The sequence below is a fragment of the Hemicordylus capensis genome, chromosome 9, assembly GCF_027244095.1.
Source record: "Hemicordylus capensis ecotype Gifberg chromosome 9, rHemCap1.1.pri, whole genome shotgun sequence".
Classification (NCBI taxonomy): Eukaryota; Metazoa; Chordata; class Lepidosauria; order Squamata; family Cordylidae; genus Hemicordylus; species Hemicordylus capensis.
The window spans coordinates 6,335,272-6,389,826 of record NC_069665.1 but is presented as its reverse complement, the minus strand read 5'-3'; the positions used below and the strand labels follow the sequence as shown (position 1 = coordinate 6,389,826).

The following is a 54,555-nucleotide window of genomic DNA, read 5'->3' as shown; positions in this document are numbered from 1 at the left end:
CATGGGAACTGCTGGGGTCTTGGGAAAACATTTCTACCAGCCTTGCTCTGAGAGTAGTTTTTAGTGATCTATTCTAATTCTCAGAATTAGGAGAAAGTGAACAAGAAGTGGATAGGTCAAGATTCTCTGTCATCTATTTATGCTACTTTAAGAGTAGTCTTGACTGTGTAGTGATTTCCAAGTGAACCCTTAGGGGAGCAGTGTTAAATTAATCCAGTATTAAATTTTAATAGATAATATACAAGAACACAGTTGAGCTGTTATGTAGTCAGCAATACAGGAGTTTATAATATACAGTTTGAGCAATCTAAGCTTACAATTTACAATACTGAAAATACAAGATTTCAGCATCACTTAAAACCGGAATGCACACACACAAGAAAAACTTTAGATAGACCAACCAGGATCACTTTATCCCTGAGTTGAAGATTGATATTGTAAACTCATGAGTTCTGGAAGGAGGCATAGACTGAGGGGCAGCAAAAAAGAAAAAAGTTGTTATGGATGGCTCAAACAAATGAATACGAGCACTGCAGCCAGCTCCTTCGAGCAGAGTCCAAAGGCACCTTGAATATATTGCTCTTAAGGGATTTATTTAAGCACCTCATAATCATCCATTTCACTCAGATTTGCTTTGTTGCATGCACCTTTTCTCTTTTTTGACCAAGTACTTGCCGTAATTAAAACTAGAAATGTGGTGATAACATTTGAGAGCCATTCCAAAAGGATTTTAAGAGCATCTTGATTAACAGCATACTTAAAAGTAGTCAGAATTATTTTAAAGCAGGCCCCAGCATGAAGTATGCCATCCAATTCACAGAAAGTCTTTTGAGTTTGAAATGTGATGGGGAAAATGTTACCTGACAATATTCTTTACCAGATGTACCAAATACAGGAAATAGAGAACACCATGGTAAAGATCATGATATTCACAGTAGATCTGAGAGAAGAGTGCTTGGGTCATGCATATACTACAACTGGTGATGCAGGAAAGTGTTTGTTATAAAATACATGTGCTCCAGATTAAACAAGAAAAAAATCTTGCTTTGCTGTTTAGCTTGTTAACAGGCTCCATTCATGCCTTCTATAGAAAGCTATTACACAAAAATCTTTTTAAGTTCATTGTTTTGGGGGAGCACAGCTTCTCTTCATTTTTGGCATAAATCTTCCCTGTAGAATTCTTATAATACATATCTAGCAATTCACTGGTTGCATAAAATACTACACTCAGTGTAATTAAGAGCATTAGATACATTCCAACAGGAATCAAGTCATACTAGGAGAAGCAATCAACTTCTCGCTCCCTCTGCCCACCAGCAACCCTATTTACATTAAGTACAGAATTACACATTGTCGTAGGCACTCTATTGTCTACCATACAATTTCACTGAAGCTCTGGAAAGCCAAATGCCCAGTCTAAAGAGACTGCTGCATCTGCCTTTAGCTGGTGAATGAAGATGAAGTTTCCTTTTCCCAGATGATAACTTGGTCCTTTCAGCATTTGAGCTTACATCCAGTCCAGCAACAGCAATAACTGACTATATCGTGTGGGCCACAAGCACCCAGTCAGTTGGCCACAGCAGGAGGCCCTTCTGGCAGGAGGGATGCAAAGAAGGTCTTGAAGAACAGCCAGGCTGTGCTCACAAATGAAGGTGCTGCTGGTGGACTCTCTGGTAGAGCTTCAGAGGCTTCCTCTTCACGCTGATCACCAAGGTTTTCCTCCTGACACCAAGAGAAAATTTAATTATTCCAAGAGGTTTCTCTCACCGCATCTGTAATACACCAGGTGTATTACAATCCCTTTGTGGTGAGAACTGATCAATAAAAGTGTTTTAGGAGACATCCCCATTGTTTTTTGTGAGTTGCTATGTGTGATAGTACAGATGTCACATTTTCCAGAAGCCAATGAGTTAAAAGTAAACTGCACAGATGGCCATCAGGTTTCAGCAGAGGGCAAGGCCAGCAGCAAGGCTCCTCCATCAGCTGAGGAGGACCAAGTACCTTCTGGACCCCCCCCTCCAAGATCACACGCGCACACACCCACACAATTTTTAACCTCTGTCTGGTTTTTAAAAAGACTGAGCCCTTTTGGGACAAGATTATTAATTCTAAAGAATGCTGTAAGTTGTTGCTCTGAGCCTTTTGGGAAGAGTGGGATATAAATTTAACAAACAAAGGAACTTACCGGCAAGTTATTGTTTTGGTCCTGGTTAACAGCTGCTTGGAGAGGAATATTGTTCTGAGCAGGCTGTACTGGCCTCCTCCTAAAAGGGAACCACCCAACCTGATGCCTGAAAAGACAAGTCAATATTCGTTAGCTACACTTTTAAAAAGAAACTGATAGTGACACAGCTAAGAAGGCACAGAGAATGACAGGCAGGCATCAGGGTTTAGTCTGTGACATAAGAACCTCTGTCCAGTATTCAAAAGCCAACACTTTGCTTCCTTAGATTCACAGAAAGTATTTTAGGGGAACTAAATTTGTATAACTTGGCAAGAGTTCAGGCATCTTTCCATCAATTAAATTTTGCTTGGCTAACTCAATAAGCCCATCTAATGTCAGTTTTCAAAATTATGTGAACCAACATGATTAGCTGCTAGAAGAAAAAAAGGCAGGAGATCACTCATGAGACAACCCCAGACACTCTGCCCCCAATAAGGATTAAGACCAATGTCCACACTTACAGGTACATGAGAAGGGTGCCCACCATCACCATGAAAAGCCTGCTCATGCTCGAATAGAAATACACAATGTTGACCAACACGTAAAACAGGGTGGCCGAATAGAGCCAATCCAGCCAGTCACGATTGACTTCTTCATCTTCTTCCATTAGAGGACCTCCCTGTGCATTCATTCGTAGGTTCTGATTGACTCCTGGGTTCACCTGGGGGGGTGCATTCTGATTTCCAGGCTGGTTTTCGGCAGGAAAAGGACCAGAAAGAGGAGCTGGAGAAGCAACTGGTGCTACTGGGATTTCCTGTGTCCTCTGTGTAGGGGATAGGTCGCGTGATGCAACGCTGGCAGCCATGCTGGATGCAAATTAAAAAGGAATAAGCTTGTTACACAGCAACACAGGAAACTGACTTATACGGAGTCAGACCCATGGTCCATTTAGCTCAGGATTGTCTACCCAAACTAGCAGTAGGCCCCCACCCCTGGCAGTCTTTCCCAGCCCTGCCTGGAGATGCTACCAGGGATTGAACCTAGGACCTTCTGCATGCAAAGCAGATGATCTGCCACTGAATTATGGCCCCCTATCTTACAGTGCTCACATGCAGTCTCCCATCCAAATGCAAACCAAGGTGAACTCTGCTTAGTGGGAGACAATTCATGCTCACTACTGCAAGACCAGTTCTCCACCCCGCATAAAAGTGAGATGTGCCAGCCTGGAAACACATTTTCAGGTGTGAAAATTTAAACGGCTACACTCCAGTGGCAGAGCACTTGCCTTGCATGCAGAAGGACCCAGGTTCGATCCCTGGCAGGTGCAAATGAACTAGAAGAAAAACCCCGGGAGAGTCACTGTCTCTCAGAATAGACCATGCTGAGCTCCACAGACCAACAATCCAATTCAGCAGAAGTTTAAAATGCTCATAAGGTATTTCAGTAGGTGTTATTAGTCCAAAACAAGTAGGCTGTACAATCACAAAGACTGAATTCAACTCTGTTGCCAATGCCAAGCACTAATCTAGCTCTTTAACTCTGTCCAGCCTCAATGTGGCCAATATTTGAGATAGACGGCTTAACGCCACGGCTCTTCAGCCACATCGTACCAACGTGAAAAGGTGGCAATTGCCAAGGAAGGCTTGGAATGCAACTCCTACAGAGAATGAACCAGGCCCAAGGCAAATACTTACTATTGTGCATAGTACTGCCGCGCATACATCTGATGGAACCAGAACTGCAGGGCGTGGTAGGTAGTATATGGGGAGTAGCCAGGGTTCACGTCTTGAGAGGGAGGCTGTACCGATGGAGACCTTATTCAGAAAGACATACAAGATGCTTAAAGCAGGCTTAGATGCACTCTTCCTCCCTCGCCCCCATTCAGTTTAAAGCAAGGGCTCTCAAACTTGGGCACCCATACGTTGCCAAAGCCTAGGGTGATGGGAGTTGTAGTCCTGGGGACCCAAGTTAAAGAAGTCCTGGCTTAAGGTATACGTGATTAAGCTCTGGCCATGCTGCAGACCAGGGACCTACCATATACCCCGTTAAAACAGTAATGCAATATACTATGCAGAACCAGAAGAATTAAACTGTGTGGAAGAAGAACTCCTGACCTTGGTAATAAGTACCAGGAGTCCAAACAAACATTGGCTTGGCTTACTAGCCAGCCTCATTTGTGCTTGCCACTAACTATCTCTCCCAAGAACTCTGGCATGCCCTGGGAGGAAAGGAATTGCTCCTCTTTGCACAGGGGTATGAAAAAAGTCAGTGTCCTACACCTCAGCAGCAGAGATTTGAATGAAGAGCTCTCCCCAACTCTCCCTCCAGCTGCCCAAGAAGAGATAAGAAGGCCTCTCATTTGGGCTGCACTTTGAAGTAAGTTAGAAACAGGGCTCTCTACTATTTTTTTACTTCTTTGGGGGAAGGGAAAGGGGAGAGAGTGACCTTGGGGAAGTGATTACGTGAGGCACTCACACAGACTGGCTTGTCACGCGCAGCATACATACCTGTTCCCAGCTTCCTCTGTTGGAAGAGGCTGGTTGCCAGCATTCTCTCCTTGCCTCGCAGCAGGAACTGAAGGAAGGACAGAAGGAGCTTGGCTCAGTGCTGCCGGCTGCTGCTTGACTTCGGCAGTCTGAAAAAACATTGAAACAAAGACTTACGAGAGCATGTCCGGCAGGCCGCTTCCCCAGTTTCAAACGAGCAGCACAAGGAAGCCAGTTCATGCAAGCAATAGCAAGGCAAAGGGGTGTTCAGCACCCCAAGACTGTTCTGTCACCTAATGTGGGTTATACCACTAGCATTCAGCCAGCCTGTTGTCCTACAACAATTGCTTGGAGGCACAGAAAGGCATTCCAATACGGGAGCTTTGTTAAGGATTGGTTACCGGTGGTTTGCCTGTATCTAGACCAGCGCGACTTAGAACAGACGCAAATGACCTCTGTGGCAACTTTATCTCCCTGTTCTCTAGCTATGGATTCATTTTAATGTTATACAAATATAACCATCAGCACAAAGACTCAAAAGGTTAGTGGGCTAATTCACCCAACATGCCAAGAGTTAGATATAGTGCTGGGTCTTTGCCGGCCGGTGGCTGCGGCAGGGGCAGAGGAGCGCTCCTGCCAGAGGGCCTCGGTTTCCTACACTGACTGGGGGTTGGACACAGTGGCCTACAAGGGGACCCCCTCCAACACTATTCTACAAAACAGACTGCCCTTTTGTATTCTTCAAAACACAATAATGTATTAGCTAGCTTATAAAATGGAAGACAATTTCAGAGAAAATACACTTATCAGTGGCTAGGAACCATGCTAGCCAAAAATACAGCCCCTATGTTTACAGATTTACTGGGGAGCAAAGAACACAACTTCACTTATGCTCCAATAATGAGTTTCCCAGGGCACTATTGCAGTCGGCTGTCAACTAGATGACCCTTTGATCTTTACAGCAAGATAGTCTCATGGTCTTTTGCAAAGCTGTACCAACACCTCCCAGAAGGAACTAGACTATGCTCCTGACATTCCAATTCCTTAGAAATCTAGAATACCCACTTAAGGTCAAGAACAGAATAAGGCCCTTTATAACGCACCTTTACATCAGTTCCTTGCTTTGGAGGCAGATTCAAGTTGCACACCAAGTGCACAGCATGCACCATTTCCTGCTGAAATAAAAGCCAAATAAAAGACTCAGTTGACTACATTTCCTTGATATTACAATACAGCTATCAAAACAGTGTTAGCATGTGACCTTGCATACCTTGGCAAGCACATCTTGCAAGCAAAGATGGTCATGCAACAGCTTCCCAGAATAGATCAGCCTCTGAGAGTCTTCAGGCTGGGGGGGAAAGGAGGAGAAAAGTAATTAAGTCTCAGGTAATGCAGAAAACCTATTTCTAAGTTCTTGTAAACTTAATAGTGCCTTGACAAATTAAAATTAAACTGCCTGTCCTGGGGCATTCACTGAGAACTGGTTGCCAGCCAACTTATTGCCATGTAACTGTTCGAATGGACAACCCGTGTGAGCAAGGTTAGTGACTACTGCCCGGTCAATCATTTCAGCTGTTTTAGAGCTCCTTAACAGTAGCTACAATTGGCAATCGCCCATCTATAAACCTCTCCAAGAGGAAGGCCATTTCAATGGAGAGATTGCCATTTCCTCTGAAAAGGACTAAACTGTTCCACATCAAAGGAAAGTGCGGCTTCAGGTATCACCACACAAACAGATGTGAAACCTACTTCAGGTATTTCAAGACTGTTCATGCCAAATAAGCTGGACAGAATAAACCATGGTTAATTGGTCTGGACGTCACAGCTGACCTTGGCTTGTTTTTAATTGCAAAATTAAAAAGAGAAGAAGAATTCTCCCAACCTCCAGTCAACATGGAAGGGGCGAGTGTGCACTCATGTGGCTCAGGGCATTGCACAGAGCCAAACTTAAGTTCTGCATGACATCTGAACCAGCCTAGCGAAAAGAAACCCTCAAAGCAGTTTCAGAATACTCTGAGCAGACTTATTAAAATGTTTATATATCACTTTTCAACAGAAGCGTTAGCATGCTTAATGAAATGCTTAAGCGTTAATATTTACATAGCAAAAGTATGAGAAAATCATACATGAGGCAACAGACATTGGAGAGATGCTATGCTGAGTGGGATACAGACAGCTGCTCACCTCCAGCTAAATAGAAGTAAGCCACCACCTTGCCGTTAACAAGTTTATGAATGTGCAAATAATCTAGACACAGCTGTTGCAATCAGTTTTGATTTAAAATGTGATATTTACTACCACTCAAACGAGACAGAAACTGTGTTGCAAACTTGTATGGTAACAGTCTGATTTCAGATCAAACTAACGATACCGCAAACAGGCCTATCCAAACAGTTTTATATTGTTTACATTGCAAAGTAAATATGCTAGAATGAAGCTAAAGGAAGAAATCTAAAAGTAGAAAAAATAATTGAATTTTGTACTGCTTTAATAGTAAAAAACAGCCCTGATCCAACAGTGGCCCACAGATGCCTCTGGGAAGCCCACAGGCAAGAGCCGAGGGCATGCCCTCTGACCAGCTGTTGCTCTCCTGCAACTGGTATTGAGAGGCATCTTGCCTGTGTGGCTGGAGGGGAAATATAGCCATATATAGTAGCAACTGGTAGAATTTTTCCCCATGAAGTTATCCAAACCCCTCTTAAAGCCATCCAGGCTGTTGGCTGACACCACATCTTGTGGCAGAGAATTCCACAAGTCGACTATGCGTTGTGTGGAAAGGTACTTCTTTTGTTGGCCTTAATTTCTTGGCAATCAGATTCATGGGATGACCCCTGGTTCTCATGTTATGCAAAAGGGAGAAAGTTTTCTCTCTCCACACCATGCATACTTTTACAGGCCTCTGTTGAGCCACCTAATGACACAGTGGGGAAATGGCTTGACAACCAAGCCAGAGGTTGCTGGTTCGAATCCCTGCTGGCATGTTTCCTATATCGGGCAGCCGTGATATAGGAAGATGCTGAAAAGCATCATACTATGTCAACAGGGTCAGCTTTATCCACACACAAAACTCTCAAATAACTCCAAAAGGTTGGTGAGGCATGATTTACCTTTGCAGAAGCCATTCTGGCACTCCTTGAGCAGGGTTTGTTCTTCTATATGCTTAACAATTTTATCTTTGAGAATACTTTCCATCAATTTGTCCAGCACAGACATCAAGACAACCAGCCTGTAATTTCCCTTATTCCCCCATTAATTTAATAGTTAATTTCATAACTAATTCATCACATGGGGTGAAGTTACTTCCTCTCTAGATCATTTGAGCAAAACAGAATATTTAATCACAAGCAGCAATAAACCAAGGCCAATAAATGCGTAGGGCAAATTGAGATTACTTCACTTATTTGGCACAGCAGCAGAACACCCTGTCTAAACAAGCTTAACCTCTCAGAACAGAGTGACCAGCTGCTAGGAGTGCCCAGATTCTGTTTGATTACATAAGACTGCCTGCCGACGTGGAGAGCATGTTTTGCCCTGTGCCTTAAGCAAAGACAGGGTGCTGGAGTCTCACAGTTGACCTAAGCGATACATCTTGCTAGTACTAAGCCAAGACAAGGTGAACAAAGGCTGCAACCACTTCAATCCTATATGCATGGCACCGATGTTCCAAAGGCATGTTTCCTAGCCCTTAGGATAGAAATGTTGGATTCCAGCTGCTATTATATAAAACAAGGCCTACTCCAGAAAGAGAAAGACCAGAAAGCCCGAAAGAAACTAGAGGAAAGTTAGAGGAACTGGGGAGCCTCTCCAAGAGAAACAGACTATGAAGGCAGAAAGGAAGAGAAAGTGCAGCAAGGAAGATTGACAAGAGGAATAATTGAGGGAAGATTAGAAGAAAAGCTAATAAGACGGATAGACTGAACTTGGATGAAATTCCTTGTCTAAGGAGCCAAAGCCCCAACTCAGTCATGAAGCTCACTGAGTAGTCTTTGGTCAGTTGCCGTTCTCAAGCCATATCCACAAGCAAGAGCCCCATGGACACCTGAGATCCGTGGAGAAAGTTCAAGATACAGAAAGGTTAAAAAAAAGAGAGACAGGAGCCAGAATCAGGAACAGAAGAGGGCAAAGGAAGCACTGTTATGAAATGGCCTGGAGAGAGGGAGGAGAGAGACACAGCTGAAAACTCCCAGGTGGGGTGATATTAAAAGTATGTGATCAGGAATGGAGTACCACCATGAGCTCTTAAAGTGGCATGGAGAAAGAAGACTGTTCATGTTACAAGTTGCTCATCAGCAGAAAAGGCAATCTGGCCATGGCCAGCAGCTCTTCATTACAAGCACCACCCTGTACCTTTTTCTGTCGAAAGAGCGGAAGAAAGGAGACAGACTTTTATTCTCAGATAAAATGCAAAAGCCTACAAGTAGTCCTGCTAGGGCAAGGCTACCCAAGGCAGCACCTCCATTCTATAGCCAGCAAACCAGACACTTCTCCTAAAAAGCCCACAAGGAAAGCACCAAGTGGGTGCACCTCCCTCCCCTGCCCCAGGACCGCCACTCAGCACCTGCCATGCAGAGCTACACTGCCGCCAAACATGGGGGCAGGTGGGAGGGAACCACTGAGCCACCAAGAGGAGGGTTGCCAGCTTTGACATGAAGTTTCAGAGTTTTTGTTTCCTTCTTTTTAACTTGGACTCTTATTAAACAGCTCCTCTTTTTCCCAAAGAGCTAAAGGATTACAGTAAAGCAGAACATGTGTGAAATAAATGTTAAATAAATATGTACATGTATGATTGCATACACCAACAAAAACTCAGGCAAGCCACACAAAAATGACTGCAACACAACAGAAAAAAGCTCGGGGGGGGGAGGCAGCAGCATTACACCACTTCCTATTCAAGATTAAATAAAGGTTTTTGTTCCAAGTGCAACCTTTTCTCATGCCTTTTGCCCCATAACCCGCTTCTGATTATTTACAGCTTCTTGATTATTTACTAAATGATTTCTGATTATTTTAACATGGCACCTTTTAACGTGGCGATTCTCTTTATTTAGCAGGGGGAGAGTAACTGGCCCCATCCACCCCCAGCACAGCATCCCTCCAGTGAGTGTTGCTGGTGTCTGTCTTGTGTTTCTTTTTAGATTGTGAGCCCTCTGGGGACAGGGAGTCATCTTATTTATTTGTTATTGCTTGGTGTAAACCGCCCTGAGCCATTTTTGGAATGGAATGTCAAGGGCAGTATAGAAATCGAATAAATAAGCAAATAAATAAATATTTAGCATACTTAGACTAAGGCATGGCTACCAGTAATCATCAGCGGCAACCACCAGGCAGGGCCAGGCTCTGCAGCGCCCCCCACCCCACCGGCCTGCTGCCACCCAGCCCACGATCGCACCAAGCTCCACCTCCGCAGTCTGAGAGTGGGGCGAAAGGCTGAGGGAAGAACCTCCCCATCATCTCCAACCCCTGACCCCACCCATTCCAACCACAGGACACCTCCGCCACCACGTCCCCCGCTCCACCACGCCTGTGGGGCGTTCCGCGGTAGACTGCCCCTGCCCCTGGGGGCTCAACAGTAGCAGTCTACCCCTAGGCACGGGGGAGGGGGCTGTGAGTGCGTAGTCATGTCAATGGAAGGAGAAGAGGAGACAGGGACGGGAGGGGGGAGGAAGGGAAGAGGCTGCCGAGTCTCCGGGCTGCTCACCGGGGCGTCCGGGTGGAGGCGGCGGAGTTCTGACTTGAGCCGCCGAACGCTCCACGCGCGCCGAGCGGGCAGGACCAGGTCCGGGTGGCGCTGGGCCGGGCTCTTGACCAGGAGGGTGACCAGGCCACCTTCTGGGGCCGCTTCCTCGGTGCGGGCCGCAGACGGCTCCATCGCGCTGCCCTCCGCTCCCCTCCGAGTCCCGGAAGCGGGCGGCGGCGGCCCCTTTTATAGCCTCGCCCTCGCCCCCCCCGGGCCCCGCCCACTCCGCCCTCGCGACGTCGCTGTGTCCCCCGCGGATTGGCCGCCAGAGGGAGAAGGCCTCGAGACGTGGGCCTATCAGGAGGCGCCTGGTGGGGGGGCGCGTGGGGAAGGGAGGGGGACGATCTTGGGCACGGCAGGGCGAGGAGGCCCAGGGGCGGGGCCGAAGGGAGCTGTCAATCCAGAGCCCGGGCCACCGCGAGGTTTGCTCTTTACGGGGGGTGGGGGGGCTGCCGCGTTGCAAAGGTCGTTCTGGTGCAACAGCTTCTGGGAAGAGGGCTAGAACAGAATCCCCCAGCCTTGGGTCTCCACGACTTCCAGGATGTTGTTGGACTACAACTCCCATCATCCCCTTATGCAGCTTGCGATGATGGGAGTTGTAGTCCAACAACATCTGGGGAGCCAAGGTTGCAGGCAGCCCTCCAGGACAGGCCTGTAAGTTACCAGTGTTCCCTCGAACTCCCAGATGTTGTTGACAACTCCCAGAATCCCCAGCTTTTGCTTGGGGGTTATGAGATTTGTGGTCTACAACATCCAGGAATCCCTGTTTGACGGAACCCTGCCTGTAACCCCCCAGGAATCCACACCGGTCTGCTGGTAATTACTGAAAGCAGCCCTGGAGTCTTAATATTAGCGGGATATTTGGAAGAAACCTCCTGGAATAGCTTCAGTCCAAGTTGGCTGACTTCCATAGCTTTCCCTCCCACCCTTGCTTTTATTATCCCCATTGTGGTCAAATGTAGAAAAGATCTCTTTAAGGCTGCACAGATTCACTACGGAGGAGTAGGCCCTGTTGCATTTAGAGGGCTGGTTGTGCTTGTTGCAGCAAAAACAGAGTCTTCTGGAACCTTAGAAGCTAACCAGTTGCTGCAGAACTCAGGTGGGCAACTGTCCACTTCATCGGATGCACAAAGTATTGTTTTCAGTTGTCATAGATATATAACATTTACATAGGTATAGGGCTAGGCAACCTTGCTTCTCCAGATTTTGAACTACAACTCCCATCATCCCCAGCCACAACATATGGGAGGATGGCAGCTGAGGTTGAACAAAAACTGGAGAGTCAAGTTTGCCTATACTCCCATCCAGGGGAAAAGATGAGCAAAGGAGGCGCAGGAACCTTCAAAGGGATCCGCAATTTGGGCGGGGGAGAGTTTTATTAAATGCAATTTAACAAAGCAGAAGGCAGGAAAGTAATTCAGGCTGTGTTTGGTTCTATCTGGGACTCTTTTCTCTTATCTGCCTGAATGAGCAAACAGGATGTGGCCTACCAGTTTCACTGAAATTTGCTTCTGATCACTCTAAAACTGGAACTGTTTGTTCCAGTCTAAAAGAAGACAACATCAAACTGTTTGTCAGTACTTGGGGGAAGAACATAAGAAGAGCCCTGATGGATCAGGCCCATGTAGTGCAGCGTCCTGTTTCATGCAGTGGCCCACCAGACGCCTCAGAGAAGCTTCTGAGATGCCCATAGGCAAGAGCTGAGGGGATGCCCTCTCTCTTGCTGTTGCTCCCCTGCAACTGGGATTGAGAGGCATCTTGCCTCTGAGGCTGAAGGTGGCCTATAGCCACCAGATTAGTAGCCATTGATAGACCTGCCCTCTGTGAATTTGTCTATGCTCTTCTTAATGCCATCCAAGCTAGTGGCCATCACCACATCCTGTGGCAGAGAATTCCATAAATTAATTATGTGCTGTGCAAAAAAGTACTTCCTTTTTTTGGTCCTAAATTTCCAGGCCATCAGTTTCATGAGATGACCCCTGGTTCTAGTGTTGTGAGAGAAGGAGAAAAAATTTCTCTCTCTCCACTCTCTCTACTCCATGCATAATTTTATACACCTCTATTATGTCTCCCCTCAGTCATCTTTTTATAAACTGAGAAGGCCCAGGTGTTGTAGCCTTGCCTCATAAGGAAGGTGCTCTAGGCCCCTGATCATCTTGGTTGCCCTTTTCTGCACCTTTTCCAGTTCTACAATGTCCTTCTTAAGATACAGTGACCAGAACTGCAGGTCGTTGTCATCTATGAGATCTCTGGGAGACTGGAGGGAAACTGAGGGTCTACTGAACCCCTGCTAACTTGGCAAAGAGGCACCTTTTACCATGGTGATTCTCTTTATTTAGAAGGGGGAGAGTAACTGGTCCTATCGACCCCCAGTACAGTACTTCCAGTGACTCTTGTTGGTGTCTGTCTTATGTTTCTTTTAGATTGTGAGCCCTTTGGGGACAGGGATCCATCTTATTTATTTATTTATTATTTCTCTATGTAAACCGCCCTGAGCCATTTTTGGAAGGGCGGTATAGAAATTGAATTATTATTATTATTATTTCCAAAGGCACCTATAGTTTAACAATTTTGTCCTTAACTGTGCTTTCCATCAAATTACCTAGCAGAGAAGTTAAGCTAACTGGCCTGCAGTTTCCCAGATCCACTCTGGATCCCTTTTCGAAAATCAGAGTTACATTGGCCACATTCGGATGTAACACGAAACCGGAGTTGAAAGGGCTTCTGGTTAAAATTTGTGTACATCTGAGTGCATGTAACTGCAATTCCAACCGAAAATGGACCCATATTTTCCCTCGCCTGACTCCGGAATCTGTACCTTCAGTTTGTAGTGCATTTTGCCACCTGTGCCTCCATTATAGCAATGTCAGCATTATGTCCAAACACGGCACCACAGACTCACTATTTGGCAATCAGAGTTGAGGGAGGAAGCTCTTCCCTCGCTCCGGCTGCCATTGGCTGCTGGGGCCGTCCTTCAGTCAAGAAGGAAGCCCAGGCAACCAGTTCCTCCTCCTCTCTGCAGTCTTGCTGACTGCAGAGAGAAGCTCTCTGTTATGGGAGAGCAGGGGTAAGGGCATGTAACGGCGGGTCCAGTGGAACTGCGGTTCTGCATTATGTGCAAATGCAGCCGTTAGCTACTTTCCAATCCTCTGGTACAGAGCCTGATTGTAGGGACAAGGCACATATTTTTTGCTAGGAGGTCAACAATTTCACATTAAGTTCCTTCAGAACATCTGGCCCTAGCGATTTGTTAACTGTAAGCTTTTCAAGACAGTTTAGAACGTCCTCTCTCGTCACCTGAAATTGGCCCAGTTCTTCAGCCTCCAAGCCTGAGAAGCTCAGTTCTGGAGAAGGTATATGGTCAGTATCCTCTGCTGTGAAGACAGGTGCATAGAACTCATTCAGCTTCAAGTTCTTTGCAGTCTCCTTATTCTCTTAATAATCTCTTTCACACCTTCTTCATCTAAGGGTCTGACTGCTGCCCTGGCAGATTTTCTGCTTCTGATATATCCAAAGAAGTTTTTGTTATCCCCCTTGACACTTCTAGGTATATGCTCCTCAAACTCTCTTTTTGCATCCCTTATTGTTTCCTTGCATTTCTTTTGGGCTATGCATCCCACAGCATGCGTAGTTCTATTCTATTAATAGATTTGACTCTTACTTTTTGGGCAAACAGATCTTGTTTGACTAAAGGGAAAAGCAAGCAACAATTACGAATATCAAAACAATGGGACTATTTGATGAAAGGTTTAAAAAGCCGTGTTAGTATGGTCGATGTCAACAGCGGGCAGGGAATCCTGTGATCTCAGATGGTTTGAGGCTAATTGTAGTTACGAGAGAGCTAAGGTGAAGCACACACACAGTACATTCTTAAAGACACTGCCTCATTTCTCACGTATTAGCTTGTAGCAAAATGGGATTAAAAGGGCCCAGTGTTCGTCTCCTGCCTATGAGGCCATCAGTTAGTCCTTTGTTAACTGAGCAGAGGCACCTTTAAGTGGTGATTCTCTTTGTTTAGCAAGGGGAAAGCAACTGGCCCTATCCATCCCCAGCACAGCATCTTTCCAGTGGCTGTTGCTGGTGTCTATTTTATATTTATTTTTTTAGACTGTGAGCCCTTTGGGGACCGGAAGCCATTTAATTTAATCTAATTTAATAAAATAATTTATGTCTATGTAAACCGCTTTGGGAACTTTTGTTGAAAAGCAGTATATAGATATTTGTCATATTCATATATTCTAGAACTGAATCTTCATGCTAGCATTCAGCTTGTCTTAAATAATGCTGCTGTCAGTCAATGCATGACAGCTCACCAGCACATCGGAAGTCAGCATATTGAATTGTTTTTGGAGTGGAACGGATCTGGTGTCCTGTCCAAGTACAATTTGCAAAATTGCTAAAGAATGGGAGAAAATTCCATAGACCTTCTTAAAATGTGTCACATAATCTCAAAAAACAGGGGTTCTCAAAGTTGGGTTTTCAGATGCTGGACTACAGCTGCCATCATGATGGGAGTTGTAACCGAACAACATCTGAGGACAGGGGCAAGTGGGCCCTGGGGACAAGGTCAGCATTTCAGTTTCTGGAATATGTCTGTGGCTGGTTGTGCTACGTCTGATTGATTGATTGAGAGGTGACTGCCCACCAGAAGCCAGGCTTCTCACTGATGCCAGATGATCTCTCATAAACTGACAACATATGACAAAAATACAGCACATCAGGTATTTCATAATTATGAATAAGCCAAAATGGGGGGGAAGGGCAAGTGCCCCCCTAACAAACAGTTTACCCCCCCCACCAGCCCCTCCCATTTCTGTTTCAGACAGAAATATGTGGGACACAGCTTGTCCACCCTAAATGCACTTTATCCCTTCTGTGCCCCCTCTTGTTTCTGTGTTTTTCCTGATGCCACCACTGGGGAGGACACGTTTTGCAAAAGCTTTCTTGAGCTGCAGAAATCACCTCCCTTTGAGTGATGTTCAGGGAAGGCTGTGAAATGAGACGAAAGGGTCCACCCATTCAGAGTGACAGCACATCCCCCCACGTGGTCTAGAAGGACCCCATGAGGAACTTTGAACAGGCTAGTGCAGACGCGTCCATAGCCGGGATTTCTGGTTATTCCCTGCAGATCCTGAACGGATTTCCCTAGAAGCCTCCCCCTGAAATCTGTATGACTCACAGCTGTTCCATGCCAGAACAGGTGTTTGTTTCACATTGCTCAAGATAGGAAATGCCTTTTCAGCTTGAATGGCTGATGCAATCCTGAAACTCTTTCTGGGCATCTAGAATAGTAAACACAGCAGCACCTGAGAGACACTCTCCCTCCGCTCGCTCTCTCTCTCTCTCTCTCACACACACACACACACACACACACCACTGTCTGGATAAAACACAGGTATTCAGTGGGAAAATGTTTGACTAACAAGCAGAAGGTTGCCGGTTCGAATCCCCATTGGTAAGTTTCCCAGACTACGAGAAACACTTATATCGGGCAGCAGCGATACAGGAAGATGCTGAAAGACATCATCTCATACTGTGCGGGAGGAGGCAATGGTCAACCCCTCCTGTATTATACCAAAATAGACCCACAGGGCTCTGTGGTCACCAGGAGTCGAAATCGACTTGACGGCACACTTTACCTTTACTTTTATTCAGTCCATCCCAACATGTTTATATCTACAGACTTAGGAATGTAGCTTCTCCCTTTTTCTTGAAATGGTGTCTGGAAATAAAACCAACACAATCTTGGTTTTATTTTGTGTTGTGGGACCAACACAACAATGGATCCTGGCAAAAAGCAGCAGGACAGCTTTGCCAGCTTCTATTCCAAAATGAGTAGAGCTATTGCCATATTCACATGTTATGTTATACAACCTGTGAACAGCGTACACAAGTGCAGATCTGTATGCAAGTACAATTATTCATGTGGTATTTATTTATTTTTATTTCTCAGATTAGTAGACCACCCCAAACTTCCATCTCTGGGCAGTTTGCAACAACACACAACAAATTAACAAACAACCATATGACTGAGAGGAGAGCTGGTCTTGTGGTAGCAAGCATGACTTGTACCCTTAGCTAAGCAGGGTCCACCCTGGTTGCAAATGAAAGGGAGACTAGAAGTGTGAGCAATGTAAGATATTCCCCTCAGGGGATGGAGCAGCTCTGGGAAGAGCATCTAGGTTCCAAGTTCCCTCCCTGGCTTCTCCAGGACAGGGCTAAGAGAGATTCCTGCCTGCAACCTTGGAGAAACCGCTGCCAGTCTGTGAAGACAATACTGAGCTAGATGGACCAACGGTCTGACTCAGTATAAGGCAGCTTCCCATGTTCCTATTCATGTGTGCATGCTGTCATGTTTCCTGAATAACTGGTGGGATTTTGCATACACACATGTACACACAGTCACCCATGCACACAAAGAGGCTGAACAAAGCAAACTACCCCCGTCAGTGGTGTGGGATGATGCAACAGGACATCGGCACTGACTCGTATTCCCCTGTGATCTGCCAGTGGAAATAATTAGTCTGAGAAGCAAGAGCTTGATTAGATCCTGGCCACAGTGTGGTTAAAAACAGCTGTTTGGCTTCCTTGTCCAACGGCTGTTGCTTTCCCCACTATCAAGAGGTGCTGGGTTTTCTCTGGCAGGCTCTACATGTCGCCCTGCGGCTGTACATCAGTTCACCGCCAAGATATATCCTACTTATCTCCTTCTGGGATCATAGCCTTTGGTGCTCTGCCAAGGATCTCAGCAGGCAGGAAAGTCCTACGTTTTGATATTGGCAGGAGTCTTTTTTCAAGCTAGGAAATGACCACTTCATCACAATAACTGGAATGTCCAGGTTGCTTGTCCAATCTTTCGTGCATGATCACCCTAAGCCTAGATCAGAAATCTGTCTTCTATTTAAGGGATACAAGCAGAGTTTTAGCTATAGGGATGGGGTTTGTAGAAGCCTGACTCCATAAGAACAGCCCTGCTGGATCATACCCCAGGCCCATCCAGTCCAGCATCCTGTTTCACACAGTGGCCCACCAGATGCCCCTGAGAAGCCCACAGGCAAGAGACAAAGGCAATACTCTGTCTCCCCCCGTTGCTTCCCTGCAACTTCAGGTTGCAGCAGGTTGCTTCCCGGCCTCTGAACCTAGAGGAATCCATAAGAACAGCCCTGCTGGATCAGGCCCAAGGAAGCCCATCTAGTCCAGCACCCTGTTCCACATAGTGGCCCACCAGATGCCTCTGGGAAGCCCACAGGCAGGGGGTGAGGGCTTGCCCCCTCTCCTGCTGCTGTCCCCTTGCAACTGGTATTCAAAGGCATCTTGCTTCTGAGGCTGGAGGTGGCCCATAGCCACCAGACTAGTAGCCCTGAGTGATATTCCAGCAACCCCCACCCAAATGTTCAGATTCCATTTTTTAAAATAAAAAATAAAAAATAAAAGTAAGCCTTTTTAACTTGTGGAGGTGTAAGGAAGAGCACACAAGCAGGATTCTCCCCAACTGCTTATTAAGAAACAATACAATCAGAATGATAGAACTTTAGAATTGGAAGGGACCCTGGAGGTCTTCTAGACCACCCCCACTGCTCAGTGCCGGAAACTGCTACAGCCTCCCTGACAGATGACGGTCCCACCTCTGTCTGAAAACCTCCAGCAAAGGAGACCCTACCACTGCCACAGGCAAACCGTTTCACTGTCAAACAGCTCCGTTTGGAAATCCTTCCTCATATCGACCCTAAATCTGCTTCCTTGTGATGTCAACCAGTGCGGTGTCGTGGCTAGAGTGGCCCAGGGAGACCTGAGTTCAAATCCCCACTCAGCCATGAAACTCACTGGGTGACTCTGGGCTAGTCCCTACTCTCGCAGCCCAACCTACCTCACAGGGTTGTTGTGAGGGTAAACATAACCATGTTCCCCACTCTGGGCTCCTTGGAGGGAGAGCGGGATAGAAATGCTGACAAACTGCCCTCAGCAGCAACAGAGAAGAAGTCTGCTCTTTCTTCTGTAGGAGAATAAAATTCATAGAATCATTGCAAACGCATTAGGAGGTCTGGCTGTTCTTCTGTGGCCTCCTGCTCTCTGAAGCACCCCAGTCAAGGTGCAAACCACACTATGGGTCCCACCAGGCAAGACATGGGACCATATTTCCATTTACCTATCTGAGTGGTAGAGCATCTGCTTTGCAGGTTCAGCCCCCGGCAGCATCTCCAGGTAGGGCTGGGGAAGACTCCTGCTTGAAGCCTTGGAGAGCCGCTGCCAGTCTGTGTAGGCAGGCAGTACTGAGCCAGATGAACCAAGGCAGCTTCCTTGGACAGTTGCTTGTCCTCTAGGCTGACACGAGCTGGTCTTGTAGTCGCAAGCATGACTTGTCTCTTAGCTAGGCAGGGTCTGCCCTGGTTACATATGAATGGGAGACTTGATGTGTGAGCTCTGGAAGAGATTCCCCTCAGGGGATAGAGCCACTCTGGGAAGAGCAGAAGGTTCTAAGTTCCCTCCCTGGCAGCATCTCCAAGATAGGGCTGAGAGAGATTCCTGTCTGCAACTTTGGAGAAGCCACTGCCAGTCTGTGAAGACAATACTAAGTTAGATAGACCAATGGTCTGACTCCGTATATGGCAGCTTCCTATGTTCCGATATGTTCCACCATCCATCTGATCATGTCGACTCTAGGGAATGTAACAAAATGAACGACAGGGAATGCCACTGGAAATGCCCCGGTTCTTTCCAAATGGCAATAGAATTTCAGACCCTTGGTCCATCTAGCTCAGTCTTGTCAACACTGACTGGCAGCAGCTCTCCAAGGTTTCAGGCAGGAGTCTCTGCTAGCACTACCTGGAGATGCTGCCAGGGATGGAACCTGGGACCCCCTGCATGCCTGCTCTGCTGCTGAGCTATGACCCCCTAAGGTCAGAGGCACTCTTACCCCTGGACTTCCGGGCCGAAGTCCAGGGCCTCCACACTCCCGGGGGGACCCCAAATCCTCTTTAGTCTGTCCTAGGTGGTATGGTCATGCCACTGACCTGCTGCACCCGGAAATGTTTCTGCTAGTGCATACTTGCATAAATATACCCATTTTATATTCTTACATTCTTGTGAGTTCAGTTGCTGTTTGTGCCCTCAGTAATCCACGTGTTAAAAATAATGTGTGTGTCACCATGTGTGTGCAGAGGGGTGATGCTTAATTTGCAGAGGGGGTGGCCTCCAGCGGGCGGGGTGGCCTCCAAAGGCCTTTAGGTCCAGGCTTTAAAATTACCTAGGTGCACCTCTGCCTAAGGGCAAGATCTTGCAGTGCTCACATATATTCTCCCATCCAAATACAAACCAAGGCAGACCCTGCTTAGCAAAGAAGACCATTCTTGCTGCCTGCCTCCCCAGTTCTCCTATCCTCTGGCAGCCAGTGGGGAAGGGAGACACAGTGCAAAGATGAACAGAATTTCTGGGGATTTGCTCCTCCCATACACTAGTGACAGGCCAAGTCTCTGGTTGTTCCCCAGGTCCCTCCTGTGTGACTTCTACATCCCTGACCCAAGAATATTCATTTTCCATCACTAGTCTTTTATTGTCAGCTTGACCAGCTGAAGGAACCCCCGGCAAGGCTGAGTCCAGAACTGGGTCTTGGAGTGAAACGTCTTCATCTTGGTCCAGAGTTCAACCCTATTGGCAGTAAAATGTCAGGACGTTTTCCTGGTTGCCTCTGGCCAGGACGACTGGCGGTCTCAGGTCTTGCGAGAGGGTTTCCAACCAGGCCATATAGAGGCTACTGGGACATCTCCCCTTTCTGCCTATCGGCAGGGTTCTGGAGAAAAGAGACAAGGGAAGAAGAAGGTAGATTTTGTCTTTGCTAGTTTTAAATCGAGAGGAGGCCCATCTCCAAGACCCAGGCATGCTCCAGAGAAACAGTCTTGTGTTGGAAAACATCAAGACAGGAAGAGGGGGAAGTGGTAGTCTGCTAGTTGGACACTACAACTCCCATCATCCCCAGTGACCAAAGGGAATAGCCTAACAAAGTTTGGTGACCCAAGGCCAGAGGCACTTTTACCCCTGGACTTTGGAGCCGACGTCCAGGGCCTCCACAGCTCCTGGGGGCCCCCAAATACTCTTTAGTCTGTCCTGGGTTGTGTGGTTGCCTGGCGGAGCATAATTATGTTTAATTGGGGGCGGGGGCTCCAAAGGCCTTTAGGTCCAGGCTCCAAAATTACCTAGGTACTAAGAGCCCAAGGCTGAATACCCTGCGGTCTTCCCTTTGGGACTTCTTTTCAAAACCGAAAATGCGGAATTTCCCTGCTCAACCTTTTTAAAAAAGGAAGTGATCGCTAGAAGAATGAGAAGTGACTTTATGACAGGGAGAAGATGTTCCTCAGTAGAGCAGCTCTTGATGCTGAAAGGGGAAAACCGATGACATTCAAAATTTGCGAAGCAAATGTCCCAATGCCAAAGATAGCAAAAGATGAATAATAATAACCACAATAATAAAGGAGCTAATTTTGATATGTCTGCTTTGAAACCCAAACTTGATTGCATGTCTGCGTGACAGAGGAGTTACTATTCTCAGCATGGGATTAGGGTTGGTGTGCTTGCATTTTATTCAGTAAATAGCAGCCGGATTGGGGCCCCATGAACTGAGACCATGGCACCCGGAGAAGGGGATTGAACCTACTGGCTTCACTGTGGTTCTGATTCTGTTTGGGCACCCAGCGGCTTCTCTTTGTCGTGGAAAAAAAGCTCACATTTTTTTGGCAAAACCAAGGCAAACTTCTTTTTCCAGAGCAAAGAGCAACCATGAGGGTGGGTATGGGATTCTGGGCTGGAAACACAAGAGGTATGGTTAAAAACCCCTGCGATAGTGCCAATCCATGGGGGAACAAGCACACTAGCTCAAATCACCCCATCTATGGAATAGCCTACCCAAGGATCGCCTGGAATCATCAGTTTGGTTTTTTTTAGATGCCAGGTGAAGACCGTTCCGTTCACTCAGGCTTTTAAAACTTGATTCTAAAAATGTCTTAAAATGTTTTGTACTGCATTTTGCATCTTCTGTTGTAATTTGTTTGTTTTGTGTTATGTGTTTTAACTGGATGTTTTTATTGTGTCATTGTGAGCCATCCAGAGAACAATTTGTTATGGGGAGGCTAACAAATAAAGTGTTATATTCATCATCATTGTCATCGTTACTGTTACTGTTACAGTCACAGTCACTGGCTTACATCCAGACCAAGTTACTCATGCACACTCCCATTGAAATTAATGGGACAAGTAAACTTATTAACCAGTTAATTTCAATGGGAGTAAAGGTAAAGTTGTGCCGTCACGTCGTGTCAACTCCTGGCGACCACAGAGCCATGCAAATTTTCTGGAACCTGTCAGTCAGGCTGAGGGGAGGGGTACACTGAGCTTCAGCACCTAGCCAGCCAATCAGGAGCAGAGGAGGAGGCTCTTCACCCTCCTCCCTCCCCTTCTGCAGCAGACACGTTACTGAGGACGTGTCGGCTTCAAGACAGGAGGGCTCTGAGTATCCCCTGCCAGTACCCTAGGGGTACTAGTAGCCCCTGTGTTGGGGACCCCAACTCTAATCTTTGGGTGAATTTACACATGCAGTGCAATCCACCAGCTTGGATTCCCACAATGCTCGATGGATGTTGAGTCATATTAGGGCAGTGTGTGTGTGTGTGTGTGTGTGTGTGTGTGTGTGTGTGTGTGTGTGGCAGGGGAGAGGCTGCCACCAGAAACGCCATCATGTTTTTATAACAGTGGGCATTATTCCCCACAATGTCCCGGAATAATTCAACATTAAGGGCATTGTGGGAATCCAAGATGACTACCGGAAGCCCCCCCAGCACTGAAAGGAGCAGCCATTTTTTTAAAAAAAAATTAAAAGATAAATGGCCCAAACGGAGCACTACTGGTGGTCCCTGCCCAGGGGTGCTATTTGCCGCTTCAGGACCTGGCTGGGAAGCTGCCTTCAGCTTAGTGAGTCACAAGTTCTGCAGGCCTCCTGAAATGCGTGCCTTTGCAAACGAGCTTTTCCTGGAAGGGTGGGTGCTTCAGGATGGACCCCGTGAAACTCCAGATCGCCGGCTGGCAACTGGTCATACTTACATAAAGATGAGGGCTGCATCCCGTGAGTAATCCAGCAAGATTTCATTCATCCTGACTTGTCGAAGTGACTGAAGGACAGACGACAGAAAAGGCTGTGAACGCCATGGCAGGGGCGTAACTACCATTAGGCAAGGGGAGGCGGCTGCCTGGGGGCCCCCACGCCTCAAGGGGCCCCCCAGAGGCAAGTCACATGTGAAGTGAGTGTGTGTGTATCAGCGAGGGGCCCATTTTAAAATTTTGTCTCTGGGCCCACTCCAGCCTCGTTACGCCCCTGCGCCATGGGTCAAAATGGGTCAAGGCAAAGCGCCTTTTCTTCTGGCTCACTTGGCCATCCTTGGAAACATATTCAGACTCTGCATGTGGACACCTGCCCCAGATGCAGGGACGGAGCAGGGTTGCCTCTCCTCACTGCCTGGCCTACTGATCCAGCCTTTCCTTTGGGGAGCAGAGCTGGCCTTGCAGTCGCAAGCATGAATTGCCCCCTTTGCTAAGCAGGGTCTGTCCTGGCTTTCATTGGGATGGGTGCCTACATATGAATGCTGTAAGCTACTCCCCTTAGGGGGTGGGGCCAGGGCTCAGTGAAAGAGCATCGGCTGGCATGCAAAAATCCCCAGGTTCAATCCCTAGCGGCGTCGCCAAGATAGGCCTGAAAAAGACTCCAGCCTGCAACCTTGGAAAAGCTGCTGCCAATTAGTGTAGACAATACTGGGCTGGCTTGACCAAGAGTCTGACTTGGTGTAAGGCTGCTTTTGAAACATTATAGATTGTCTCTCCACCCCAAACCCTGGGAATGCAGAAGGTCCCAGGTTCGATCCCTGGCAGCATCTCCAAATACGGCAAAGGGGAAGGGGACGCAGCAGCGGATGGTGTGCCACCAGGTCAGGAAAGGGGGTTGCATACCCCAGTGGGGAGAGGCAAGTGGCACGCTCTGTGTGCTGCCAAGGGGGCTGGGCGGCGGGGGGCAGATACGTTTGGCTGCCTGAGGCACAATATGGCGCCAGTGCCGAGATTCCCACTTGTGGCTGTTTACAATCCCCAGCCAAAGGCCCTTTGCAGATGGGGATGCTGGGAGTTGTCGTCAAGGACACCTGGGAATCCCTCTTACAGGGACACTGTATGACAATCTCCTGCTTCTGAAGGTCAGCAACCTCAGGCCATCCTGCTGAGGAAGTGGCAGTGACCTGCGGGCACTCACAGGAACATAGGAAGCTGCCTTCTACAGAGTCAGACCCTGGTCCATCTAGCTCAGTATTGTCGACACAGACTGGCAGTATCTTCTCCAAGGTTGCAGGCAGGAGTCTCTCTCAGCCATTCCTTGCAGATGTCAGGGAGGGAATTTGGAACCTTAGGAACATAGGAATATAGGAAGCTGCCATATACTGAGTCAGACCATAGGTCTATCTAACTCAGTATTATCTTCACAGACTGGCAGCAGCTTCTCCAGGGTTGCAGGCAGGAGTCCTATCTGGAGATGCCAAGGAGGGAACTTAGAATCTTTTGCCTGCAAGCATGCCAGTGATCTTCCCAGAGCAGCCCCATCCCCGAAGGGGAATGTCTTAACAGTGCTCACACACGTTGTCTCCCATTCAAATGCAAGCCAGAGTGGGCCCTGCTTAGATAAGGGGACGAGTCATGCTTGCTCCCATAAGTCCGCCTCTCCTCCTCACTCTCTGACAATGCCACCTAGTCGGACAGTGTTGGCAGGGGCGTTCCCAGCTCAAGCTGAGACGCAGGTTTTTGGCAGTATAGAACTATTTCAGATAGATAGATAGATAGATAGATAGATAGATAGATAGATAGATAGATAGATAGATAGATGTGGGGGGGGGAGAAGAGGTGCACCCCATGGGGAGGGGAGGGGAGAGTCAAGCAGACAGCTTGCCCCATCAGGGCAAGGAACAGCAGCTGTGGGTCACGGAACGGCCCCAGCACTTCCCCCTGCACCGGAAAAAGCCTCCCCCTGCCTCATGGAAGGGCCGCCCCCTCGGCCTGGGTCAGGAGGGAAGCCCAATGAGCAGCACACTCTGTGCCCCACAGAAGGGGTGGGGGGGTCTTCCTGCCTCACCCTTGGGTGTCAGCGCGCACTTGTCCCCCTCCCCTGTCCACAGCAGCAATGCTCTCAGACCTTGGCTTTGTTCTTGGCCACCTCCTCATCGGAGATCTTCCAGGGACAGCCGACCCTCATCTCGTTCACCACCATCTCGTCCTTGAAGCCGTCATTGAGCCGGAAAGGGGCGATTAAGTCATCGAATCTCTTCACACTGCAGACAGAACCAGGGAAGAGTCTCTGTGAGTAAGCAGGCAGCCTCTTCGGTGAGGTAGCCGATCACCCACCGGGGATCTGTTGCCGGGCAGTGGGTCTGCTGCTTGATAGGAGTTCACGTACATCTCTGCTTTTCCCGAGGTAGGAGGGAAAGCCACCCTACCCAGCTGCTGCCTTGCACACAGTCATTCTCCCCGCCTCCTACCTTGCATAGGAACATAGAAAGCTGCCTTCTACTGAGTCAGACCCTTGGTCCATCTAGCTCAGCATTGTCAACACAGACTGGCAGCGGCTTCTCCACGGTTGCAGGCAGGAGTGTCTCTTGGCTTTATCTGAAGATGCTGCCAGGGAGGGAACTTGGAACCTTCTGCATGAAAGCAGGCAGGTGCTCTTCCCAGAGCAGCCCCATACCCTGTGGGGAACATCTTACTGCATGTAGTCGCCCATTCAAATGCACACCAGGGCAGACCCTGCTTAGCAAAGGTATGCTTGCTACCACAAGACCATCTCTCCTCCTTATCTTGATGTTCGAAAGCACGCAACTGAAAATCGGGAGCACCCCCAGCTCCAGGGCTGGGGGCATCTCATTGCTACCCTCGTGTGGACAGGCCTAATGCATCGGCATACAGGCGGGACCAACATAGGCATCCGGAGGGGAGAACAAGGGGAGGCCGTTGTCCCACTACTGGATTGAGCCTTATTCCCAGGTGAGTGGGTATAGAACTGCCACATCCCACCATCCAGAAAAGGTCCTGCAGGCTCCCATGAGAACCAAGTCTAAAGAAGAGAATGGGAGGAGCAAAGAACTATAAGATTAATGATTTACTGTTCAGGGCGGGGTTTCTGGTTGATGTCCGGAAGGATGTGCACCTCGTGGAACCCAAGTCGGAACTTGCTTAATAGGGAGATGAGCCTGTGGGAAGCAAATAGCAACCAGAAGGAATATTGGGGAGGGGAATCAAACAGTTGATGAACATATTTTGAGTTGTTGCCAGCAAATTCAAATGAGGTGGGGCCCCCCCACCGTCCAAATAGGCCAAGTCACATGACCGTTAAAATCATGATTGCATGAACTCACAAAAATCCCTCCAGTCCAGGTTGCTCAAAGTAGGGTAACCCAGCTTTCTTACCCTGCTCTTAACTGAGGTAGGAGGAGAGGAGAGAAGCTCTCCTACCTTGATTCTCACACCTCTTTTTATTAATAATAATAATAATAATAATAATAATTTGATTTCTATACCACCCTTCCAAAAATGGCTCAGGGAAATAATAAATAAGTAAGATGGATCCCTGTCCCCAAAGGGCTCACAATATTTTACCCAGCCACTGGGACCCAGCACCAGAGGGGTCATGGGAGGGGGTGGGATCTCCCAAAACAAGGAGCTCACATGGATCCTAAGCTGAAGACTGAAGTGAGGGTCTGATTGTAAACATCTGGCTTGCAACCTGTGAAAGATGACCCCTCCCCAGCTGCTGCAGACTATGGCTGAGTCTTTGCCCCATATGGGAGAACAGAACGCAGTGGGAGAACCTTGTGTCCCCAGATGTTATTGGGCCACAACTCCCAGACGGGAGAACAGAACTGAAGTCCCGGCAATATCCCCAGCAGGTCTTGTAGGAGACTTACGCCTTCCGCTCTTCGTCCATCCGATTGATCTGTCCGCCAACAAACACCCGGACCGTGCATTTCCCCCACCGCTTCTTGCGCCCAAGGAGGTATGGGATCAGGAGCGTCAGACCTTTCGGACAGGCAAAGCACAGGGTGGTTCTTCAGCAAAAGCATCTGAGCCTCCATCAGGGACAGAGGGAGGCCAGTGGCGGCCCAGGTCCTGCCCACTGCCACGGCCCCCTAACCCTGCCCCCTGCGTCTGACGTCAGGCGCAGGGGGTGTATCTTTGCTTGCAAATGGGGCCACGTGACGTTTTAGGCAGGGAGAGCTGCTCCGGCCATGCTGCACATGCGGCGCTGGCTGCGGATTTTGCCTGCAAACGGGGCCACACGGCCCCATTTGCAAGAAAAGAAACACCCCCGTGTCTGACATCAGACACAGGGGGGCATTTCTTTTCCTGACATCAGACACAGGGTGTGTGGCAAGGGCACCAGGCGCGGCCCCTGATTGGCCACGGCCCAGGTTCTTTGAACCCGTTTGCTCAATGGTGGCTCCGCCCCTGGCCGCCATAATGGACAAGAGGAGGTGAGGTAGGACCTGAGGTTCTCTGCCCCGCCTACTGGTTTCCTGGAGCCAATTGACCCAAGCAGCCAAATCAAGCAGCAAGGCCTTCCCTCCGCTGCCCCCCTTCATGCTGCAGGGCAGGGGCCGTCTGCATCTGGGTTTGCAGAAGCCACTTAATGGCTTGCTGGTGCAGAATCTAGCAACACTTTGTGGGCTTCCTCGTGCCAAACACAGGCCAGGGGTCAGAACTTGCCACGCGCTTTCTTCTGCCTAGTAACTATCAGCCGTAGGAAGACAGGAAGCTGCCTTGTCCCGAAGCAGACAAGTGTCCATCCAGCTCAGCACGGCCGACACTGACTGGCAGCAGCTCTCCAAAGTTTTAGGCAGGAGTATTTCCCACCCCAACCTGGAGATTGGGCCTAGGACCTTCTGCATGCAAAGCCGATGTTCTTCCACTAAGTTTTGGCCCTTCCCCTTCATGATTACATAGGAGGCTGCCACCTTCTGCTGAGTCAGACCGTGGATCCATCTAGCTCAGTATTGCCTGCACTGACTGGCAGCGGCTCTCCGAGGTTTCAGGCAGGAGTCTTTCACAGCCCTACCTGGAGATGCTGCCAGGAATCGAACCTGGAACCTAAGTAGATGCTCTACCACTGATTTACGGCCCCTTTCCCTGAGGCGGTAGTTCCCAACCAGGATTCCTCCAGATGTTGCTGAACTACAACTCCCATCATTCCAAGCTACCTGGCTGGGGGTGATGGGAGCTGTAGTTCAGCAGCATCTGGAGGAAGCCTGGTTGGGAACCATTGCCCCAAGGGGAATATTGTACAGCAAACCGTGTTCACAGGTCGTCTCCCATCCAAATGCAAAGCAAGGCAAATCCTGCTTAGCAAAGAGGACAATTCGTGCTCACTACTGCAAGACTGGCTCTCCCCACACTTGGTTCTTGCTGTTGCACCAGCGTCAGAATTACCTCCATCATCAAAGAGCCAGTAGATGTCAATCGTCTTCTTGCCCTGATCTATCTGAAAGATGGTGCTTGCCTGCTGTTCTGTTACCATGGCATCAGGATCCACTAGAAAGGGGGGGGAAGAAGCACAGACCAAATGATTCTCGACCATGGATGCCCATATGTGACTGGACTCTCATCATCCCCTACCATTGTGGCAGGGGATGATGGGAGTTGTACTCCAACAACATCTGGGCACCCATTATGGCTGAGAACCCCTGAATAGGCAGCAGGAACTCAGCTGTGGGAAGCCCCGCACACAGTTCGAATCATATATTCGGATATTATTTCGGCTAGCTCCAATTATGATAAGGACATTATACAGGCATTGCTAGAAATAATGCAACATGGCAGCCTTTCTATGAAGATTTTTCAATAGGACTGTTTTGAGTCTCAGTTCAAAGAAAAAAAATCAGATCGAAAAAACAGGATTCTTTTTAGTGGCATCCTGTTTGTTTAGAAATGCAAGAGTCTTAGCAAATGTCCTACTTCGGTGTGCCAGAATCAAATATTTAGGACCCTGCCCTACAGAGAGAGCTGAGAAACGATTTACATTTTACCCACATTAAAAAGAAAAAGATAAAGATAAAAAAATAAAATCAGGCATAGGCAAACAGGCACCTGATATATATTTTACCATGCCTTGCTTATTTCTAATCCTTTAGCATTTTTGATGCCACATCATCAAAATTATTTCTGCAATTAGAAGGGTTAGAAATGTCAAAATAAAAATAAAATAAAAATAGGGATTTCTAGTCCAAGGGTAGACAACCTTTGGCGCTCCATAGTTTTAGGTATTGTGAAGACTGTGATGTTACTCTTATTCAAGTTAGCCACTATGACATTCATACATTAAATGAATTCTTCTTATTGGGGCAGATTTTGCAGACTTGAGCTAGTGTAATTAATTTCTTCATTGAAGAGAACCCTGGTACTGTGGTTCTGTCAGGGGAGCTCATGGGGCTTTCTCAGCATCCCTGATGAACTACGATTTCCGGGATTCTTTAGGAAAGCCATAACAGCTGAGCTAGTAAAATGCTATATAGCTGTGGTGCAGATATGCCCTTAGGTGATGACCACTAGGAACTTTGCCAGCTGGAAAACAAATCCAAGCCTTGAATTTGCACACCCCAAAACACCCAGCCTCCAAGACCGTTAGAGCTAACCTGAAACTTTTATTTCCCGAAAACAGCTGATTCGGGGGGCAAACAGCAGCTGGAGGGAGAGAGTTTTGGTGGGGAAACAGCTGCAAAAGAAAGGATCCACCCATCCATCCCTGAATGCTGTGGTCCCAATCCAGACTGGGCCCTGTGGTGTTTGTGAGAGAAGGCATGCTTCTGGCTTTAAGCACATCTCTCAGAAATGCATTTCAGTGAACAAGTGGGTTGGCCATTTGCCCAAATATTGCATGAGTCAGTCCTCTGCCCCACAGCCAAGACCCAGGTAGTTGGAAGAAGAAGATTTGAGTTCACAGAGTTGAACCTGCTCGGGACTGACATGTGCCTATCACAGCAGAGGAAGAGCCATTCTTCTGAGGATCTTCAGCCGGGTCAAACAATGGGTTAACTGGAGAAGACAGATATAAAGACAGCAGACACACAGCATTCTGCAGTAATTACATAAATAAATATATTTCCACCACACATATATACGGGGCTTGTTTTCATGAATCTACCTTTTGGGGCCAGTTTATTAGTTGACGTCCAAACAAAGCACTTATGCAACAAAGTTGGGTACAGGTGGCACTCGTTATCCACGAGGGTATGGATAACGGAACCACGGATAACGAGACCTTAAGTCAATGGATATTGGGGGGTTGGGTTCCTGGATGTCAATAAATGGCAAACAAGCAATACAAAGCAGAAATACATGAAATAAAGTACTGTGCCATGCTCTACAGGTGGCCAGCTGTCCAGCCATGCTCCCCAAACCCCAAATTCCACTGATTTTCCACAGGGGGGGATTTCGAACCAATAGCCATAAAATGGCACTCTAGACACCTGGCTCTATGTCTGAAGGCAGCCCTAGCAGACACACGACGAGGGTCCTGCAACCAAGCAGCTGCACCCAGCTCCCTAACAAAGCAGGAGGAAAAGCCCTCCTCTCGAACGGCCACTTAGCAGGAGATCCCTCCCCCACAACCTGGTTCTGTATTCAAACACGGGAGGGCATGCCACTACCAAACCCTCTGAACATCACGGCTAAGCAGAGCTTCAAACTCTAGCCTTTGCACCACACTGCTTATGCAGCAGTAGCTGTTTATACAGATGGGCTATAAATCCTTCTGCACAGAGCAAGGCCTGGGGTGGGTCAGCAGAGGAACTCACTGTGAGCTTGCATCTGCCTGGAAATGTTGAGCCCCTGCTTCATCCGCATCAGGCACACCCCATACTTGAAGTCAAAAGCGTCACTGCAGTGGAAAGAAGAAATCAAAGCGCAAGAACCAAGATGAACAGGTAGATCCATGTGTCGGAATGGTCATCCCTTATGTATCCATTCCAGCCAATGGCGTGAGTTTGTTTATTTTTATTTACTTATTTTATTTATCTTTACATTTATAGCCCACTCTTTTTCCAAGGTGCCCAGAACAGTGTCCATGGTTATTTTTATTTGTACAGCAACCCTGTGAAGTCGGTTAGGCTGAGAGTTAAGCGACTGGCCCAGAACCACCCAGTGAGTTTCATGGCTGAATAGGGATTTGAACTCAGGTCTCCCTGGTCCTAGTCCAGCACTCTAACCACTACACCACTCCGGCTGAATTGGCCTTAGAATTCAGTGAAACTAGAAAGGGAAATGTGACAAGCACACAGACTCTGCACCATTGCCTAGAAAGGCCTAACTCCCCCACACAACAGGCAGCCCTTCACCGGGGCTGCTCCCCTGTGGCCTGGGGGTGGGCTCACACGCCTGGGGGCTCCTCAGTGAAAAAGGTTCCCTCCAGACATTCTAGCTTTGCCTTCTCCCTAACCAGGGGCAGAGCTAGGGGAGAGCAGCTCCTTGGAGTGAGGAAGACAAGGAAGAAAAGAGGGAGGGGTGGAGCTGGGGGACCCTCAGGAGTTGGGGGCTCCGGGTTCTTTGAACCCATCCACTCAATTATAGCTACACCCCCGTCCCTAATAGTGAAAACAGTGGAAGTGATTCCATGCCACTGTAAGTGACTTACTGCAGGAGCCCAATGTAGTCGTCCACGGTTTGGGGGTGGGCCGTTTGCCAGTTCTTCTTGTATCCGATCACTAGAACGTTGGGCTTCAGCCTCCCAAGGCCTGAAGCCTTTATCAAAGGAACAGAGAGACTTGTGTTTTGGTGGGGAAATTATAAAAATCATTCCCAAACCATATGTGAAAAACCACATCATCCTACAAAAACAACTAAGGTCAAAGCATGGGGGGTGGGTTCTTACCTGTTGTTAGATAAACCAGTGTGTCTGTTTCTCCTCAGTGGGGGGAAATTGTGGTAGAAAGCATGAATTGTCCCCTTGCTAAGCCAGGTCTGCTCTGGTTTGCATTTTAATGGGAGACTACATGTGTGAGCACTGTAAGATATTCCCATTAGGGGATGGGCCTGCTCTGGGAAGAGCACCTGCATGTTTGCAGGCAGAAAGTTCCCCTGGCAGGATCTCCAAGATAGGACTGAGAGAGACTCCTGCCTGCAACCATGGAGAAGCCGCTGCCAGTCTGGGTAGACAATACTGAGCGAGATGGACCAAGGGTCTGACTCGGTAGAAGGCAGCTTCCTAGGTTACGTCAGAACCTGTCCGCAAGAAAATAATGCAGCAGCTGACTACAGTCTGAAAAGCTGTGGGCAACAGGAACTGAATCCAAGTGCTGCAAAACTGATTGTGCTGGCATGAAGCATTCTGTCATCAAGTACTACTGCTATAGCAAACAACAGTGACCTTGTCTCATTAGAATCTTGAACGCTTATAAAAAGCACTTGAGGATTTCTCCGTGCAGCTCTACAGATTTGGACCACCAGCATATCCTTGGAATTTCAAGCTCCTGGGGTTGGCTCTAAGTTTTGGTGCCCTAGGCTGAAATATGACTTTGACATTGCCCCAGCTACTGCCACTGCCTGTGCTGGGGTATACACTCGCCATGGCCCATCCCGGGCCCCACCAGGCACTGCTGCCCCCACCTCTTTCTCCCTGGTCTCCTCTGCCTCTTACTCTGCTGTCACCTCGCCAGTGAATGGGCCTGGTGCGGCCGCCCCTTAAAACTTGGCGCCCAAGGCAGCTGCCTAGGTTGCCTCTATGGGTGGGCCAGCCCTCCAAGACCCCACTCTTGGTTTTTACCTGCATCAGGATCTGCGCTCCGGTTCTCAAGTCTTCCGCCAAGACATCCGTATAGAAGGCCTTGATCTTCCTCTTGCTCAGCCACTTGAGATGGCATCTGGATGTGAGCCGGAGCTCAGACAGCTTCTGTTTGTGTGGCCCCTGTGAAAAAGCAGGGAGAAACCATAGAAGGACAACAGAGAGAGCATGGCTGGACTGCAGCACATGGGAAGGCTTGCTCTTTGGTGGACAGAGAGGACTCTGCCTTCGGAGAGCTGCCTGGCTGAAGACCTGGTCATTCAGTAAGACAATGGCGGTCCTTTCATGAGGCAAGTCACAGCAGTTGCCTCTGGTGGCAAATTGCTGCTGTGCCAGCAGGGTGGCAAGCTGGTCTTGTGGCAGCAAGCATGACTTGTCCCCTTAGCTAAGCAGGGTCCGCCCTGGTTGCATATGAAAGGGAGACTTTATGTGTGAGCACTGCAAGAGATTCCCCTCAGGGGATGGAGCCGCTCTGGGAAGAGCATCTAGGTTCCAAGTTCCCTCCCTGGCTTCTCCAAGATCAAGCTTCTGCCACATCAGCTACACCATGGCAATCAATACTCACAGTCATCACATTCCCACAGATCATCAGGCTCAGGTTTTTGGTAAAGGTGCCCACGAAATCCACCAGTGCTGGGCGGCAGTTGGGAGGGCCAGTCAGGACCAGGCACTGAGGTCTGAAGAGGAAGCAGTGAGAAGTCACAGAGGATCATTTGCACCACGCAGAGCCAGCGTGGTGTAGTGGTTAGAGTGCTGGACTAGGACCAGGGAAACCCGAGTTCAAATCCTCATTCAGCCATGAGACTTGCTGGGTGACTCTGGGCCAGTCACTTCTCTCTCAGCCTAACCTACTTCACAGGGCTGTTGTGTGAAGAAACTTAAGTATGTAGTACATCGCTCTGGGCTCCTTGGAGGAAGAGCGAGATATAAAATGTTAAAAATAAATAAATAAATAAACTGAGCCAGCCTACCATGTGGCGTGAGAGGGCCGTTACCTCCGGTGGCAAATTTCAAAAGCTAGCAGGAGGAGAGTCCGATGGTGGCCTGTCTGCATGTCTTGGGGGGTGGGGTGGCATTTTCTGTCTCAAGCAGCAAGACTTCTTGGGCAGGTCCCACTTTTGCAGTCCTTGCAGGGTTGTTGCGAGGGGGAAATGGAATCAACCCACCCATGTCAGGCACGTGGCTACTATGGAGCATAGGAGGATATGTGTCCTCAGGCCACCAAAGCCCTGCACTTCTGAAGCCACCAGAGGCTCGACCTCTGCTTTCCTCACGCCTCCAAGGGGCCGTCAGATGCTCATCCAACCCCTGATCTCCCCTGCGCCTCTAGCCATTAGAAGCAAGATGCTTCTGGTTGGTGCTTTGTTCCTGTGCCTTTCGGGTAGGGTGCGTTCGTTCCCTGCCTGGAGCAAGAAAAAATGCACCCAACCCAAACAATGCGTGAACGAAGCAGCGACTGGAAATGGCAGAAGGGCAGTGTGGTCCATCTTGCCACTAGTGGCCACACCCCATGATGAACCATCTATGCTGCCTATTGGCTCTTGCTGTCACCTGATCTTTGTTGAGTGGGAAGCTAAAGTACCACCCTCCCGCCATTGGCAGTGCCGTACAGATCAGAGTATGCTCACTGACCTGTAGTTCTTGATGTGATCATCCACTTCATTGAGTCCCATGGAATAGTTCAGGGCCATGTTGTAGGAACCAGCTTGCACGGATGAGCCCCAGTTCACCCCTGGAGACAAACATCTCACTGGGATCACTTCCGCCATTTTGTATAATGGTAGCTGGAGTTGTGTTCACAAGACATGGGAGCAGATTTCCTGCAAGGCTTATGCTGTGCTCGATGCAGGCGCCAAGCCAGCCGAAGGGTGGCCTGGGTCCACCCTGCCTGGCGGCCCCTCTGAAGATGTGACGTCATGCGCACGGAGTGTGCCCCAAATGAACCCCGCCCCGCCCAGGCTACCGGGAGACCCAAGCAAGCGCTTGCCTATCCTTTTCAGGCAGCATTTGCTGCCTGAAAGCATCTATTCCCCTTTCTCTCCCTATTCATAAATGATCTAGAAGTTGGGGTAAGCAGAGAGGTGGCCAGATTTGCAGATGACACTAAACTATTTAGGACAGTGAAATCCAAAACAGATTCATTGAAATCCAAAAGAGCTCCAAAAGGCTCTCTCCTAACTGGGGGAGTTGGCAACAAAATGGGAGATCCATTTCAATGTCAGCAAGAGAGGGAGCGAAAGGGAGAACAGATGCTTTCAGGCAGCAAGCGCTGCCTGAAATGATACAGAAGCTCTCACTCGGGTGCTTCGGAGCTCGAGGCCACACACCCTTTGTCCCCTCTGGACCAACGTGTGAACCGTTGATGCCAGTTACATACCAGGTTTCTTATACAGGACATATCCCAGCAAGAAGACCACAATCCCAATGGCTATGAGGGCTGCCCACCAGGTCAGCAGGAACATAATGACCACGGAGATCACGGCCCCAAACAGAGCTGCCCACTTGCTGTAGTACCTGAAGGACGGCCGCCAACCTGTGTGTGGAGATGGCACAAAAGGGAATCCTCGTCACCTGTTGCATGTTCAAAGGACTCGGCATACGTTAGGCTCATACACCCAATGGAAAACTGGGTAGGGGAAGCCTCCTACCCAGTTACGGGAGCTGTGTGCGCTCCCGTTTCCTGCACATGTGTGCGGAAGAAGCAAGTTAGGAAGCATGGGCAGCGATCATCTGCTAACCTGCTGCTGCTGGGTAGGAGGGGTCCATCCTACCCAGCTGCTGACTGACGTAGGAGGAAAAGCCGTCTTATCCAGCCAGAGGCTCATTGACAATCACTGCCAGCACTGCCAACCTGGTCTATGGGAGGAGAGCTGGTCTTGTGGTAGCAAGCATGACTCGTTCCCTTTGCTCAGCAGGGTCCACCTTGGTTTGCATTTGAATGGGAGACTACATGTGTGAGCACTAGAAGATATCCTACTTAGGAGATGGAGCCACTCTGGGAAAAGCACCTGCATGCTTGCAAGCAGAGAGGCTCCAAGTTCCCTCCCTGGCAGCATCTCCAAGATAGGGCTGAGAGAGACTCCTGCCTGCAGCCTTGGAGAAGCTGCTGCCAGTCTGGGAAGACAATGCTGAGCTAGATGGACCAAGGGTCTGACTCAGTATATGGCAGCTTCCTATGTTCCTATGTTTTCCCCTTGCACACAAGTAGAAAACAGGAGTGTGTGCAGCAACCAAAACTAGGCAGAATGCTTTGACCCAAATGCATTCTAGTATGCCTAGTATGTTATTGGAATCCTGACGCACTCCTTCAAGGTGTGTCAGCTTTATTCTCCACTGTAGATCAATGTCTCTCTGTTGCTTTCAGGAAGGCATAGCAACAGGTTCTTTGCTATTGGGAAAGGTCACTCCTGGAAAAATTTGCTAAAAGACTCCTAAATGGATGTTACATGCACTGGTGAGTCTAGAACGTTGGCAGATGATGGCAGACACCCTGGCTAAATTACTCAGTGGAAGTCCTATTGAAATTAAATAGTCCTTTAGTGTAACTCCTCCATGTACTTTTGAGTACTTTCATCATCTGGATGCTAGCCAGTGAGATCTTTGGTGTACACTATCCACCTGTTAAACAAACTGCTAAGCATTTTAGAACATAATATGCACCATTTCAAAAAAGATTCCCCCATCCTGAAAAGGTAGATGGTCTAATGTAAAGGCCAACAGGTACGGCTCCCATATGGAAAAGAGGACAGGTCTTCTATACCTTTAAGAGATGCACAGAAGTGGGAATTACAGCCGGCGCAGATTCTCTTTCCCCTGCATGACAAGCTGCACCTGCCGAAATTCCAGCTTCTGTGCATCTCTTAATGGAACAGCAGGCCTGCCCTCTTTTCCAAGTGGCACCCTACCAACAAGATATCTGAGAGAAAACATCTACCGTGGTGAAGATTCTATGTAATCTGAGGTCAAGACGTCTAAAGATAGTGGCTGGATGTGTAGAATTATCCCTTGATATAATATGGATGGACTCAAGAAGATAACTAGTCTTGGTATTGATTGAAAGGCTCTCTCCCTACTTCTCAAGCCAATGTTCACAAGCCACATTAGACCTCCTAGGAACACTCCGACCTGATGAAAGTCAAGTTTCCATCTCTCTAGCCTGGCAGATTAGCTGGGCTGCTCAGTGCCAGGACGCAAGTCCTCACCTGGGGAGTTTGTAATGGAAGCGTGGAAACAGCTGAAGTTGATGAGAGCGTAGGAACACAAGAAGAAGTTGGAGATGATGGGAGCAATGGTGTTCAGTTCCGCTGTAATAGTCAGAAAGAGAGGGTTGGTTCATCTGGGTACATTATTCAAATCAGCCCGGGGCAGCTAACAAATAAAGTTTATTATTGTTGGGGTGTTGTTGTTTTTTTAATTGTGGGAGCAAGCATAAATTGTGAGCCCTTTGGGGACAGGGAGCCATTTTATTTGTTTGTTTATAGCCATTTTGGGAACTTTTTGTTGAAAAGCGGTATATAAATATCCGTTGTATTCGTATTTGTCCACTTTGCTAATCAGCATTCACCTTGGTTTGCATTTGGATGGGTGACTACATGTGAGTGCTTTCTGCTGCAAGATATTCCCCTTAGGGCTGAAGCTCATTGGTAGAGCATCTGCTTGCATGCATGTGGTCCCAGATTCAATTCCTGGCAGCATCTCTGGGCAGGGCTGGGAGAGACTCCTGTCTGAACTTTGGAGAGCTGCTGCCAGTCCGTGCAGACAATACTGAGCTAGTTGGGGACGAGGCCATGGCTCAGTGGTAGAATATCTGCTTTGCACACAAAAGGCACCAGGTTCTATCTCTGGCATTTCCGGGTAGGGCTGAGAGGGACTCCTACTTGCAAACTTGGGAAAATCACTGCCTGTCAGTGTAGACAATATTGAGCTAGACGGACTAATGGTCTGACTCAAGATAAGGCGGCTTCCTAGGTACAACATCAAGTGGGTTTGAGAGTGTAGAACTGGAGACTTCTGGAACAGGATTCAAGAGATCCTCCGATTATTGGCATCCATGCCACCCCATGTCAAATCAGAAACTGCCCGGTACTCAGTACCCCCGAAGAGCATACCGATCAGAATGAAGCCAATGGCAATCACGTAGGTCAGCATGTAACCCCGGATGGGCTCATCATTTTTTCCATATCCCTTCCCAAAAAAGCCAATGACAGGGTAGAGTTGGTCCTTACAGAGGCACTGTTGGAGAGAGCAAGATGTCATAACAAGGTCCCATTCAGGTCACAAGCTCATAGTCCAAGCTGCAACACAAAGGTTGGAAAGGAAGGAAGGAATCCGAGATCTATTCACTAGAAAAGGCGAACGAGTTTGGCCATATCCTAACTGGTCTACCAGGACGTCTCTGCATATTTTTTACTACTGCATTTGTGTTTGTTCTTCCCCAGTTTGCTGTTGTCTCTTCCTTTCCTCTCCCTACCCTGTTGGGCCTTCTTCATTCAACATGTACCATAGCTATGTGGTAGAGTAATGGAATCAGACATATCACCACTTTTGCTATGACTGTAGCCATAAGTGAAATTTATTGTATATAGCCACTGGGAAGAGACCATCTCCTAATATAAGGCCATATTTTTATAAAATCTGTAAATATTATAGCATCTGAAACATGCAAAATACAACGGTAATGGAATCAGAATTTTTGGACACCAATTCTGATTCTATTACCAACATATTTTGCTTGTTTCAGACACTACCTATAAATACCACCTCCAGCCTCAGAGGCATGATGCCTCTAAATACCCGTTGCAAGGGAGCAATAGCAGAAAAGAGTGCATTCTTTCATCTCTTGCCTGTGGGCTTCCCAATGGCATCTGGTGGGCTACTGTGTGAGACAGGATGCTGGACTAGATGGGCCTTGGGCCTGATCCAGCAGGGCTGTTCTCATGTTCTTATTTAAGGGTTTTGTAAAAACATGGCCTTATGGTAGGGGCCGATGGGTATATATAATACCAATTTGAAAATTTGCCTAAGGCTACAGTCATTGGGAAAGTGGTAGCATGTCTGATTCTGTTATCCTTGGAATGGCCCACTTGAGCCATTTCCCCTTTGGTCTGCCAGAAGCCTCAAGGACAATTGCTTTTACTTTGAAGACAATAAGACTGATCACCTTCTCACTGAGCAGTGCTTCACCTCTTTATATCAGTCATCTTCCCAGCTTCAGAAAGAAGATCTGTATTGTTTCTAGAGATCTCTACTGAGTTCACATGTGAGACAGTTAGTGCCTTGCAGAGTATTGTTTGTGAGCATCAGGATCTGAAGCACATACCCAATGGACCAGCACTGAGCAAATGTGGCCCTCCAGCTGTTGAACTACAACTCCCATCGTCCCCAGCCACAATCAATTGCAGTCAACAGCTGGAAGGCCACGTTTGCCCAGCCCTACACTGAACCAACATCCCTACCTGATAATGGGCTAAGAGATGCATTTCACTTGTTCTCTCTAGAGCAGTTCCATAGGTCACCAATCTTACCTGGAATACTTTGGGTGCTGAGACGAGGCAGGCCAGAGCGGAGGAGAGAGTGGCCCCAAAGATTCCTGCAGTGATGAGCGGAGCAAAGCCAGACACCATGCTCAGGGTCTGTTGGGAAAGCAACCCACAGATTACTTGGAACAGGATGCTCACCTAGTAAGGATCAGCACTTAGGAGCATAAGACGATGCCTACAGTACTGTCTACACCAGGGATTCTCAATGTTGGGTCTCCAGATGTTATTGGACTTCAGCTCCCATAATCCCCAGGCCCAGTGGCCTTTGGCTGAGGATTGTGGGAGTTGAAGTCCAATAACATCTGGGGACCCAACGTTGAGAATCCCTGGTCTACACTGCCTGGCAGTGGTTCTCCAAGATTTCAGGCAGGAGTCTCTCTCACCTGGACATACTGCCAGAGATTGAACCTGGGCCCTTCCTCATGTAAGCAGATGCTCTAATACAGCCCCACCCCTAAGGGGAATATCTTACAGCAGATAGCGGTCACTTGTAGTGATCTATTCGAATATATCCAATAATGACTATATAAATATTATATAAAATATCATCAAAATTCATATATATATATATAGGCACATTTAATATGGGTCATGTAAAAACTATTATTTAAAATCATAACATGCACACCACTCATCACTAAAAACCTGATCAAGTTAAAATTAATATGCTCCTACCAAATTCCTAAGTTGTACAAATACTAGTATGTTGTATCCAAGGTCCATCTTGTGTCTAGAATTCTGAAAGGGGATAGTTCATCTGAAGAAGAAGACTGGTATTCTAAAAATAGTCCAGAAATGTCCACATACTAGTAATATTTCAGAGATAAATAGTCCATCAGTTCCAGAAGAGAACAGCCACACAGCGTCTCATGAGTGTCTGAGATAATAATAACTTCCTGAAAGGTGTTTCTTCTAGATTCTAAAAGGCAGCCAAATGCATTTTGTCCCACAATGGTCTTCTACAGTGGCTGTTATAGAATATAGGTCTCCTTGTAATAATTCCTTGATAACCTGATTTTCTAAGAAGAGCATCCAATACATTTCCCCTGCTAACTGGGCAAAGAGGCACTTTTTAAAGTGGTGATTTTCTTATAGTAGGGCAACAGGTCCTATCCAACCCCAGCACAGCATCACAGGAACACAGGAAGCTGCCATATCCTGAGTCAGACCATTGGTCTATCTAGCTCAGTATTGTCTTCACAGACCGGCAGCGGCTTCTCCAAGGCTGCAGGCAGGAATCTCTCTCAGCCCTATCTTGGAGATGCTGCCAGGGAGGGAACTTGAAACCTTCTGCTCTCCCCAAAGCGGCTCCATCCCCTAAGGGGATTACCGTACAGTGATCACACATGTAGTCTCCCATTCCTCTCTCCCTCCAGTGGCTGCTGCTGGTATCTGTCAATTTATTTATTTTTTAAGATTGTGGACCCTTTGGGGACAGGGGACCATCTTATTTTATTTACTTTTTCTATGTAAACTGCTTTGAGAACGTTTTTTAAAAATGTAAACCACTTTTTAAGGTTGAAAAGTAGTAGTGGGGATTCTTATCATTGTTGGTGAATCCAAATAACATTGTCTTTGTTTTTACCATCCTCATGTAAACCAGGGTGGGCCCTGCTTAGCAAAAGGGACAATTCATGCTTGCCACCACAAGACCAGCTCTCCTCCCCCATTTATGGCCCCAGATCCCCATCAGGCTATCAGGATACCTGGTAATAATTGATGAGCCCATAATGACAGCTGTGGCTCTGAGCACACTCCGTGAAGTTCCAGCCATAGCCACAAGCAATTCCTTCGCAGCCCAGAGAGCCAGCAGAAATGGTGTCATTCACATTTCCAGATGCATCCCGGACCACACACGCCCCTAGGAAGGAATAGCCTGGGATTGTTTCCTGTTCCTTTCCCTCTCAACTCTCACTCTCTGTGTTTCAAACAAACACCCCTCCACAACTCTCATCCATACAAGGAATGCCTTCTAACATGTTAGGGTTGTTCTCACAATGGTTAAATGGGTGGGAAAGGTTTGGAAGCTGTGCTTTGGGAGCTGGGCACACTCCCGATTTCTGTTCATGTGTAAGTTAAAAGTTAGAAGGGAGGAGGGGGAAGTGATCATGTGGGAGGTGAGCACAGGCTCTGATGGCATCATCCCAGCCAGGACTTTTATCCAGCAGATTCCCAAGGTAGGAGGAAACACCACTGGAGCCTGTGCCCACCTCCCACATGATCATTTCCCCCTTTTAACTCACACACAACCAAAAACCAGGAGCTTGCACAGATCCGGAAGACCTTCCCAGTTAACGGATGTGAGAACAGCCCTGTTAACTTGCTAGTTTTAAAGTCTCCACTTTCTAAACACCCATACAGAAATGATAAAGAGGACTCCTTCTCAACCCCACCACCTATTAAGATCATCTGGAGAGGTCCGGATGTGGTTGCCACTAGCTCGGTTGCTTGGTGGCAACTCAAAACTAGGCCCTTTCTAGAGTTGCCTCAGGACTCAGGAACAAGTTTCCTAATTAGAGTCTCCCCTGCTCTTAATGTCCTGTCTATCTATCTATCTATCTATCTATCTATCTATCTATCTATCTATCCATCCTATTTGTTTACCACCTGATATGTACATCTCTAGGTGGTGTACAAAATTTAAAATAATATTTAAAAGTAAACACCGATTAAAATACACGAGACAATAAAAACAATAGTATGAAACAGTTACTAAAATGCTAAAATTACTAAAATTAATTCTGATTAAAAGCTTGCAAGAAAAGGAGAGTCTTGAGGGTCTTCCTGAAAACGAACAAAAAAGGAGATGCTCTTATTTCAGCAGGGAGCACATTCCAAAGCCAAAGCCAAAGGACCTGGAAACATACCTGTTTAGTCAGGCTTTTAGTTTATAGTTTTAAAGCTTTGGTTTTTAGAGGTTTTATTTGTATTTTAAAATGGTTTTAAACATGTTAATGTTTTAGTGGTTTTTAGATTGTGAGTTTAATGCCAGGACATTTTTGTATAGGGCAGTATACTGCTGTAGTGAATAAGTAAGTAAATAGATAGTAAATGAAGCTTCAGCACCATGGACAGCAACTAGACACCATTGGTTCTGCACCATGAAGAAGCTGCAATATGAAGTTCAGGGCCAAGCTAATTGTTTTGACCCAAAAGATCCATGGCCTGGATCCTGTGTGTGTTTGGGTCGTTGTTGTTGTTGTTGTTGTTGTTGTTTTAACTAACTAGCAGTCCCACGTGGCTTCTCTGAAGACTGAGGAAGCCGTGCTGCAGGAGGAGGGTGCTTAACCACTTCTTCCCATATTGCTTCCTTGACCTAAATTTCCCCACCCACCTGAATCTGCTGTTATTTCCATGTGAGGGTAAAAGCAAGCACCACATGGATTACTTTTTGCAGAATTGCACTCTTGCGCTCTAGCACCCTTATAGGAACTTAGGAAGCTGCCATATGCTGAGTCAGAGCATTGGTCCATCTAGCTCAGTATTGGCTACATAGACTGGCAGCAGCTTCTCCAAGGTTGCAGGCAGGAGTCTCTCTCGGCCCTATCTTGGAGGGAACTTGGAACCCTCTGCATGCAAGCATGCAGATGCTGTTCCCAGAACAGTCCCATCCCCTGAGCGGGGTATCTTCCAGTGCTTACACATCAAGTCTCCCATTCAGATGCAACCAGGACAGGCTGTGCTTAGCAAAGGAAACAACTCATGCTTGCTACCACAATACCAACTCTTCTCTTTGTGCAAAGCTCTCTTTACAACCAGCGAGATGCACTGCAGTTGAGGTAGCACACCTAGCTAGGACAACTGTTGTGTTTAACACAACAGTTTTGTGTCAGCTCAAGATGGGTCTGCAAGTGCTCCATTGCTCTGGATATCAGTCAGTGGTTCCCCACTGATGAAATCAGATGCCCGTCCATCACCTACCAATTGTAGCAGAAATAACCAGATACGATATAGTCGTCCAGAAAATAGCCACGAGGGTACCTTTAGGAATGGCCACAGCAGGATCCTAGGGAACGGAATTGGGAAGATGTGAACAGACAAGTTCCACAGGGACAGCAATAGTATATCAGCCTCACCGACTGAGTGGTTCGCTCACCAATTCATTCAGTGCCTACCTTCAAATCACCTGAAATGTTGGCTCCTGCCAAGATGCCAGTAGCTGATGGGAAAAAGATGGAGAACAAGCCAAAGAAGGTGCCATCCGCCCCACGCCAGTTTGGCACAAAGTTCTGAGCAAAAATATCAGCTGGGAAAGAAGAAACAGGGAGAAGGAGTGTTGGTTGGTTGGTTGGAAGCAATTTCCAGCCACTGATAAATCCTCTCCCAACCATACACACACTCAACATTTTGGCATTTCATCAATGTATCAGCAAGTCAAGAACCGATAGCTCTGCAATCTACCATCTTACAAAGATATTCGACACACAAAACACATCTTGGTTAGCTTAAAAAAAGAAAAGAAAGAATAATAAAACACGCCTAAACTGAACTGCAGGGACTCTGTTCTAAGAGATGAGAAAGGATTTGCATAGGTAGGTTCCGCAGCAGTTCTCATACCTGGGCAAGCTCTACTGCATTTTCTAGCACATGTGGGAGAACATCTTTGGATTCAGTTTTGCTTTCATGGGGCAATGCTGTAACATGGAGGTTCCCAACCTTGTGTCACCAGAAGTTGGACTACAACTCCCATCATCCCCAGCCACAATACATTCATTTGCCTCTTGATACCAGTAGTTGGGAGATAACAGTATGGGAAGGCTATTTCCTTCAAAACCTGGTTGCTCACTATGAGAAACAGGATTCTGGACTAGAAGGACCTCTGGGCTGATCCAGAAATCTTCAGGGTCAGCACCTAGTGGAGAATCAGAATCCAAGTTCTGCTGAGGTTTAAAGTGAAGCTTTCATAGGGACACAGGAACATAAGAAGCTGCCGTATACTGAGTCAAACCATAGGTCTATCTAGCTCAGTATTGTCTACACAGACTGGCAGCGGCTTCTCCAAGGTGGCAGGCAGGAATCTCTCTCAGCCCTATCTTGGAGATTCTGCCAGGGAGGGAACCTGGAACCTTCTGCTCTTCCCAGATTGGCTCCATCCCCTGAGGGGAATCTCTTCCAGTGCTCACACTTCTAGATTGCAACCAGGGCAGACCCTGCTTAGCTAAGGGGACAAGTCATGCTTGCTACCACAAGACCAGCTCTCCTCTGGTCTTCGTTTTAGCTGATTGACTCAGCAACCACAGAAGTTATGTCAACTGTTTGTGTCAACAAATTGTGTCATCACTGGGGATGATGTGTGAATTGTGTCAATTTGCTCCCTTGTCAAGCTACTTAGAAACACAGGAAGCGGCCTCCTACTGAGTCTAGCTCAGTACTGTCAACACTGACTGGCAGCAGCTCTCCAAGGTTTCAGGGAGGAGCGTCTCCCAGCCCCACTTGGAGATGCTGCCAGGGAGGGAACTGTGACCTTCTGCATACAAAGCAGATGCTCTTCCACTGAGCTCTGACCCCATCCTTTAAGGGGACTGTCTTACAGTGCTCACATGTAGTCACCCATCCAGATGCATACCAGGGAGTCTGTTTAGCAAAGGAAAAATTCATGCTCATTCCCACAAGACCAGCTCTCCTTCCCAGTTCTTCTGGGGCTGTTTTGCTCTCATAAGATTCCCACCCCAGCAGCTGCTCACCCCTGTAACTGAAGAATCCTTTGGCTTGCTTCTCCTGGCTGGCTGGAATGATGGTGCCCACAATGTAGTTGATGAAGGAGATCATGATGATGAAGAAGAAGAGGACTTGTGCCTGTGTGGCCAAGCAAAAACCAGTGTGAGCACCAGGAGGCTCCATGGCATAAAGCTGTGTTGTTTGGCTTACGGCTGTAAATAAAATGATTGATTGATTGCATAAAACTGTGGTGGGAAAGGCACAGGCTCGGATCCCTGGTTAGCCTGGAAGTTAACTGGGTGGGACATAGATTCACTTATTCATCTATTGCAGCTGTACTCCACCATTCTTCTAAGGAGATCAGAGCAACATTCATAGAGTTGTCCAAGGGGTTCTCAACCTTGGGCCCCAGATGTTGATGGACTACAACTCCCAACACCCCCAGCCAAAAGGCCAAAGGGGATGATAGGAGTTGTGGTCCAACAACATTTGATGACCCAAGACTGGGACCCCCTTGGCCTAGATGGACCTTGTGGTCTGACTTGGCAGAGCCATCCTTACACTCTTAACCACCCCCCAAAAAAAGAAAAACACCCTACCTTTGCTTCCCATTCCATGCCAGCCAAGGAAATCCCAAGAAGCACCGTCACTGTGATGACCCCAATGATGCGGATGTCATTTGTGGGGTCTACAATAGAAGAATTATATTCCTGGGGAAACAAATCCATCTTTCAGCTGTTTGTAGGATTAATGTAGGATTCTGTAATGGAAGTGAAAGCACCCCAAGGTGCCCTGATGCCCAGGGTCCTCAACCTCAGGTCCTGCTCTGGACGGTCACAGTTCTTACAACAAGGCTCAGCTGGTACAAGGGCAGGGCAAGACGAGAGCCTCAGGCAGGCCAGAGTCTCACCAGTAGTCAAGATTTGCAAAGCGCAAGGCAGAGATGAGGTCAAGCAAGCAAAATCAGGCGTAAGGAGTCAAGCAGGTACAGTAGTCAAGGCAGAGACAAGGTCAAGGAGGCCCAAGTCAAACCAGTAATCAATACAGGGGGCTAGGCAGAAGAAGCATGGTCAGAGTTCAAGCCAGTTGAAGCTGGGAATACTACTGGCTAAAGTCACCAGTCGGCAGGAGCTCGAGATGAGCTGTTGCTCCAGCAAAGGCCTGAGGCTGCCTGAAGGAGGGCTGTGACTTACCAGAAGCAGGTCCCGCACCGTTTCCGCAAAGCCAACGGTGTGCATGGCCACAGCCACGGCATTGGCAAAGGCAAAGATGAGGCCAATGGAGCCGCCCAGCTCAGGCCCGAGACTTCTTGAAATAAGGAAATACGTCCCACCTAGCGGATTAGAACACGAGAATGGTCACAGGCTGCATTTTCACAATCCCAAGGATTCTGGTTAAAAGGATTCTGGTCCCAGGTTCGCTTCCTGGCAGCATCTCCAGGTAGGGCTGGGAAGACTCGTGCCTGAAACCTTGGAGAGCTGCTGCCAGTCAGTGTTGACAATACTGAGATAGAGGGACCAAAGCTCTGACTCCTATGCTCCTCTGATTGTGAGAATCCAGAATTTCAGGGCAATTCTGGTCAAACCATTCCAGATAACCATCATTTAGCCAGAATAAAGAACTAGAACTTGGTCCTTTTTATCTATCCTGGTTAAATACAGACTATCCAGACCCATTTGACCAGGTTTGCCCTGGAATTCTATGTTCTCACAATCAGCCTTGTGGGCCTCATTGATGCTGATTAACCAGAATCCTTATGATTGTGAGAACACAGCCAATGTGGTTCTTCATGAACTCCACCATCTATTAAGATCATTGGGGGAGATCTGGTTATGGTTACCACCGATTCGTTTGGTGGTGACTCGAAACTGGGCCTTCTCTAGGGTTGCCCCAGGAGGGCTCTGGAACACACTCCCAAATGAAATCAGAACCTCCCCATCTCTTGCTGTTTTTAACTGACTTTTCGAAACACGCCTATTTTATCAGGCTTTTTGTTTATAATGTTCACACGTTTTATTGATGGTTATTTTGTTTGATATGATTTAGGATTTTAATTGTTGTGTTTTTATACGTGAGCCACCCAGAGATATTATATGGGGCGGTATATAAATGTGGCCAATTAGTTAATATCTAAGTTGCCTATCTACCCTACCCCGCCCCGCATCCCCTTTCTTGTTTCCAAAGATGGCAGTCTTGATGGCAGGTAATAGAGTACAAGAGTAATCCAAGGCTTTCTGGAACGACTCTGGAGGATCATCCTCTGTTCCCTCTGCCCCTCCCCAACCAGTTTCTCCCGGTGGCTACTGGGCAGATGCAGCAAGGCAGGCCAACAGATTGAAGAGGATACAACCAACTGTACAACTCCAGCCCTCCAGAAGTTGTTGGACGACAGCTCCCTTCGTCCCCAGCTATAATGTCCAATTGTCAGGGGTGATGGGATTTGTAGTCCAACAACAGCTGGGGGGCCAAAGTTGAGCCCCCCTCCAGGACAGGAAGTATCCCATCGGGTACCTTCCTGTAGGAGCCAGGAGGTGACACACTCTTTGCCCACATATCCACTTCCTTCCCAAGGATCCAGGAGCAACCACTGCCTACCTGACATTTCGGGGAGGTGAGAAGACATTTCACAGTTGTTCAGTACCCACCTAATATTCTCCCCAACCCGGAAAGAGTTGAAGATCCTTGCAGAGATTCTTTCTTTCTTTCTTTTAAAGGTCAGAGCACTCCGAACCTGCGATTGCGGCCCAGGCCAGAAGCCAACTTTGTTCTGTATAATGCCAGGCACATCGCATTGTATATGTGTGTACAACCTGGCCTGGTCCTTTGGCGATGTGTAAAAGGCTACCTGATTTGACTTTGCCGTTGGTAGAGATGGCCGAGATGGACAAGCCTGTGATGGTGGTCACCGTCACGGACATCAGGATGATCAGCCATGTCAGTGCTGTGCGGGGGGAAACCCACAGACATTGGGATTATATTGCTTATGCTTAGGATGTCATGAGAAATGAAGGGGGATGCTGCCAACCTGTGCCTGCCTCGTGCATTTCCCTAGTAAAAGCATCAAGTGAACCTGGTGGCAGCAACTTCCAGTAGGGCTGGGAAAGTGCTACCTGAAACTCTGGCAGTGCTAAGTAAGGGGATTAATCTGGTCTTGCAGCAGTGAACATGGATCATTCCCTTTGCTAAGCAGGGTCTGCCCTGGTTTGCATTTGGATGGGTGACTACATGTGAGCTCCGTCTGCCCTGAAAATCTGTCTAAATTAAAGGTTAAGCAGCCTTGATCAATCAGCTTGATGATAAAAGAGACAATTTAGCAATATATGTTCAGGGGATTCCACCCACCCCGATCATCACAGCATGCAGATGCTCTTCCTAGAGTGGCCACATCCCCTGAGGGGGCTATCTTACAATGCTCAAACATGAAGCCTCCCATTCGAACACAAACCAGGGCAGACCCTGATTAGCAAAAGGGACAATTCATGCTTGTAATCACATTGTATTAGAAATGCAGCAGGGGATTTGCTTTTGGATGGGAGACTGCATGTGTAAGCACTGTAAGTTGTTCCCCTCAGGGGATGGGGCCGCTCTGGGAAGAGCAGAAGGTTCCAAGTTCCCTCCCTGGCAGCCTCTCCAAGAGAGGGCTGAGAGAGATTCCTGCCTGCAACCTTGGAGAAGCCGCTGCCAGTCTATGTAGACAATACTGAGCTAGATGGACCAAGGGTCTGACTCAGTATATGGCAGCTTCCTATGTTCCTATGTACTGCCAATCATTGTAGACATTCAATACTGAGTTGCTGGACCAAGGGTCCAACCCAGTCAACAGCAGCTTTGTACGTTTATAAGACCAGTAATCTCTATCCCACCATTCTTCATGGCTCTCCATGATCCCAGGCAGGTCCCTTGGCACCTCCTCTCTGGTTTAATATCAGGGAGTCCACTAAGGGCCTTCCAGGTGTGACACTGTCTGCTTCTTTCTGATGTCACCTGCAAGGCGGGTCTAAGAATAAACTAAAGATAAAGTGTGCCGTCAAGTCGATTTCGACTCCTGGCACCCACAGAGCCCTGTGGTTGTCTTTGGTAGAATACAGGAAGGGTTGACCATTGCCTCCTCCTGCACAGTCTGAGAGGATGCCTTTCAGCATCTTCCTATAGCGCTGCTGCCCCATAGAGGTGTTTCTCATAGCCCGGGAAAGACACCAGCAGGGATTCGAACCGGCAACTTCTGGCTCGCTCTGGCTGTGCCATCAGGTGGCTAAGAACAAACTAGGCATTGGGAAATACATACCTATTCCTGCTTGTGCAGTGATCCAAGGTAACCGCAAGTACAGAATCACGCCCCAGATATTTAGCATGCAACGGATCTAGAGGGGGAAGCAGGAGTCACAGCTGGATTATGGAAACAGCGCAGAACCTCAAGAAGAGGGAGGAGAAGCAGGGGCAAGGCTCTGGCCGTCTGCTTATGGTCTGCTTATGCAATCGGCAGAATCAAGCGGCAGAGCTTTGCAGGGGATGCTCAGGTGTCTGAGTACATTTCAAGATCCCCCCACTTAAAGATAATATTCAATCTGCAAACAGGGAAGCAACCTTGATCACCCTCCCTCCCACCCCACATTTGCCCGTCCATGTTCCTGCCTGAAGTTTCCAGCCTATCTACTTTCATTCTCTGCAGATCAAGCTACCCTGATCTTGCCTCTTTGGAAACTGTTTGCCAGCAGAAGTGGGGGGGGGGTGCATTGTGAGAACCTGAGATCATTTTAAAGGCCCCTTTCTCCTGGAAGTATGGGTCAAAAAACCAAAAAACTGAATAATTAGCACCTCCTTGTAATTGTCAAAAGAGAAGCCTTTGTGTTGTCAAATGAGCATGTTCACCATATGGGGGTCATTTAAACCCCAATAACCCGGGCACAAAATGTCTCATTCGCTTTGACTGGGGTCTCAATGACCCCAATGCGCTTTTAGGGACGCCCTCAAATTAACACAAAAATTGCATGGGGAGGGGAGAGAATTGAAATAGATACCTCTCCCTTGTTGCACAAGAAGATGTAGCGTCTGAAGTGGGCATAGGTTGGGGTGGGGGAACCTTTCCCTTTTTCTTTACTATCTCAGGATAATTGGCAGCATTTCTTCATGTTGCACAAGCCACCTTCGACTGTCACAGATTTATCACGGCAGGGCCTGCAAGGTCCACTTACCATCACCCCTTTCACCCATCCAAAGCGGACAGGCTCGCCTTGGGACTTCTCGCCTGCCTCCTCCGCCTCTTCTTCAGCCTCCCCTCCCGAAAGGCCACTGTTCCTGTGGGCTTCATATGGCGGCGGATGGAGGTGGCTGCTCTCTTGCTGGAGGGAGGGGGAAAGCCAATGGAAGGAAGATGTCATTATTTATTTATTTATGTTTATTTGATTCAATTTCTAAACCACCCTTCCAAAAAATGGCTCAGGGCGGTTTACACAGAGAAATAATAGATAGATAGATAGATAGATAGATAGATAGATAGATAGATAGATAGATAAGATGGATCCCTGTCCCCAAAGGGCTCACAATCTAAAAAAGAGATTAGGAGGAATTTCCCAAAGGTAAGAGCCGTTGGACTGTGGAACAGCCTGCCTCATGAAGTGGCAGGCTCTCCTTCACTGGAGGCTTTTAAACAGAGGCTGGATGGTCATCTGCCAGGAAGAATGTAGCACAGGGATTCTCAAACTTGGGTCCCCAGATGTTATTGGATTACCACTCCCAAAATCCTTCAGCCCTTGTGTCTGGAGATGATGTGACATCTGGGGACCTGTGTTTGAGAATCCTTATGGTAGCAAATGAATGCACTGAGCAGGAGGGGTGGGAAGAGCAGAAGATCTCCAAGGTCCTTTACAACCCTAATCTCCTATTATCATTAAAAAGGGGAAAGGAAGGGAGCATCTCAGCTCCCTGTTGCACCTACAAATACGTTGGATATTTATATTCAGCTTTTCAACAAAAGTTCCCAAACCAATTTACATAAATTAAATAAATAAAATGTCTCCCTTGTCCCCAAAGGGCTCACAGTCTTAAAAAGTAACATAAGATAGACACCAGCAACAGCCACTGGAGGGATGCTGTGCTGGGGATGGATAGGGCCAGTTGCTCTCCCCCTGCTCAATAAAATCACCACTTTTAAAAGGTGCCTCTTTGCTCAGTTAGCAGGGGACAGAAACATTGTCCTAGAAAAGACAATGTTTCATGAGCAGATTGACCCGAAACTGGAACTAGCCGAAGGCCACCATGGGCTAGTTTGTCTTGCACTTCTTGTCCAGAAAGTGGACGTTCTTTCCCAATGCTTGACCGAATTGTTAAGTCTAATGGCTCCTAAAGCAGAAGCCCGGAGGAAAATTTGCATCTGGTGGCGCAGTGGTAAAACTGCCGCCCTGTAACCAGACGGTTACAAGTTCGATCCTGACCAGGGGCTCAAGGTTGACTCAGCCTTCCATCCTTCCGAGGTCGGTAAAATGAGTACCCAGAATGTTGGGGGGCAATATGCTAAATCATTGTAAACCGCTTAGAGAGCTCCGGCTATAGAGCGGTATATAAATGTAAGTGCTATTGCTATTGCTATTGCTATCTTAATCCTCAGCACCTTGACTTGGAAAGCAGGGCTATTAAGCCCAGCAGGCCTTAAATTCAAAGTCTGGCAAAGAGCATTGGCTCTTATGCTCATATGTATTTGAAAACAATCTGGAAATGTAAACACCACTTGCTTGACATTATATAATTCATGCTCAGGATAGAATTCAAATGTTCTGGAAATGGACAGATTCACCAAAACGGAGAGTGCAAACAGGTGTGCCCAGGAAGAGATGTGAATTGCTTGGCACAGCTTTCATCCGTGGGTAGGCAGAGGTATACTTAGCCACGGACCTTGGGGATTTGGTTCGTGGCCTCCTGTCTTTGGGTTACAGGGCTCCAAATGTTCGGGGGGGGGCCTCCGTATGAGACTGAAGAACTTAAAGGCACTTGGGGCCTTCCACAGAGTTCAAGCATCTCAAGATCCCTCTCCACATTCTGATTTTACGAAGACATGCAGCTAGAGCAAGTTTCAGCCCACTTCCCCACATGTGTTTTCAAAATATATGGAGGGAAATAGAATACCGGAAAGAGCTCTACATTTTTAAACAAAACACAGTGCTTGGCTAGTATTGTTCACTTGTATTTAGAGAGAGTAGAGATGAAGAACTCTCTTTAGAAGGGATGCTTTCCCTGGAAAGCCCCCAGGGAAGAGGACTCATTGGTTGCTACTACTACTAATTTTTAAAAAGCCCACATGGCAAATCTGATTTCCACTGGCAAGTCAACACCAGTGTTTCCTCTTTGTTTTCATCTGAGTGCAGAATGAGTTTTGTTCTGGGTGGCAGTATCAAGGCAGCGTGTGCATGCACATGCATTCAGGAGTGGGGCCTTCCTGATTCAACCTGAGCGGGATCGAAAATTAACTGAGCGAACATCAAAAAACTTGTGAGTGTGCACACATGCGCACGCGTTGGAGGGAATACCAGTCGACACCCTGGCCTAATTCACACAATCATTTGAATCTGGGTTTAATGTGGGTTACCGACTTTAGTGAGATTGTGTGAACTCACACTGAGATCCCACCTTGGTGTGCGTTCACACAATCACACTAATGTGAGTAACCCATGTGAGACCTAGTTTCAGATGATCGTGAGACCCAGAGCCCTCTCTCAAGGCAGAAGTGTGTTTCTGAGAAAAAGAAAGGAAAAACTTTTGAGAAAAAGAAGGGACAAATCCATGCTTCCCTTCGCACACAATGTGGCAGCCGGGAATCGGTTTGGCTGGAGTTTACCTTGAGGAATGAGTGCAGATCTGCAAGCGTGGGCCTGCCTTTCTTGCTTTCGCTGGAGCACTTCGTGTTGGCGTAGTGTTCGTAAGCAGGCACCACATCAATGGTATTGTAGCCAAACGTCCGCATATAGAAAGTGCTGTTGTGGGTGAGGTGGCTGGCTTGAGCCGTGTCGTATGCGGCCATATCGGCTTGGCCATAGTGAGGCCTGCCGCTGTCCTCGGTGCTGATCAGGGTGCTGATGGTGAACCGGCCATTGGAGTGGGCCGGGTCGGTGGTCCGCTCCGTCACCTGCAGTTCAGCCATCTCATTTCCCCAGCTGCCGTCCTCAGCCGGCTCTGGAATCCCAGGGAAGAGACAGCATAGATTTGGACCGACAGTGCAACATGCAGGAGGCACGGGGACTTTATACCCCATGGAACCGGTAAGAACTGACTGACCTCCTGCTCCGTTAACTTCTAACCGGGGGAACTAATTGGCTCAAACCACCCTAAGCTGGCTGCAGAAAAGAATAGCCTGCAGGAAGCCCGAAATCCTGGCTTGTCAACTCCTGTTCTAGATCAAATGGATGATAACAGATTGTGTATTAAGTCCTGAGGACAGAGTGGCTAAAAATACAGGGTTGGTGGGTGGGTGGCGTGGCGTGGGGGGCGGCGGTTTGCTTCTCGGATTCATTTGGTTTAGGTACATTCCATTTCCTTTACAGTCAACACGTTCTTGCCAGGAAGGAGGCAAAGATGGTCTACTCTTTTAAAATACCTGTGAGTCATTTGAATAGTTCCCCCTGACACCCCCTGCCTCCATATTGGTCCTCAAACTCTTCAGACTTGAGAAACCTTTATACAAAGCTGTGAACTCTGCATAGTGTGAACCCGTGGATTTTAAGCCCATCATGCTAAGCTCGTTAATTTTAAGCCTGTGCTAAGGGGGATCTTGGGGTTCCTCTCTGGAGAGCTTCAGAAAAGTTTCCCTAGAAGACAGCTTGGCCAGTACAAGGCTGATCTCATGACCCCTAAACAGGATTGAAAGAGCAGCCAGTCACGGTAGAAGAAAACTGAGTCAGAACATTGATCCATCTAGTTCAGTACTGTCTACACCAGGGATTCTCAACGTTGTGTCCCCAGATATTATTGGACTTCAACTCCCATAATCCCCAACCAAAGGCCACTGGGGCTGGGGATTATGGGAGTTGAAGTCCAGCAACATCGGGGGACCCAACATTGGGAATCCCTGTCTACACCAGGCCTGCTCAGCTAGGCCCCCCAGCTGTTTTTGAACAACAACTCCCATAATCCCAAGACACAGTGGGCAACAGCCAGGGATTATGGGAACTGTAGGCCAACATCTGCAGGAGGGTCGAAGTTGAGCAGGCCTGGTCTACACTGACTGGCAGCGGCTTTCCAGAGTTTCTGGCAGAAGTCTCTCTTAGCCCTACGTGGAGATGGTGCCAGGGACTTGGCCTGGGGACTTCTGCACTCAAGCACACAGAGGGTCTTCGGCTGAGTTAGGGCCCTGTCCCCTCAGGGGAATATCTTACGGTGCTCACAAGGAATCTCCCATCCAAATGCAAACCAGGGTGGACCCTACTTAGCAAAGAGTACCATTCACGTTTGCTACCGCAAGACCAGCTCTGCTCTCGGTTGGTGGTTGTGTGTTTGAGAAGATCAAGGTAGGAGGAGGGGAGAGCGATTGTGTGGGAGGTTGCAGCATGTCCCCAGCATGAAGGAAAGATGAAAAATTGTGTAGGCTTTTGGCCAAGGAGTTGTCCTTCGCTCTTTTTAAACTTTTAGCTGAATTTGTTCTATTTTTAATGTCTTTATTGAGTGTTTAGAATCTTGCTGTCCAACTGCCCGGGAGTCTTAGGACGAAGGGCAGTATATAAATACAAAAATAAACAACTGTATTTGTTAATTAATAAATACATTATGTTTATAGGCATATACTTATGATTATTATCTTTAAAGTATACCCCTAATGTGTAGCACTTACACTTACATTTATATACTGCTCTATAGCCGGAGCTCTCTAAGCGGTTTACAGTGATTTTAGCATATTGCCCCCAACATTCTGGGTACTCATTTTACCGACCTCGGAAGGATGGAAGGCTGAGTCAACCTTGAGCCCCTGGTCAGGATCGAACTTGTAACCTTCTGGTTACAGGGCGGCAGTTTTATCACTGCGCCACCAGGGTGTAATGTGTGAATGAGACAGATGTGTTTGGAAAAGTACACACGGCATATAGAGATGCTCACCAGAAAGCCAGGATGAGCTGTAAAGTGTACCGTCAAGTCGGTTTCAACTCCTG

The 54,555-nt window shown here is 47.8% G+C and overlaps 2 protein-coding genes across 3 annotated transcripts; both read right to left on the bottom strand.

Moving 5' to 3' along the window:
• Positions 1-203: 203 nt before the first annotated feature.
• Positions 204-10,560, bottom strand: HERPUD1 (homocysteine inducible ER protein with ubiquitin like domain 1). 2 transcript variants are annotated; one of them, XM_053270837.1, is made up of 8 exons: positions 10,349-10,560; positions 5,921-5,998; positions 5,754-5,825; positions 4,672-4,799; positions 3,859-3,978; positions 2,686-3,030; positions 2,186-2,291; positions 204-1,722 (listed from the first exon to the last, which is right to left on the bottom strand). In XM_053270837.1, exons 1-8 carry the CDS (start codon positions 10,517-10,519, stop codon positions 1,567-1,569), a joined length of 1,176 nt encoding a protein of 391 aa, XP_053126812.1. In that variant the 5' UTR covers positions 10,520-10,560; the 3' UTR covers positions 204-1,566. The 2 variants fall into 2 exon arrangements, with proteins under 2 accessions (XP_053126812.1, XP_053126813.1); XM_053270838.1 differs by having other exon boundaries at positions 5,754-5,822.
• Positions 10,561-19,240: 8,680 nt separating this feature from the next.
• Positions 19,241-52,700, bottom strand: SLC12A3 (solute carrier family 12 member 3). The gene is made up of 26 exons (XM_053271159.1): positions 52,254-52,700; positions 49,618-49,764; positions 48,711-48,786; positions 47,271-47,366; positions 45,619-45,758; positions 45,025-45,135; positions 44,452-44,563; positions 42,883-43,013; positions 42,689-42,773; positions 40,474-40,628; positions 38,753-38,860; positions 37,337-37,460; positions 36,431-36,532; positions 34,606-34,761; positions 33,861-33,960; positions 32,794-32,905; positions 32,211-32,351; positions 31,083-31,189; positions 30,247-30,329; positions 29,417-29,485; positions 27,884-27,985; positions 26,365-26,476; positions 25,564-25,650; positions 24,600-24,735; positions 22,475-22,542; positions 19,241-20,174 (listed from the first exon to the last, which is right to left on the bottom strand). Exons 1-26 carry the CDS (start codon positions 52,665-52,667, stop codon positions 20,033-20,035), a joined length of 3,216 nt encoding a protein of 1,071 aa, XP_053127134.1. The 5' UTR covers positions 52,668-52,700; the 3' UTR covers positions 19,241-20,032.
• Between the last annotated feature and the right edge of the window lie 1,855 nt (positions 52,701-54,555).

What these genes read in the sequence shown, in the direction of transcription:
- HERPUD1 (XM_053270837.1), bottom strand. Translation starts at nt 10,519, where the DNA reads ATGGAGCCGTCTGCGGCCCGCACCGAGGAAGCGGCCCCAGAAGGTGGC. An exon ending in TGCAAGATGTGCTTGCCAAG is followed by an intron (nt 5,826 to 5,920) that starts GTATGCAAGGTC and finishes CTTTTATTTCAG; the next exon opens with CAGGAAATGGTGCATGCTGT. An exon ending in ACAGAGGAAGCTGGGAACAG is followed by an intron (nt 3,979 to 4,671) that starts GTATGTATGCTG and finishes TTTCTGAATAAG; the next exon opens with GTCTCCATCGGTACAGCCTC.
- SLC12A3 (XM_053271159.1), bottom strand. Translation starts at nt 52,667, where the DNA reads ATGGGGTATAAAGTCCCCGTGCCTCCTGCATGTTGCACTGTCGGTCCA. An exon ending in GCATGGAATGGGAAGCAAAG is followed by an intron (nt 44,564 to 45,024) that starts GTAGGGTGTTTT and finishes TTGGCCACACAG; the next exon opens with GCACAAGTCCTCTTCTTCTT. An exon ending in TCTGTGGGAATGTGATGACT is followed by an intron (nt 32,352 to 32,793) that starts GTGAGTATTGAT and finishes GCTTTTTCACAG; the next exon opens with GGGCCACACAAACAGAAGCT.